The sequence below is a fragment of the Ptychodera flava genome, chromosome 10 (assembly GCF_041260155.1).
Source record: "Ptychodera flava strain L36383 chromosome 10, AS_Pfla_20210202, whole genome shotgun sequence".
In the NCBI taxonomy this organism is placed as follows: Eukaryota; Metazoa; Hemichordata; class Enteropneusta; family Ptychoderidae; genus Ptychodera; species Ptychodera flava.
This window is the reverse complement of record NC_091937.1, coordinates 38,323,669-38,395,757: the sequence shown is the minus strand read 5'-3', so window position 1 is coordinate 38,395,757 and position 72,089 is coordinate 38,323,669. Positions and strand designations below refer to the sequence as shown.

Genomic DNA, 72,089 nt, shown 5'->3' with positions numbered 1-72,089 from the left:
TAGCTGTGGATGCTAGTGATACGGCTGCTGGTGCTGTTTTATTGCAAGAGGATGGTCATGGTGTAGATCATCCTGTTTGCTATTTTTCACACAAACTTAACAAATCTCAGAGAAACTACTCTACAATTGAAAAAGAGTGTTTATCTTTGATATTAGCTTTACAGCATTTTGAAGTTTATGTTACTTCTTCAAATCAGCCAATAGTGGTTTATATTGATCACAACCCTCTTGTTTTTCTGCAGAAATTTAAAGGCAAAAATCAGAGATTGCTAAGATGGAGTTTAATGTTACAGGAGTTTAATCTTGATATTAGACATATCAAAGGCAGAGACAATTTAATTGCAGACTGTCTCTCTCGTATTTAGAGTTTATTGTTATTTCACTTTCAAGAAATTTTACTTTAGAGTAAAAAAAAAAAAAAAAAAAAAAAAAAATTTGAGTACTTAAATCCTTTTCAAGATTACATTTGTAAAAGAAAGATTTTTCTTTGAAAAATTTTCTTTTTTGAAGAGGGGGTGTGTTATGTAGGTCATTCCCCCCACACACTCATCATGACCTGAGTTCAATTAGTCTAGAACATTCTCAAGGTCACTGCCCTTGATGACCTCACAACCTTGAATTCAATTAGTCATGTTTGGAATGTTCTGGAAAGTTGATTAGTTGTGTAAGGGAGATAATTTAGAACAGTAATTAGCATGTCAATAAAAGTTCTAGATTGTTCTTATATGCCTTTATAAAAGGGACGCGCTCAGCTTCCAGTCAGACTTTTGGGATCGTGTCTCTTGTGTGTTACTATAAACTCCAGCAGTAGTCATTCTCAAGACTTTTCAAGACCTTCACTGTCAACGCTGGATTTATACTGTGGACTTTGTGTAGCTTCAAGCCTGCAAACCAAAGGACTGTTCATTCATCCAACTGACTGTTACAACTCTGAGACTGGAGCTTTGCCGTCCCAGCTGAGATAAGTAGTCTGTACACTTTTAAAGCTTGTACTCTATCCCTGACTTAGCAATTAGTTTTTATTTTCGTAATAAATTTTGTTTAAACGTTAACTGCTGAGTTCACCCTTTTGTTCGTTTTCTCTGCACGTAACACTTACCTCATTTGCACATTTTTGACACTGACGTGTTCATTTGAACAAATTTACATCTCAACCCCTGCATCTCCCTGTACACCAAATACTGAGACGGTAGCTTTGGCGGTATGGGAGCCTTTGTGTGTGACGGACATACATCCGCACATACATATCCACATACATACATACAGACATACAGACGCCACCGACTCATCATATAAGCTCTTTTTGGTATTTATATATAAAACCAAATATGAGCTAAAAATGAGCCGAAAGAAATGGTAGGCTAAACAAATATTGCAAAAGTGTAAGAGTTTGCATATCAATATCTGTTCCTGGGTGTTGAATTTTCTCCTTGATGAACAAAAATATTCATGCATTAAAACATTACCGTTTGAATTCTTTGTCAATTTCCACAGTCTATCTATGCATCCTTGCTATGCATGTGTGGGCGTAACAGCAGCCTATGTATATACACTAGACTGGGTACCTCGGGGTAAAGTTAGCAGTAATTTGAAGGTTTGTGTACTTTGATTAACAAACCTGTAGATCTGATTGTTACATGTAATTAGTATCACAAAAAAAGGAAGTGCATAAATTCACATGTAAATTACAACAGAAACTACAACATAAACAAAATTTTATAAAAATAAAGATAAAATATTGGATAAGAAACTAAATCTGCAATAAGCCTCTCTCTTTTGTGAAACTAGTTAAAAAGTGTGACCAAAACAAGAAATAAAAGGTGACTGCAAATGTAAATCTTGGTAAAAAACAGTTGTAGTTGACCAAGCATTTGATCAAATATTTTATGGCGATGTGATAGCGCCCCCAAGAGTCTAAAGTCAGGAATGCTGGAAAAACCAGACCGCTACCAAGAGACTAAAATATGCATGTATAAAAATTAAAATTGAAGAGTGTTGCTGTATAGGATAAACTGAAGCATACCCTGAATAGAAATTGAAATAATAACAAGATTCAACAAAAGCAGCAGTCATAAATGCAACATTTACATTGTAAAACGGACATCTTTGAAGTATATTATTTACTGCTCTCAATCTGCTTTTTCTTGCTCAATATCCACTGATACCATCAGCAGCAATATTTAGATTAATCTACCAAGCCTATATCCTCAAAAAGGATATCCTTTCTGTGAGAAAACTATATGAGTGTAAACATGACCTTTCTTTTGATTGGCCAGCTATGTGAGTGTACCGGTAAATGTCCCTCCTTTTGATTCATCAGCTACATGTGACCTTTAGCCTCATTATGACAGCAAGATTTGGCAATTATATCATTCCATGAAATATTCCTGTCAGTATGGAATATAAAAAGTTATTGGGCAAGTTTCTGGTCATGGTACGATCACTGTCTTTGTCTTAGAGTTCATCTACGCTTTTTGTTGGTTTCTTCTCCTCTCTCAACCTACCAACCAACCCCCAACCCCAACATCTCAACAGAATTTGACTTACAGCTTACTCTTGAGTGGTATTTTCACCTGGGTGTCATCGACAAACAACTGTTTGGCCTCAAAGGAAGGCTGTGTAAACTTCTTATGGGCGAGCTTCTTGAGGACCAGCTCAAGTGCCAGCACCAGTCGGTCCAGCTGATGGTAGGTGACGTTCTTGTGGACAGGGAGGTACATGACGTGGTCTATGAGAAACTTTGCTTCTTCAGGATAGTGGGTGATCAAGTCACTGAGCTGTTCCATGGAGTCACTGCCATTGCATGGTTCAACAACTTGCAGCGATGTAGGACCGGTAACGGCATCAACACCAACGTCATTCAGCTCTTTGCAAACCTCTTCAGGATTTTCCTGCATAAATAAAATATCAAAAGTTTAAATAAGTTTACTTTTCCCGCTAGTTTTTTCCAAGGAATAACATAACTGTTCTTGTATTTCACCTTTGTCTAACATTATAGCAATTGCATCATGGGTTGTAGAAACCTCACAACCTAAATTTAAACACACACGAAAAGAAGACTATAAATTTAAATTTGTAGGCAGGAAGTTATAGCCTGCAGATTCTGAGCCCACACTGAAGAATTGTGCAAACTAGCATAGTGCTAGGGAGTCCCCATTGTTATATTTACATACATGGGAGGGATCCCTAGGAAAAGCAAATTGTTTTATTATGGGAGATTAGATCAAGTTTGCAACAGGTGAACCATGAAAGAGAACCCAGGAATCATTCAACATCTGCTAATTTATTCAATTCAATGTTGAACTTCTATTTCCCGTGGATCCGAGAGCCACATACACCCGGCACACATATTTTAATGATAGACAGATGAACTGACACAGCTATATTCTTATGTCTCACAGTTGTTTGTAGCAACGTATATGCTGAAGTTAGGTTTGAGTAAATATACAGCAAACACAGTCTTTATCAGCCCATTGAGGGCATAGAGCAGTTCAATATCCTTGCTGTCTGGTAACCATTGTCATGAACACTGACTGATCTTGTTGTGCGACTGACTTCAAATTATGTTTCTGACTAACATATTTATATCTACTTCATTGCTTTACAAGTATTAAGAGACCAGTCCACATACAGATAATTTCCCCTATTTTTGACACTTGCAGAAAAGCTGAATTTTTTATACTAATGAAAGATAGCAGAGTTTATTCGTGTATTGGTGAGTTAATTCTCTGTTTATAAATTGTGAATGCTGTTGAGGAAATTGTTTTTGATGACTACCTGTGGCAGTCTAGAGTAGACTCGTTCCTTTGGCGTTGTAACAGTAATATTCAGAATATGCGCCGAGGTCATGACCCCATACATAACATGATGATGTTCCAGCTCATTTTATCAGTGTGCAACACCATGGCTCATCAATCAGATCTTCACTCAAAAAAAAAAAATACTCTACAGCAAACACCAAGATTCTGAGATTAGATAGCTAGTAGTCATTCAAGTTTACAAAGTCAACAATAAACTTAGCTGCACTTCACGAAGCTGGTGAGGCTAACCCTATCATCGTACCAAAACTAGGTAATGCACTGGGAATGCATTGATGCACCACAAATGTGCTTTGGGACCAGGATCTGGACTGGCATGAAAATAGGAATACCAGATATGTTTCCCAAACTAGCAATTTCTGAAAATAGTTGCCCAGTCAGACTACTAGAAGCAAAAAGTTAATATTGGACCCTGAATATATAAGGAAGATACCATTTAAGAAGATCTGTTTAGCAGTACAGTAGTACTTGTGCATAATCCACTAGCCTATTCTCCCTATGGTCATGGAGATAACCTCCTACTCTGAAAGATCCCTTGCTAGAGGGCGCCCCCAAGTGATGGATCTTTCAGTCCAGTAACCTCCATGCTATGACATAATATCCTCATATATATCTATCTATCTATCTATCTATCTATCTATCTATCTATCTATCTATCTATATATATATATATATACACATGTATATATATATATATATATATATATATATATATATATATATATATATAAATATATATATATATATATATATATATATATATATATCTTTTATTTAATACTCTTTTGTTGATTTTGCAAAACCTTAGTTGTACTTTATGATCAAGATCCCAATTGGGATACGATTTCAATAAAGGCTTTACTTTACTTTACTATTACCATTACATAAAACATTGAATACCTTCGGTACCAGTACTCTGTGCCCAAGTGACTGTGTTATATAACAACAACAAACTGACCATATGCAAATCTTTAAGTAAACATATTCAGGCCTGATTCTGTTGAGGGGCTGTTTTGTGGAATGACCGAGTTCCAAAGAAGAGATCTCTGATCAGAATCCTTTGTAAGGTTTCGATCAATATACTCTTATTACCACAATTATCATTGTCATTGACACCTGTGTGAGCAGTGTGACAACCTTTGAAGGCACTGCTGTGGTTGAACCCTGGTCAGGATTTCAGAAGTCAGAGAACTACTTACAGGCACTCACGGACAACATTATAGATTGTACTGTCAAGTGTGACTTAACTACGGTGACACAGGTGGAACCATAGACCAGAGTACAATACCGTTGAGATATGGCAGTGGAAACTAACAAGAAACAGATTGAAAGTTTACAGCGCAGTATTCTGCGCTCAGCTACAACGATGACAGCACAGGAGTTGGCAGACGTCTACAGCTTGCTGAAAATACCAGATGAGAACAAGATACGTGACGGTACAATACCAATGCTTGTAGAGATTAGTAGATTTATTGGTACTCCAGGTGAATGGAGTGGTGGTACAAAGGATGGGGGGCTGGCAATAATCACAGAATGGGAAAAGAACATAACAGAGAAAATGGAAGGTTGTCCAACTGGCGAGGAAAAACATTCTGACAAAAATGATGGCAGCAATGATCAGCCCTGGGGAAACACCCCTCAAAAGTACAACAAAAAATCTGTTGGTATGGCCACTGGACTGTCTGATAAGCCAGCAGCCTTCACACATGCATACCCAACTTTGATTCTCAGCGAAGACTTTGAGATTGATGGTGACCTTGGAGAGCTTGAACACACTCATCCATCAACAGTTCTCAGAGTTATCCATCAGATGGAGGAAGGTATCTGTAAGGGTTACAGTGAAAGGGAAATAATCCGAGCCGTAATCCGAGCAATCAGTCCCACAGAGGAGCTCAGAGGTATGATTCTAAGTATGAGTATATTAGATGTAAATCTGACTGTAGACTGTGTTAAGGAAATACTGAGTTGTCACTACTTGTGCGGAGCTGCAGAGAATGTTTTCAGAGAAATGGAAAACAGCATACAGGAAAAATCAGAGTCATTGCCAGATTTTGTAAACCGTCTAATTACATTACGTAACCTAATTTTGACACTAGCAACCTATGAAGAAGATAATAAGATATATTATCAGCCTGAAAGAGTTGATGCAGTACTCGGCATGGCGATAAGATCCGGAACTCGGTGTCAAGATTCTAGGATAACTTTGGCTCCATACCTCAAGCCGGGAGACGATGGAAAGCTTGACGTTGACCAGATTTCTAAAGCTGCAATTGATGCATACGAAGAAGAACAGGAATATCAGAAAAGAGAAAAGAGAACTTTTGAACTTGTGACTGCCACAGCCAGTGCTGCTGAGAGTGTTGTAATGACACGGCGGACAAAAGCAGATCACAAACCATCCAAGAAGAAAGGAAAGAAGCCAAGTAAGGTGGAAGAAGAATTGGCAATACTGGAAGAGCTGCATGAAAGATGGGATCAAGGTAGTAGTGTAAATACCAGATCAGACACAACCACTCGTCCCTATGGTTGTGCTGATTGTGTGAAAGAGGGAAGACAGGACTGTAATCACTGTTTTATCTGCAGAGATACAACCCATGTCAAAGTAGACTGTCCACGGAGGAGGACGAGACACAGAAATTCAGGAAACCACAGGAGGTTACCCCCAGGGGACAGGAAGTAGACGTTCAGCCTGAAGATGTTCTCAAGTTGTAACCACTACCAGCAGACTGATGCAAGAACATTGTTCCAGAGTTCTGCAAGTGTTTTTGTGTACATACATATAGATAGGGGAACATCCTGACAGGCAAATGTCCTACTGCTGGTGATGACTTGACTGTCTTTGCTTTGAAAGGTCCAAAACAAAAGGACGAACAGTGTATTCAGTTTCTGATGCTGCTATTACGGACCATTATTAAAAATACATCAGCAGAAGGCTATACTGCAGTGTACACAAGATGAGTATGCCACATACACAAATGGGTAGCAGAAGAAAATACTGTTTTTTGAAAACCGCAACAACCTCACTAAAAAAGAACTTTTATCATTTCAAATACAAATATACCCTGCAAGCGGCATGTTGTAATAGTCGCACCAGCGGCTTACTGACTACGCATGCGCATATTTATAATATACTATGCGAGTAACCGGAAGTGTACCTTTCTTTCATTGGCACCGCCATGTTTTTTTTTTTAGTACACGTAAATAAACAATACGAAACAAATTACAATTATATAACATGCCATTTATAAAATATACCTCTTTTATTAGCCAGTAAATGTTATTATGCACCTTGTCGCCGATACAAAATATCGTTTATGTAGATAAAGGGAGAAAACTGTCGTGCATATGAACGGGGGCATACGCAAAGAATGCTGGGATTTAATTTTAGAAAAGCGCCCCCTGTGTCAATAATTAGATTCAAAAATTGCCAGTTTTTAGACGGAACGCTGTAGTTTTCAGCACGAGGGACCGTGTTTTCAGCTTGCAAGTGGAAGGTGGGCAGTGCGGTTACCATTGCAATGATAATGATTGCATAATACGTCCCTTGTTTAACGCAATAGGCTGTTATCATTGTAAAAATTGCCAATTTTTGTCCAAAATTTTTACACGTTACAGAAAATCTATACCTGCTCTGCTGCAGGGTTTGACGTCGTGTACGTACGTGAACTGCTTTCATCAGAGGGAAACTGGGCATAGTTGTCATATAAACGTTTATGAAGTAACAATTAATTACATTTTATCATGAATCAATACAAATAACATTGCCAATCTTAACCCCTGGCGCAACACCAAGGGCTGAGCCCTATATAATATTATTTTCTTGAATACAATGTATGTGTGTACATGAATACATGAAAAAGCCAGAAAGAAGAATTTCATTGGCAATAATAATAAGACTTACCACCAGAACAGGAAACAACCAGTAATTCTTGATGGATGCATTACTGCCGACTACACCGACTGAACTTGGAAGTCTCTGGGTCACATAGTCTCCTTTCTGTCGGCTTTCATTCATACTGCTTTCCTTGAACCTAGATATCCTGTTGGATATAAATGAACATATGTTTTAAAAACTCCAATAATGTCAATATGGCTGGTAACAATTGTAGGAATGTAGGTTTAATAAATATAGCAATAAGTGCACAGCATTCACAACTGCTGACTGCAATTCAGACAAGTTTTTTCTGTGTACACCTCATTCCTGTAACAGTAGATCCTTTGAGGCACATCAAAGTTTTTGACAAACATACTTTTGCTTTGTAATGATGGAAATTTGGAATGCTGACAATCTGAAACAGCCTTTTTGGTTTTTGATATCAAAAAAGTGTTTGAATAAACATGGCAAGTTTTTCTGTAATGTGACTGTTGTGAGCCTGTTCAAGCTTTAGACTTGAGAGAATAACGGGAGACTAGGGTCTATTTAGACTAGTACACTAGTCGCTTAGTTTTTCACAGGCGTATGCAGCCAGTATAGTTATCCATTGCTTTCATCCCATGATCTACAGAATAACCTGCCAATGTTTATTGCTTCAATTGTTGCCATCACCTCACCACTAAAACAACACTTTGCCCTTCATTTTACTCTGTTTTGATACATATATGCAAACAAATTTGGGAGTTTGGGCAGGTATTGGGTCTTTTTACCTTGGGGGGAGGGGCAAATACATGCAAGGGTGCATTTTACGGAGAGCTAGAGGGGAAGGAGTACAGGATGGGTTTAGAAATACCAGTGTACACAAAGTTGTACATGAATGAGAGGTTGAGTATTCATCAAGTAATCAAAGTTTTGCGAAGCGTATTTCTCAACTCTCTTAATTCTTTCACATCACTTTCTTCTTCATTGTATCTGATGGCATTTAAACTGATTTTTGATAACTGGTGAAAAAGTGGGCTTAAATATTCTACGCACAGAAACTTGGAAATACTCTCCCAATGGCACAGAATTAGAGATGATGGGACTTGTAATTTTGGACAAAGACCCTAAAAAACAGAGAGTCAATGATTTGGAGAACATTTTCTTTGTTCTTCACGTTCTTGTTCCACACAACAAGTTCACATTCTTCTTCCTCTTCATAAAGTATGTTTTGGTATAAAGTGGTAGCCTACCAAACTCAAAGCAATGTGTGAATGTTGAAAAATGAATTCTTAGTCTGTACTGAAATTCAGCTGTCAACAATAACCTTGACTATGAACACATACACTGCCTGACAAGCTGCAGAACATTGTGAATTTCAGAATGACTTCTGAGTGAAAGGGAACAGGATATTTTAAAAACAGAGCAATATTATTGAAAAAAACAAAATTAAACTTATGGATCTATCTGATAGGCCTTGATTTATTCCATAAATGAAATGTAGAAACTTCAAATCATATCCATGTTTTTCTCCAACTGCAATGATTGTAGTTGCCTCTCTGGATTACTTATAAATGTAGATATTTTCACTGTAAATTATTGTGATCTCAGGACCCTCATATTAATTTGAAATTATGGAATTGTGCATATGAATTAAGACATCAATTACCTTTTATACATCATGTACAGCAGTGGCGTGGACGGCTGATGACGGATTTTCACGAAGAAGTCCTTTGGAAATCCCCTAAGCATGTCTACAAATAATTTTTTGTAGTCAAATTCAAAAAACCTCAAAATATTTGTAGACAATGCGGTCCTCCACTCACTTGCATTCATGATGAATATTAATATAGCATATTTTAAAACTTTCTTGAAATATTCTGAGTTGGGTCGAATAGGGTAAGTTTTGTACATGTCGACCATTGACTGGTAAAGTTTCAGGTCTTTGATTTTCACTATGGCACCACCGAACGCCGTTGACGTTTTGATTACTCCAAAACTGAAGAAGGACAGGTCTGCATCAGGGTGTCCGCAGTGTGAGCTTCCACGGAACGCTTCAGCGCAGTCTTCTAGTACATGCAATCCATGCCGATGGGCTATTTCTATTACATCATCCATTTCAAACCACTTGCCGTATACGTGCGCCACCAGGACAGCGACCGTTCTCTCTGATATGAGACTTTCCAGGAGTTCAACCTTAGGAGAGAGGGTATCTATATTGATATCAATAGACACTATCCGGATGGCATGGTGTCGGATAATCTTCCCCATATCGGGAATGTTCACTCCAGACATGATGATCTCGGAGCCAGGCGGATACTTCATGACCCGAAGGTAGAGGTCAAAGGCAGTCCGTACACAAAGACAAGGCAGCACATGACTTCTGTTGTGGGGAGTTGTCCACTGTTTCTTGAGAGATTCTATAAGTTGCTGTCTGTCTCCTGATGGATAGATACACTGCCTCATGGCAGCCAGTGTGTCTGTTAGCTTTGCATCTGAAATTGGAAACAAAACAAAAATTACTCCAGGATTTCAAATTATACCATTCATGACTGCTACTATGTTGAACCATTACATTTCACCCCTCCAAACCAATGTATATGGTCACCCATCTCTAGCTGGAGAACACATACAAATGCATTGATATCAAGGGATGGTAATGTAGGGGTTGAATTTCTGTTATATCATAGACAGTAGGAGCAAGTCTTGCTTCTACAGTCCCTGCAGTTACAATGACAGTATCTTCATCTTGGCTTAAATTTGCTTTCATTGTGATTGACTATTTTTGGTACAAACAAAACAACAAGACAAAACAAAACACTTATTCTTCCACAAGTGAAAAGAAAACTGGCATGTCATTGAAAAAAAAAACTTTACTGCCACTACTGCATAAATATATGATACAAAACAAATATGTGATGAATGTGGAACACGCAGATATATGAAACTGTTGGTGGGATGCATTTTACAACATAAATGTAAAACATGATAAGAGAGGTTACAGTCTGCATTATTTAATATTATTTTCAGAAGTCAGTTATGCAGTATAAGTAAGATGTCTTCTACAGGCCTGCAAATGCTAATTCGTACAGAAAACAGAAGGTAGAGATATTGCCCAATGTCGTCTAGCTATTTGATATGTACACACATATGTATTCCATAAATGATAACAAGTAGGATCTTGCCATTCTCGGAAAGTAGGTCAAATACCGGGTCAGGGAATAGTATATCGGGAATGTTGCTACGTCGAAGGTCATGCCAGGACGCCGGATCGACGGTTGATGACGGAATTAATTTTGAGGGTAGAGAATGTTAAATCAAGCCAACTTCGGATAATATTTAATCAAAGAATATAATATTTGTCATTAACGTTGTAAATTAGTAGACAAAGATTGCAAGAAATACCATAATTTGCACAGCATGCTTTTGACCAAATCTCGGGCACGGTTGGGTAGAGTAAACCGTGTCTCGGGGTAATATCGAATTTGACAAAACTTTGACAGAGTCTTCGCCGTGCCAGGTGACTGGTTACCGCGTACGTTGGTAGTTCGAATCCGATCAAAATTTACTTACCGATTGATATGCAATGGTACGGTACTCGCAAACTTCCGGTGTAATGGTTTTTAGCATCAGCGTCTTGGCCAGCCATTTTGTTATTTGCCTTTGTTGACATATCCTGACACTTGCGTCGTGGACAAGTGTACTCGAAAAAATACTCTGATCTGATCAGTCACAGCGTCAGTATTATGTTTTGCTTGGAATGCTTTCACACACGCCCTCTCCTGAAGGTCTCGGTTGCTTGTCGCTGCGGTTAGACGCCTTTGCGACCACAAATTCTGCAAGTTGCGGTATATAGTAATCAAAACCCCATAAGATTGGTTTTAAGTGTTGCTGCTATGATTAATGACAGTGTCTGAGAACTTTTGCCCCTTGCAGTGCAGTAGTGGCCACAGCAACGGTGTACACTGACAACAATAACTTGCCGACGCGACGCACAATAAATTCCGGGTCACAAGATATACGAACCAGTTTAGCATCACGTGACGGGAGAAAGTTGAAAGGGAGAGCGTCTGACTACGCCCTCAAGCTGTAGTGCATATACACTAATCCTTTTGTTTTGCATGTGTGGTACGGCTTGCTCAGTTGCGATATCCTCCCGGGGATATCCTACATCATGTGAATTCCGACATTTCTACATGTTAATAGAACCATGACAATGAACAGACAGAGATGTCTTTTTATTTGTGTTCCTTTCATATTCTTTGCAATGATATAACTGTGATTGAAAATTGCTTTATTCTTTTGAATGAAAAAGAGTACTTAATCTTCATCTATTCTCAGCAGCATAAACCGGTGAAACACATTTCCAGTGCTACCAGTATATTTCTTCCCTCAACTACAGCTCACATATTTGTTCATGTGTTTTTTGCCTTACTCTCTCCCTGAGTGTGTTGTCGAGCAATATTGATTGAAGTGATTGATTGAAGCAATAACAGAAACAGCATTCATTCTTCAATATGAGTTGCTAGTAAAAAAGACAACCAAGAACATCAACCAGACTTCTAAGTTCCCTGTACTCAAGGTAGAGGTCTCAACAGACACTTTGAAACTTGTTTACTGTACCTACCAGACTGTATTAGTTCAGCATCAACGCTACCTTCAACTTTTATCAATAGCCAATCACTGTAGTAGATGATCCGGTGGGTAACAGCTGTTGATAATTGACTAATCAGTGGACACTATCAGTCAAAGCTAACAATCCCTGAATCAATGTGTTGACTTTGACAGTATAATCTGTTTATAGTGTCCACAGTTAGGCAGTTCTGGAAGTGCTTATTAGGCAACCCTATAGTTCTTTTACCGGATCAATGATGCAGTGCGCGCCAGGGTATACAAAGCATACGTTACGCATAGAACTTTTTGGCTGTAGGGTACTACGGTAGCAAGGTACGTTACTCATAGAACTCTATGGCAGATTACACCCTGACCTATATTTTTGTCGCTGATGGTTAGATTATACACGGGGCATTATTTGGTATTGCAAATTTGTGTCTTTCTTCTATAACAATCCGTTACAAAACAAATAGGCATGTTTTCACTGTTTTGAGCTTATATACGGTGTTTGATAAAGTCACTACAATGCATTGTGGATAACCGGGAAAAGGTCTATTGTTGACATAGAAGATTAGCTTGTGATAAGAGCCATGTGTAGAACTGACACAACAAAAGTTTGAACAGAAATATAATGTACCGAGAAAAGTGGCAAGATATGAGGCATCATGTTGATGATGACAATGAGTTTTGAGCATGTTTCATTGATGTTCTTGGTACAGTATTACAGACAACTTGTCATGTCAAGTTTGGGAAAAGCAAAGGGTCTCTAGTTTACCGTCAGATGGCCAGCATTTCCACATAGAGTAAAAGACTGCCATAAGAAGAGACTGCAGTGACATATAAACCACACAATAATGACAGATAATTACTGAAGAGCACATAAATGAGATACAATTGAGTGGAACAGAGTACATCGATACACAAATTAGTTTCTATTCCAGGTCCTATGAATTTTAAATGTATTTGATTTGTATGGTGGGCAGCCATCAAAAACCCTGATTTTTCGGAAAGTAAGTTTTAGCTGTGAGTTGTAGATCTTTAAATGTGATCTGAAATCTCTTGTAAGGGGAGAACCATTTGACTTCTGGAGGGTGGAAAACTGGTGTGGCAGAAATTTGTTTTCCCTCACTTTGGCAGTAATATTTTTTATTCTATTGTCAGTCTGCGGTTTTCCTATTACAGGATAAACATTTTTTTCTTCATCCATCAACTCCCCCCCCAATCCACCCCCTCAAAGATGTCAAATGCTTTTCCCTTAAAGAAATACTGCAAGATTGACAAGAACAGGGCAAAAGCATACATACCGTACAATTCAACACAATCCTAGGGAGTAAGTTTGTATTTATCATAAAGGTAAAGTACCCTCAGAAAAGCACTGATTAATACCAAAAGCAAAATGATCCAAGACTTATCAAGTGTGTCTTTAACAGTGAAACAAGCACACAATGTACTCGAAGTTGCCAACGATGATTTTTATTTCATGAATAATACAACACAATTTCTACCACTCAATTCAATTAACTAAAATGCCCAATTATATACCTCCTCTGAGTAGATGGTTATATTTTGGTCCGTGTCATAGTACATTTGACACAATTTCAACTTCACGCAACATGAAAAGTTAGGCATACAACAAAATGGTTCATAAATTTCACAATTAATGATTGAGGTGAGATATTAAATTGACAAAATGGCTCTGTCTTCCCACCTGTTCTTTTGTTGCTGGTGTCACCATGTTAGCACAGAAAGCTGACAATTAGCCGAATGCACAACAGCAGAACCAAACATAAACATGGTGACATCTCCATGGTTAATTTTGGTGACTGACAACACGAAAACTTTGATTCAGTCATGAGTTGGTGGTAAAGGTCAAAGGTCATGCACAAGGAACACCCATATATGACTAACTTTGTAGGTATAGAGCCTGGGGTAACAGCTAAAAATATTGCGGAGGGTGGGAGATCGATTTTGTTTGGGCTTATCACAGTCCCTCCACACACCATGTTTTAGGGGACTATGGGCTGATACACAAAAGAAAGTAAAAGGTTCATTAGTATGCAAATATGCAATGTTTTAAACATATTGACACCCTGAATTATGGGGTCTCCTAATGTCTTGCCCCATGATATACCAGTAATCTCAACACAACAAATAAGCTTCCACTACATTTTGCCTGTGTAGTTTTGCCTGAAAAGCCACAATATTCTAGTCTCTGAAGACCATACAAAGGACTTTGGATCAAATTAACCATCTCCACGCATGAGGATGCCCACAACTTTTCATGAATAAGGTTTTGTTGCAATTATACAAATAAAGAAATAACTGACTTTTGGACACGTACAGAATTGTAAGATTTCATGGTTGCAGAAACATGTCCTCATGTTTCATTGTACAATCATATTGTGCTGAATTTTCATGGCACTTGGCAATAAAATAATTAGATTGAGCTGATGTTGTACATCCATAGAAAACACAGGTACAAAGAAAAAGTCTACAGTCTTTTACGACACATTTTAACTTGCAGTTACACAAAGTTACAGGAACTAATATTTAACATCCTTTACGTTTAGCAATGCTAATAAAATATATTGTCACAAAATCACAAAAAAGATCTTGCATGTCTTGTAAAGACAATGATTTGCCGTCATAACGACTTTCACTCCTATTTCCCAATCTAGAAGTCCCTCTTTGTCACAGAAAACAATGGGGTTGGGCCAAACCATAGTGGTGAAAGGGGCTGAAAGCTACCTGACAGTGTTGAGAAAGGTAGGGTTGATAAAACTGGCAAGGTTGGCCTCGAATCCAAGTTATTCACAAAAATACAATTTGCAGCATGTCTATATTCTGAAACTGCAGACATTTAGACAGAAAATGAACGTGCAATGTTTAAAAAGCGATTAGGATGGTTGCATTGTTGTTATACAATATTCTTTGTCAAGAGACCTGAAACTCTATTAGCTGTAACTTTTGAACTTTCCATTATTTTATGTTCTGCTTGTAAAATACTTATTCCTTTTTCTTCTCCCAAATCAAGTCATAATGTTTAGAGTTTAAGTTATCAACACAGCCTGTATGGGAGCTTGTTGACTATTCAGTTTTGGTCATTTGTCCACAACAACATTGTGCATTGTGCACTTTGCTGAGTGTTATCAATGCTTACACTCTATATTCCAATAAGCATGCATTTTACAGACAAAAAGAAAAAAATTACTTACTTCTAGAGCAAAAATAATGAAATATCATCAAAATTACAGCTATCATATCAACAGCTTCATAATCATATCAACAGCTTCATAATATGGCGGAGGATACAAAAATTCAAAGAGGACTGTTCCTGTGTCGAACTATTCATTTTGTGGTCTGGGTAATGAAGTCTCACTCTAAGCTTAAAATTCATTCGGCATTGTTACTCTCATTGTCAAGGTCAAACTTGCTTTCAACAATACCTACCTTCTAGAAACCATCGTCACGTTATCTGAAGATACTTGTACACACTAAAATTTCTTACTTGTACACACTGAAATTTCTTTTTTAGTATATCAAATATACTGTGGACTATTTCATTTTGACTGGAATTTATTTTAGCTGAAAACAGATTTTCAATGTTTCACTGTGATCTTGTTTTCGCTTCGTCTAGTCTGACTACATGCAAAGTATAGAAATTAAAATTTTCACTTGGATTTTATTTAGCGGAAAAAAGATCCAGTGAAAATAGGGAAAATAAATTCCAAGTGAAAATAAAGTATTCCACAGTACCTTAAAATACATGCTATGAAAAAAATTGGCAAGAAAGAATATGTGCAGCATACAGTTTTAGATGCAGCAATAGTTTGATGTCAAAAAAGGTTAACATGGAACAGAAATTTGTCATGAAAAAAAGACATTTGCAATTTCATTTTCACCCATCAAAGTTCACAGAGTTGAAAACGCTCTGCTGCAGATTTTGGAGGTCTGCCAGTAAAGAAAGTTATTCTAGTATGCTGTCAAGCAAGCTACAGTATTTATGTTCCCTGACATAAGTGCTAATCAGTTGACTACAAAGCAATGGTTGGAGCTACTCTGGATGCGTCTGTGTGTGTATGCGTCTACACCCAATCCAGCTGGTGGGCAGCAAAGGATATTGACATTCCAACCAGTCCAAGCATGGCTGGAATTCCGTACAGGCCTCGTGAGCGTTTTTTTGGGTCTGGGCAAAATGAGAGTCAAAAGGGTGTTGTATTAGCAACCGATTTCTGTACAGCAGCTACGGAAAATATTTATAAATTATTGCACACAAATGTCAGATAGTACGGTACATTACAAAAGGAACAAGATAATCAAATTGTTACATTTTTGTATTTTTACACTACTTGAGGCCAAAATAGACAAAAATTATAAGTTTGTTCTCTATGGTAGGACTCTTATAGAAATGATGCAATGAAATCTTAAAGGCACATGAGCTGCAACTTTTGGCATTATTTTCATGATTTACATTTAGATTAAAATTAGTTCATAGAAATATTCTTACTCAGAGATGTTTGCTCAAGTATAATTATCCACTGAGTGAGACTGGATGGGGAGGTTTCAGTAACACAATTTGGTGCTGCACCCAAATATGGCCGCCTCCATGCAACTTCATGATAAACACTGTAAATGGTGCATGTACACATTTGAATCTTTACAAATACAACATGGTGCAATCGACTGAAAGGATGGGAAACGGATTCACTCAACTTTGACAAAAAATTCTCCGTTTTTCACATACCATGGCAAGACTTTAAAAATGGCAGGAAATTTAAAGTGAACAAAAATCTGTTCAATTTCTTGCCTGTTCTGCCAAAAGCAAACGTTGTTGAGGCATAGTTAATGACTATATCGTTCAATTTTCAGATTGCAATGAATATCTGAGGAAATTGGTGGTACCTTGATGTTGGACAAATTTTATAGAGTTGTAGCTCATGGGCCTTTAAATTTTCTTTCTTTTTTCTTAGCTCACAAGCTCCAACTTCTGACATGAAGATAACATAAACTTAATGTTTGCATGCAGCAGTAATTTTTCACATGCAATGTACCCTAATAAAGTAGTTTTCTTTATTATTATTCTTCAAACTCATCATATTTGAGGGATAGCTAATCACATTCACAATTTCAAATGTAAACTTTGTGAAGTTAAAATAGGGCACTTTATATTACTGGATGGTCTTTGACAACAATTGGAAAGATAATTTCAGGAGAAATCATGCCATATGCACAAAGACAACTATGATAATATATGGATAAGGATAAGATAGGATGTATGTATGCATAACTTTGTTCAACGACTGAACTTATCACACACAAAACGCAGTAACAGAACATATAAGACATAGGTCATACCTCCTGAACAGTAACCTCTGGCATAACTGCACCGGGAAGCTATCCACACCAAGCCAAATCCAGTCGCTGTGCGCTGCAACAGTAAACACATGGCAAAGTTATCCCTCTAACCGACAGTAAAAGTGTACATTCTGTGAACTTTTGCAATATCAGATTTCAAAAAGATTCTGGGGAAAGCAAATTCATTCAGTATACAGTGGTTGGAGCCTAGATCACTGGTATGATCAAAATAAGCCTGGCAGTCTTGTTGTCTAGTTTGCTAGTCTTGCATTTAGTAATTATCTATCTGAGAAGTTCATTGTATTCGCAAGTCTGTTTGACCACTGCTATGCAAAAACAACTTGCATGACACCTCCTCCCCTTACCAAAAAAACCCAAAAAATAGAGCTATTCAAGAATTTTGAATTGTTTGCTCTGCTCTGCTCTGCTTTGTGACATAAAATTAAATTTCATTGAACTTTGATTGATTGGCTTCACTGATGTCATTGTCTCATAGATTTTTTCTCATTGATCCATTTACTATCAAGAATTGGTGAAATACTATGGACTTTTAAGCCAGGTTACCTTTCACTGCAATGGTTTGCTCCAAACCCATTGTTATCAATGGTGAGTGTGGACCTGTTTACATGTAATTGGGGTGAACATGTTAAACAGGGCAATGGGAAATGAATGAACTGATAACTCAGACATGTCTATGAAGTGCCTGGGCCTGCAGGTATTGCGATGACAAAACCATGCATTGAGAATAACACTTTGAGATACGGACTCCCACTTTATATAGACAGCAACTCACTGGATTGTTCTACTTACCGGATACTGCAGTCCGGCAAAGGTGAGAAAGAACAGGAACGATGGATGGAGCTCCAGACTACATACATAAACAAGTAAAGCAAACAGATGACAAAAACAAACACAGATTTTACATAAGTAATATGAAAGTAAGTGATGTATGTGAAAGTAACAAATTAATAAATAACCGATTCATCTGATTGCATTTTATTACATGCATTTTACTTAATCTTTTTGTTACAGCTTGATTGAATTGTCAAGCTTGTCAATAAATTCTCGGACCACAAGTACATATACTGCAAACGTGTATATTCTTAACTTCTTAATTTTCATATGTGGCTGTTCGTCAATGTTTAATTTTAATATTGCAAATTATTCAAAGTGATGAAAACTGACATTTGCTGTACCAAATTATTTCCTATTAAGATATTAGATAAGTGGAAATATATGCCACCAATCCACACTAGATTGGTTTTGCATATGATCACTATGGTATCTGGAATTGCTGGTGCATAACTTTCAAGGTACCTAAATAGTCTGCATGACTTACATGTTTTGATGAGCTCTTTGTATACAGTTGAACTCGTCATGAGTGTCACTGTACACCTTTGGGGGCTGCAATAAGAATACGTTTGGCATAATTACAAAATAAATTCATGCAAATGTACTGTATTCTGCAGTTCTCATACGTTCCCATCCATTTATTTGAGCTAACTTTCTTATTGTCAAATGATCATCATACAAGACTACCCTAATTGCACCTCATTTTGTGAAAATACAAATAGGCAAATAACTTTTTAATAAAAAGAATCAAATTTCCCCCACATCTCACACAAACACATGTGCATACTCATAAACACTCTAAAAATAGCAATAGAACCCTAGGGTGTTTGCCGAAGTGTCTATGCATTGGGATAGACAGTGACCTCCATATACTAAAACAGACACCCAGCACAAACTTTAGCTTCCTGTTTACCGACAGTTCTTGGTTGATTCCAGCTGTGTTTTCAGTGGAATAGTAAGGCTGAATTTGTATCCTGAAAACAGGTTGATGGTGGACTATGAAAACATTTTACACAGGTGTAACCGTGTTTTTCTTTCAATGTGCCTTTCAACATGCATTGTACACTACCCTTTATCACCCCTCAGCTCCTCACAAAATAGATCAAACCATACAACAGCATCCAAGTATAGACTGACCCAAACTGTAAAATGAGGAGGTTGATCTGACCAATTTAACACTTACAGCAACTTCATATTCCTTGCGTGCTTTACCAACTTTCACAGCATAGTACGTTACCATTGCCCAGCTGGCAACACCAGTGAGTACAACGTAACCAAATTCATCCGGTAGCTTGGACATAACAGGCATCTTGATAGGTGTTTCTCACTGAAATAAAAAAAATAAATATGTTGCACTTTTATCTTGATAAAAAGCAAACTTATTCACAGAAGTGGAATAAAAATGATAAAACAAATATGAAACAACAAAAACATGAGCCAGATAATAAGAACAAGCAAAATATATATGGACATATTAAAAACTGTAATTCATTCAAATTGATAAATTGATATTTTGACATACATGAATGTAAGACAAACAAAAGGAAAGGATTCATTTCTGATCCTTGTGCCCATGAATTCACATCTCCACTACTAGCATTTCTCCTTTTTTCATGCTCATTTGAGAAAAGTTATAAAGATATAGATAAGACTGCATTATCTACACTGCATGAAGCTGATGTTTATACATGTATATCTTGATGTTTCAAAATTACTGCTGCATATTAACCTGTTTTGAAGTTTTCATGTTAGTTAGCTCTTGTTAGCTCAAAAGAAAACAAAAATAAAATCCAAAATTACTGCATCATATTTACAACAGACCTAGGATGAGGATTTTTTTTGTGAAATGGTGCAAAGAAGAGAAAATGTCAATGTCAAGGTTGGTAGATGTTTCATGTTGACATGCAATAAGAGCACTGACTCACTTCATACTACACTATGACATCAAAAGATTACCGGTAATTGTGACACGATGCCATGAACATTCAGACAATCCTCCGCCAAACATTGCATTTAATAACAAGAATGGGAGACTCTTGATACTTCTCCAAGATATCAATGTGTGGTGGGTTTGCTCTGCTTGACAAACAAACTATTCCAGTTCAAAAAATCCCAAACGGTTGATTTGGCTGTAAACCACCTTTGGGACAGATCAAAGATCAATGAAACTGTTTTGAACTTTGTTCTATGCCGATTGGACATTTCACAACATAACTTCACCTTACATTGAAGAATTGGTTGATTTTCTGATGAAGTGTGACCATTTAGAATGCCATTTTTGATGAAACATTCTGAAAATTTCACTGGAGAGATTATCTGCATAATCTAAATTATGCCATTTGGCATACATGGAGCAAGTTTGGGCAAATCATAACAACACTTGACACAGTGCCAGTGATGCGGGAACAGAGGTCAACCATTATCATTAAACAGCCATATGTACAAGGGTTAAAATGAAAGCCAATCTCTTCCAACTTTGTTGAGCTAAAACGTACCGAGATGTAATAACATATAGTCACATACCATTCTATGTGGAGTCAACAGTGTTTACAACGATTTATATAATAAAGAATAAATGCCTGCTTTAATCACACTCTGGAAGGTGGTTAAAATCAACCACTTGCCAAGGGCACATACATTTTTGAACGTACGCTTGGCATATCACATTTCAATTACTACAAGCACTGCTACACCATATTGTTATAGTCAAAACCTGGACATTTCAGTAATGTAGATATCGGCTTAAAATAACCTGGTAAACAAACTTAGCATCTGTGAAATGTGCATCCTATGCAGTGCTTTCTCTAGGATATACAGAATGCCCTATATCTAATCGAAATTACCCTTCCAATAATCACAAATGCAGGACATGTAGCCTTTTCATAATGAAGTTTGAAATTATGATTTAAACAGAGTATTTATAGTAGCATTCTCCTTAATCATCATAATTTGATAATAATCTATTTGTAGCCACAGTAAAGTGAGACAAGCATCATATTTGCAGGATGAAGTGTGAATGATTTGTGTAGGCTTCTGATTTATCAAACATTTACTGGATGACAAAAGAAAGGAACTGTATTTTTTTATTTGATATTTGATCAATAGTATATAACCTTATTTTGCTAAATACCATCAAAAAATCCTTATTTGCAAAACTTAAATTTGCATACTACTAGTAATATTTCTCTCCATCAGAACCAAATCCACATCCCTATGAAATCGATCAGGGAGGCGACACCCGCCCACCCCGTGAGAGAAAGCTGGAGGAACCACTGGCCTCATTACCGGAGGAACATCGCACTTATCCTATCGTACATCGCGCCAAAGCGCAAGGCGTACGTGCAGTCAATACACTAATCCGTATTCCCAGAGCCAATGGTTTCTCCGAGTCCAACTTGCAACCTGCGCTTGAGCATAGCAAACCGTCTGCCACTGACTTTGAATCTACCACAATTGTTGTATCACAAGGTTTTACACTATTGTGCATATCACTTCGGTTACAAAATATCCAAGTTGCTTACCTATGACTGCTCAGGAAAAGAAGTTATATGGGACTACTGCGCTGCCCTACATGTACACCGTTCCTCAGATCAGAGTTCATACGAATAACCTTTGACCTTTGTTATTCTCACATGTCTCATATCGTGTTTTCTGTTCTCGCGATAGTTTGGTCAATGTTCCAAGATGGCTTCTGACGTGCGGGAAATGCTTCGAGAGTTCGCTCTGAAGAAAATGGAAGAGCTGGAAAAGGAGAGAGAGACAAAGTAAGTATACCATGGCAACAGAAGATGAACTCTTATGGCGATAGTTCACATATACAAACGAATGTACTGCAGCCACGGGAGGATCATATCGAAGTGTGTGATGATCAGTCTCAGAACTTGGTTATGAGGTACCACAGGTGCTCGGGAATGTGAGCGCCGGTGGTACGCTCTACCTCTATGCTATATAGTGTTCTCATTGCCGGGGGGGGGGGGGTCAGACACTGTTCCAAAACTACATGTATGTTGTACCAAAACCACCTCATCCCAAGTATTACCTCCCCATGCCACTTTGCCCCTGTTTTGTGGAGGGACCGTGCCCTGTACCACCTCCTGCTAAAACTACTTTGCCCCAAGTAATAGTACCATCATACTAGCTTAGTAGCTAATGACTTATCCTAAAACCATGAAGTTTCACAGTGTTGTTTCTGATAGTTGGGGTAAAGTTGTTCTTTTGGGGGTTGGGATGTTTTGGGGTGACATGACTGTTGGGTGAAGAGGTATTGGTACAAGGTTGTTTTCGTGCGAAATGTCTGGGAATCGACATGCACCACATGCACATGCACATGCACAATTGTACCCTATGAGTAATAGTGTGGTAAAGTGTCTGGCTATGGCAACTCTGTCTCCCCTGACATTCGTAGCACTAGTAGAAGCTACAACTGGTGCCTTGCAAGGAATTGCGTGATATCAGTTTCTCGAAATGTGTTCACTTTCAAGACTTTGGTTGCACGATAAACAGCTGATGAAAAGTGTGTTAACAATGGTGGAAGGTTATTTTCAGTTATTCTGGTTGGTGACAGTTTTAGTATCAAAACCAGCTGCAGGCTTTCCCAGCATGCATTTCATTTTTTCCCTTCACATATTTATGTCTGGGAAAGCTGCCAACTACAACCCTTCAGCAGTAGCACAGCTTTGAAGTCCTTTAAAATATTTGCTAGGACAATGACTTGCCCGGTGACTGTCGTGGCACTGAGGTAATCTATTTTGTATCATCTTTTACATCTAACATGTGCATTTTTCTTCAACAGAGGAGCAAACAGGAGTGATGAGGTCAAGATTGAACCAGAAGAGAAATCCAATTCAAAGAGTACTGAGGGGGATGGGAGAGATGTGACACAGAACTGTCAGAGATCATCAGTTGACACAGACAAAAATGAACTGAAACAGTCAGAATCTAGTTTTAGTATTGAGAGAAGTGATAGCAATGAGAGAAGTGATTCCAATTCTTCTAAAGATGAAAAGGAATCAGAAAAGTCCACTAAAGACATTGATGAAGTGACGAATCAGAAACCACCGGGAATTAAAATAAATATTACAACGACAAAGTTGGAGGAACAGCAGAACCCTCCCGAGGATGGAGATGAGAGTGAGTCTGACTCATCATCGTCAAGTGATGGGGAGGAGCAAGAGGAGGAACAAGAGGAGGAAAGTAAACCATGGAGAGAGGTTCCTGAGGAGGGAGAACTGGTTGATTCCACTGATGACAGCCAGATGGAAGCGAAACTAACAGAGAAAACAGAACAACAGGTGCCACCTGGTGAAAGTGGCTCAAAAAGTAAAAAGAAACACAAAAAACATAAAAAGAAAAGCAAAAAGAAGAAACACAAACGTGACAAGGAGAAAAGCAAAGGCAAGGAAAACTCTAAGAAAGATAAAGACAAAAAAGAAAAAGAGAAGAGTGAGAAAAGTGGAAAAAGAAAGCATTCCCATAGATCTAGGTCACGGTCAAGGAGTAAGAAGCACAAAAAGTCTAAGTCAAGGTCAAAATCCAGGTCTAGATCAGCAGATAGAGGGAGAGATTATCACAGTCACCACACATATCACTCGTACAGGTCAAGGTCACGGGACAGGTATAGATATGATGAATCCAGTTACAGTAGGAGGCATAGAGACAGAAATGAGAGGTATCGTTCCCAGTCTCCAAGGAAACGGGAGAAAACGCCAATAACAGAGTTTGACAAAGCCAAATTATTGGAAATAGCAAAGGCTAATGCATATGCACAACAGAAAGCTGGGTTGCTACCTCCCAACCTTCATCTACCTCCACCTAGCAAAGAAGAAGTTGCAAGTATGAAGGCCGGTAAGAAAGCTTCTCATTTCATGCGCACACAGAACAAATACTACTGGCATCAGAAATATGTCAAATCACAGTCCCTCTATCCACCGGTCTGGAAACGTAGCTGGTTTCTTTGTGACACTCCGTGATATGAACAAACACACGATTCACACCTTAAACAAAGGACACCAACAATGTCCAACTGGCCGTTATATCAATGTCGCTACCCCACGATCCTATGACAGCCGCAATGTGGGTTTTGATTATACAACTGGAAGTTGTGATATAGAGGTGGTTTCAACCGGTGTTTGATGTCGTCCATTTCAGTAAAGGACAAAAAGTCAAAAACTGCTGAACAGACTGCGTTGATATTTGATACCGATACATAGACTGGTTCCAAGGTTCCAATTCGAAAAATGGAGCCAAACGGAGCGCCGGTTAGATAGTTTTGGGAAATTTCTAACCCCCCTTTTTATCTAATTGATTTTAGGGGTCTTTCATATATGTAGTTTTGGAATGTACACCAATCCTGCATTGTGGACTGTTTTATGAAGTTGTTGAACAGAAATGAGGTTTTGATGAATGTTAGAAATATGCAGGATGGCTGATTCGAAGTATAAGAGATTTCTATGGTCTTTTGGGCATCAAAAGCATTAAAAAAAACATATTTCATAGTTTAGATTCTCACTTTTGAGATGACCCTAGGCATTTGTTAAGTAAACATCCTTGAGTCAATATACAGACTTTGACATTCCAGAGATTAAGTATCCACAACCTCACATGTTACAGTCTTTCACTACAATGGTATGGCCCAAACCCATTGTTATCAATGGAGAGTGTGTGGACCTGTCTACAGGAAATTGGGGTGAACAGGTTAGACAATGACGTTACAAGTTGTAGGTTAGTTATCAAGGTAGCACCAGCATAGAGTCCTGAGCATCTGTCCATGTGTTCTGACAGCAAATTACAGGGAAAAAAATTATTCGAGAAGTTTCTCTCCTTTAATATTACAATTTAAACCTGTCATGGATAGATTGCTCTCAAATGATCTGAAACACAGTTATTGCCCATTAGCAACAAATCTATAGCAAGATTTATGTAAAGTTCATGAACTTACACAAGGTATTAGACAAAAGATGACCATGACTTTGCTACTTTTCAACATTTATTTCAATCAGATTTCCCCAGCTTAGTGTATAATTTTGTAATCTTAATTACTGTCAACTTAGCTTTACTAACTTATTCATACCTCATTATTCTTACACTACTGTTATACCTTATAACCACAAAATTTCAAGAGATGCATATATGATTGTCACTTAACAAACAATTTACAAATATGTCTTCTGCTTTTCTCCATATACATATACATGTCTCTTTTCTCATAGAAATGAGCTTAAAATCGCAATGTGAAAAATAGTCTTTCAGCGATATGTTGCTCATTGACTTCGTGGTCTGTCTAATTCACAGTGAGTGTGGTTGTTGATAAATGCCGATAATACTAGGCGGTCATTATGTCCAAGCGCCATTGGCGGTATTTTTTAACATAATGACCATAGGTCATATCACATCCGGAAGTTGTGATATAGGGTTAGCTTCAACCGGTGGTGGACAGTGTCCATTTTCCGTAAACGACAAAAAGTCAAAAACCACTGAACAGACTGCATTGATATTTGGTAGAGATATTCAGACTAATTCCAAGGTTCCGATTTGAAAAATGGAGCCAAACGGAGCAGCGGTTAGATAGTTTTGGGAAATTTCTAACCCCCCCTTTAACTAATTGATTTTAGGGGTCTTTCATATATGTAGTTTTGGAATGTACACCAATCCTGCATTGTGGACTATTTAATGAGTTGTGGAACAGAAATGAGGTTTTGATGAATGTTACAAATATGCAGGATGGCTGATTCAAAGTATCAGAGATTTTCATGCGCTTTTGGTAATAAAATTGATAAAAAACAACATATTTAATGTTTTAGATTTCTCACATTTGTTATGACCCTTAACATTACAGACTTGATGACATAACTAGCTGCTGGACCTGTTTACTGGCGCTTGATTTAACCCTTTTCCTGCCGAGCGCCCTTGTCCGTTATTCTCCCAAGTCAGTAGAAAACCGCCCCATAATATGTGCCTGCAAAAGATTGGCTCTCCTGCATGTTATCCTGCCAGGCATTTTGGCAGAAATCGCCCATTTTCAGGGTAGTTTTAGCCGTACTTATACGTGTTAGACTTCGATAATTTCTACATGCCCGTAGACAGGGGAAGGAGCTCAAGGGTTGCTGCAGAAAAAAATTGAGGTCACCGGCTTTGTTTGCCCCTGGGAGTGCGTCATTTTATTGCCGTTTATGTTTATTTTTTCGGAAATAAACTATTACGCACGTCCGCTAGGCACAAACATCACCTCACTCGTCTGTTAGTCAGAGACCCTGAGGGTCGTGCTAGGGGTGCAGAAGCACCGTCAAACCTGTCCTGTTTCCCCAGGGTAGGGTCAATTGAATACGTACCTTAAACGACTTGGCAGTGTAGCACAAAAACTACGTTTTTGCCGTTGTATTAACGACATGGCTGAGCCATTGAAGCACAGCTCAACGTAATTTAGCCAGCTCAGTTGGGAGTTGGCTTACGAGTGTTACCGTTCATTACTGACTTAATCGAGTGGTCCTCAGTCAGGTACAGGTTTGTACCGACATGGCTTGGGCTGCAGCTAACCAGTGATAACCAGTCACTACACCCAGTCTTCAGTTCACTTTTGCGATGCACGGGTGCAACGCAATATGCTTCCATTGTTCTAGCCATCGACGTGTCCACATGCCTGGCAGCCATATTGTACTGCTAGCTGGTTTGCATAACAAAAGCAGTCCCTGCTAACTGCAGGTGGTATCCCCGTAGCATATTGACCTTATGTCACCTTTTGAATTCTCTGTACGCAAACAGCGTACGTAGTTACTAATGCGTCGGCAAGAGGATACGTTTGCCTGCAAACCAGAGCCAATACTTCGGACGATGGAATAAATAAAAAATCCAAAGCTACGTCCATTGAATGGCACGGCCAAGGCGGTGAAGGACGTTGCCTGGCTTGAACTTGCAGAGCTGAAGCCCAGCTTAGTACGTCGGACACCAGTTTGTAATGGTATTTCCGAGTCGTTCATATCCGTTCCATCGGAGGAACAAGTCGAGCCGTCCCGTCAAAAATATGTTCTCATTTTCAGTCACGCACAACTGAATAAGTGACTTTCGTCTCGCACCATCGGCATATCTGCCAAGTTGTTTGCAAGAGGTAGCCTTCTAGATTAGCATTGCTGAGTTGGTCAAGTTCGGCAGCAATCTCTATAGTGCCAGGCAGCCAAGTACGTCCAACTCCGCCAGAAAACGTCACTGTGCTATCCTGCCAAGTCCGCTAAAAAGCGTAAAAAAAACCCAGCCCCCCTCGGGTGTGGGGACTGGCGGACAGGTTTCTGCACCTTTCCCTGTCTATCGACTCCCTGCGAACCCATTTCGAGGGGAAAAGGCGTTCCTTGTCAGAAAACCTGTCCTCGGATGACCCCTAAACGCACAGGGGTAGCAAAACGTAGTGCCGTCGACTTGGCAGGAAAGGGGGTACCCAAAAAGGGCCCGATTTCCACCGGGTTGGGAGAATAACGGTCACCAGTGCTTAGATTCTGGCTACACCGAATTTCAAGCGGATTTTCACCGACTTGGCAGGAAAAGGGTAAAGACAAAGATGTTTTATTTTGTAATAAGGACGTGTGATTTCGTAAAACATAGTCTATTACTGTGTTCGCGGGTGACTTTTTTCTCCCGCGTACGGCATACGCATTAGTCTGCTAAAATTGCGTAATGGCTGGATTTGAGTGCGTAATTTCACTTCCGCACTCGATTGATGAAAAAACTGACTGCAAAATACAATGTGCCGTTGAATAAACCTACACTACATATTCGGATTGTACGATGTAACATTATTTTAATGAAAACAGTTTAACGAACAACTTGAAAAATGTTGAAACGTAACAGCGAAGGGTATACATGCAACCGTCACAACACATCGGGCAACCCAAAAGTTAGAGTTATGGCAGCTTATCCAGACGGTTTCTGGACGTTTCGGCACCAAGTCGTTTCGGCCCAAGACGTTTCGGCCTTCCAATTTCGGCCCCAAGTCCGAGTCGTTTCGGCACCATAACCCAAGACGTTTCGACACCGCTGAAGGCTACCTGTGGGAACTAGTGCTGGAGCGTAATGTTACAAATCAAAGTACTAAAAAGTATAGTGTCAACTAACATTCACGTACATGCTTAATCTTTGTGAGAACATGGGAAGAGACCGTAAGAAAAAACTTCATATCATTTTCAAATCTGTGACACAAGTTCATCGATATCAATAGCCGCCGACACGGAAAAGTTTGAAAGCGGTGAGGAAACAGCGCGGCAAAATTCACACAAAAGGCACATAAAGTACTGGTCAGAACGCAAAGGTCACGCTTACGAATATGACGGATCAGTCAATTACTAATAGTTTGAAAAAAAATCGAAACACAGATGCCGAAACGTCTTGGTTGCGGTGCCGAAGTGACTTGGGACAGGAAATTGAGAGGCCGAAACGACTTGGGCCGAAACGACTTGGTGCCTTAACGACCAGTTACCATCCAGACACTTCTGCAGTGTTCAAAATTTATCGGGATTCCGACGAGCTCTACCAATGAATCATTTTTTTCACGGACTCGTAGAGCAAAGTTGAAAGAAATTAAAACAGATTTGTCTGCTTCGACGCCATGCTGCATGTGTGCTTGATCAAAATTTGGGAACAGCGAGACGTGATGATCGTGCACGGTTTGCATTTATATAATTTGTCGCAACATTTCTGTCAATCACTCACTTTCAGAAACTATCGCTCGCCTGAAAATTAGCAACGTAATTCATAGGCACAGCTGACATGATAACGTGCCTAACGTGATAACGTGTGGACTACGATGCCGATTTTTCAGACAACGCCCAGAGAATCCGAAACTTTCCACACAAAATGAGTGATTGACAGAAATGTGTTGCAACAAATTTCGTCTGGTTGTCGCCTAAGCTCAGTCGTGGGGAGTGCTTCGGTGTTATCCTTTGCGTATAAAAACGCATAACGATGAAAAAAATGCGTAGAGAGTCAATTTCAATGCGTAAATACGCACGATTTTTGCGTAAACGCGAACTCTGCTATTAGCCTGGAAATGTGATTTTTGCGAATATTGCTTACCCCACTGACAAACAGTGTGGTTTGAAAATGGCTGGAATTTGCTACTTCGGGACTTTGTTTTCTGTGTGGATTTACTGACAAACTCCAAACCCGCAGCACCTACCCATTCAGTATTTCATGTACAGGTGTACCCAGAGATACAGTAGTTTCACAATGTGCCAGTTGTGATCAAGTGCCATTGGCACTATTTTTTTCAGAATATCACAAAACATTACAACTTGTTCCCTTAACCCTTTTCCTGCCAGACAGTAATAACTGTATCACTTCCCCATCAGCCAAGTCAGTAAAAAAGCGGTATTGAGCCAAAACATGACGTATTTTCACCCACTTGGCTTGGTATGTTATAGCATCTTTTGTCCAAAAAAAATCAACTTTACAGTATTATGTTTTCAACAGCCTTCAAATGTACAGTATTATGTTAAAATACACATATAGAATACGTTGTGTTTCATTAATTTTAACCATTTTGACCTGGTGGTGAAATATGGACTTGGCAGGAAAAGGGTTAAGAAAGGCTAAACACTTTAGTTTTTAGCTCCCATAGCCATATGTATATATGGCAATGGAAGCTATTCTTATAGGCTAGGGAAATGTCTGTATGTATGTATGTCTGTATGTCTGTGTGTCTGTATGTCTGTATGTCTGTATGTCTGTCCGTCAACATCAAAAACTCCAAAACCGCTGCACATTTCATCTTGATATTTGGTGTGTACATGGATGATGGGCTGTAGATGAGATTTTGTTCAAATAAAGTTGTCATTGCCAAAAATATGCAAATTAGTGCCAAAAAAGGCGTTTTTGGTAAAAAATCTCCTTCTTCATAACCGCTGGTCAGACAGCTTTGATATTTGGTATACAGTTCCCTAGGGATAACCCAACTTGGATTTGTTCAAATTGTGATGAAATATGCAAATCTGTATTTTTAAGGAATTTTTTTGTCATTTTTGGTCAAAAATTTATTTCATCAAAACCGCTCGTCTGACAGCTTTGATATTTGGTTTACAGGTTCCTACAGATAAACTTAATATGATATATAGAATATATGATGAAATCTGCAATTTTGTATTTTTGGTGCAATTTTTGCCATTTTTGGTCAAAAAATGTGTTTCTCAAAAACTACTTGTCTGATGCCTTTGATATTTGGTATACAGGTTCCTAGGGGTTCTCTTAGTGTGATATAGTGAAATTTGATGAAATCTTCAATTTTTGTATTTTTGAGTCAATTTTTGCCGTTTTTGGTCAAAATATTTGTTTCTCAAAAGTTAGTCATGTGATAGCTTTGATATTTGGTATACATTTTTATACATAATTATGATGAAATCATCAATTTTGTATTTTTGCAGCTAATTTTGCCATTTTAGGTCAGGCCATCCTGCAATGAGCTATCAAAGATCTCAACCTTCTTCATCAATACATGTCACGAAAAGTTGCTCTCTACATAACACAGCAGAGCTCTGTCGACTATTGGGTCGCTTGTTTTTTTCAAAACCGCTGGTCAGACAGTTTTAATATTTGGCTAACAGGTCCCTAGGATGACCTTAGTGAGATGATTTCATACAGTCAGGAAATACTTAATTTAGTATCCATGTCTATAGTAGCTTCAGGGACATTGGCCCTATGTTCAAGATAATGCGGTGATTCAGTAAGCATTTGAAATGGTAAACTGTATTTGGTGTTGAAATGCGGTAAAAAATAATGAGAAAACATAGCTGAGGTGATTTCAGCAGGTTTGGTTTCCAACAATATATTCAAAGTTTTTAGCTACTATAGACTATAGTCTATAGAAGCTATTGGGATGGGTATCCATCCGGCGTCCGTCGTCAGTCTGTGTGTATGTATGTATGTATGTATGTATGTATGTTGTATGTATGTATTCCGTTTGTGAGGCGTCCGTCCACTCAAATATCTTGAGAACTGCAGTACTTACTGATTTGATATTTGTTGTGTAGATGAAAAATATGATTATGAGAAACTATTTTTTTAGCTCCCATAGCCATATGTATATATGGCAATGGAAGCTATTCTTATAGGCTAGGGAAATGTCTGTATGTATGTATGTCTGTATGTCTGTATGTCTGTATGTCTGTATGTCAACATCAAAAACTCCAAAACCGCTGTACATTTCATCTTGATATTTGGTGTGTACATGGATGATGGGCTGTAGATGAGATTTTGTTCAAATGAAGTTGTCATTGCCAAAAATATGCAAATTAAGTGAAAAAATGTAAAAACAGTCAAAATTGAAAAAACTCAATAACCACTGAGCAGATTACATGAAAAATTAGCATGTAAGTACTTTGGGCTGACATGAAATGATTGTGCACATCTTGGGTCAGTATCTTGGACTTGCTATTTTTCATGAATTTTTGTAATTTTCTCCCATTTTTGGTCAAAAAATCTTCTTCTCTGAAACCACAAGTCCGATTGATTTGAAACTTGGTATGGAAGTGCATAGGAGTGACCTTTCCCAAATTTGGGCAAATCATGGTGAAATTTGCATATTTTTAGTTTACACATCCATAGACTCCCATGTATAAGGCAGATCTCCATAGACTCCCATGTATAAGGCCACAAAAAATAAAAATTTAGTTTCTCATCTATTCATATTGCAAAAAGGATGCAGTGACACAATTTTTAGTCCCCACGGATGAAGTCCAGTGGGCTTATAGATTGGGTCATGTCCGTCTGTTCGTCCATCCGTGAGTCCATCAGTTCACGCAGATATCTCGGATATTTTGAGAAAATGTCATGTGACCTTGATGACCTTTGATCTCAAATATACATATTTGTCCATAACTCAGTAACCACAAGTGCTACCACCCTTCGTATATGGTATGATGGGACACCTTATGACGCCACATATTGTACCTCATTAATTATGCACATATCTAATTTTGAGCGAGCCAATAGAGCTAGAGGTCTGATTTTTGGTATATAGGGATAACTTAGCAATACAATTTTTTTTTACAAAATGTCACGTGACCTCGGTGACCTTTGACCTCAAATATACATATTTGTCCATAACTCAGTAACCACAAGTGCTACAGCCTTCATGTATGGTATGATGGGACACCTTATGACGCCACATATTGTACCTCATTAATTATGCGCATATCTAATTTTGAGCGAGCCAATAGAGCTAGAGGTCTGATTTTTGGTATATAGGGATAACTTAGCAATACAATTTTTTTGACAAAATGTCATGTGACCTCGGTGACCTTTGACCTCAAATATACAGTGTTTCCGTTAACGCAAAATCCTGCGTATTTTACGCAAAATTTTTCGGAAACGTTCAGCTACACCTTGAAGCCCCCCAGGTTGTTGTTTTTTGTTAATAGAGCATGCGCATTACAGGAAACCCCCAAGTTCTACAGAAAAGACTGCCCAGGTCACTTCAGATACTGATTCCTACCGTACGCATTTTGAATACATTTTACGCAAATAAAAACTCAGTTGCGTAAAATCGTACGCAAGTTTTGAAATTGTAACGGAAACGCTGAATATACATATTTGTCCATAACTCAGTAACCACAAGTGCTACAGCCTTCATGTATGGTATGATTGGACACCTTATGACGCCACATACTGTACCTAAATAATTATGCGCATATCTCATTCTGAGCGAGCCAATAGAGCTGGATGTCTGATTTTTGGTATATAGGGATAACTATAGGAGAGAAATTTTTTGACCAAATGTCATGTGACCTTGATGACCTTTTACCTAAAATATATGTTTATGTCAATAAATAAGTAACCACAAGTGCTATGTCCTTTGTATTTAGTAGGATGGGAGACCTTATGACAACACACGCTTTACCTCATTAATTATGTACACATCTAATTCTGGGCAAGCGAATAGAGCTAGAGATCTGATTTTTTGGCATATAGGGATTAATTAGCAATATAATTTATTTTTTCAAAATGTCCTCGATGACCTCGATGACCTTTGACCTTGATTATACATATATATGCATATTTCAGTAACCACAAGTTCTATACCCTCCAATTGTGATAGGATATTAGACCTTAAGATGTCACATCTTGTACCTCATTTATAATGCGCAGATGTATTTCTTGGCTGGCCAATACTGCTAGAGGTCTGATCTTTCTTACCAATTTAGAACCATAACTTAGACATGCCTCATGTGTTTCAAATTGGGAACAACGACATAGACCTATGTGCCCATAGATCTCACATATACACCCAGTGATACTTCTTAATGACCACATTTTCCTGCCCCATCAAGACTAATACTCCTATTACAAGTGGGGACTATGTCATTGTAAATGACTTGTTGAGTTAATGGTTGTATCACAGTATTCGATGTATCTAATTCTGTATTTTTTCCATTTTATATTCTGAATAATTACATTAAACATATTTCACTGTCTCCAGTACATTTCATTTAAGTATTTTCACTTCATGCACTTTATCCCTTTCACACATGTTCAAATAACTGACCAGAGAACAAACACTAAATAGTCCAGGATGGGAGCTACAGTGTCATTGACGCTTTTTCATTAAATGGGTATCGTTGCCCCTCTAGATAAAGCTTGAAAGGGACGACACATTATAGTTGCATTATGATCACGATCGAAAAACAAAATGACGACGCAGTGTTCACAAGTGTCATGGACTGTTGCCCGAAATCAAGAAGACAGGCAAAATCAGCCGAATGTTAACATTGAAAGCTGAGTAGTTCATTACCAAACTTGTTATTGTGTTGATATATAGCATTTTGTAAAAGGCATTTACCGTGTCTGAGTGCGAGCGTACGTATCGCGAGTTCGCCATATTGACGCTACATGGGAAAATATACGATCTATGTGCATTTCTGCAGTTGTCGTTCCCATTCTGCTCAGTTAGCAGACATGATTTCACAGAATATTACACAGAAAACATATTTAGATCATATTTGGAGGCACTGACTACAAGCATTGCAAGAGAAAGGGACGACAAATTTTCCGGTGTGATTCCAGCCGTTGCTTGTGCTTTGTCAACACACTCGAAGCGATCAACCCCAGAAATTATCGCACACTTGCATCATTTACGATGGGAGAAGGATCACGAAAAACACACACCGGTTTCAGGATATGGTTATTTCTGTCTTGGTTTCGAAGATAGATGCAGAGAACACTTTATAGTGCCAAAAACAGTGAAGATTCGACAGGACAAACGTCTGCCTTGACACAGAGGTCAAAACCAAGCGACGCACTGGTATCACGTGACCGTGTTGCGCTTTGGCTGTGCGGTCTAGGTGATTAACACCTTTTACAATAGGCGTTTCCAGACCGGTGGATAGAGGGACTGTGGTCAAATACATATATGTATTTACACAAGCTTGACTGAAATGTCATATCCTCTAATTTGAAATTTCAATGAGCTGTAACAGGAAGTATATAACAAAACAAAACACTATGAAAGTGTCCACATTGTGTAAAAAATACAGCTACCATTCTTCGTAGTTTTCAGACTCCCAATGTCCCATTCGGTACATAAGTTAATGGGTAGGGAACCCCAGCAACATTTCTGTAGTTCCCTAATATATCAAGAGAGATTCTTGTAATATGATTCATGATTTGGGAACCTTGGTAAGATTTATCTTGGTACAAACCTAACATCCATTACATTAGCCCATTATTCCAAAAAGTACTGTAGTTGGAATAGTATAGTCAGATTTTTCCATTGTTTTATGTGTGATTATCCATGACTGTACAGAAACTGTCATGATAAGTTGTGTTAGTCATCAATAATGCATATGTGACATGAAATCCTTCAGCAATAATGTCTATCATGCACAAGTGACATGAAAAGATACATATCAGTCCGGGTCAGCTCCAAAATTGGAGACGCTATACCATAATATTTTCCCCTCTCTTAGCCAATCAGCGGCCAGCGCGCCATCAGTAAAAATTGTATTTCCTGGCAACCTCCACATGCGTCCTTCGTTACGTACGCCATACTGTGTCGAACTCCCGCGCCGTATTCTGTCATAATGTCGAACAGTTGTGTGGCCACTCTATCAAAACACAATTTCAAAATCGCGTACCAGTTTTATTCTGGCTAAGACAACCAACCCCATATATCGCTGTGATTCCTAGACTCTGGCTTGAAGTCCTGCGAAATATAAATCGTGTACCTACACAGATCGTTCAGAATACCCCATTTGTATCGGAGATGGCAGCGATACAAATTCTACCGTATTGGGAACAGTTGTGTGGCCACTCTGTCAACACATTTTCAAAATCGCGTACCATTTTTAGTCTGCGTTTGACAACTACAAAACAGGTATCGTTTTAAAGCTCTGACATTGCTCTTCTTTCTTGCAAAATGTTATACGCGTACCTACACAAATAACCTTTATAACAGTATTTCTAATAGAGATGACGAACATCCACAAAATGATTCTCGGTACTGGAGCGAAATCGATAAACTGGGGGTAGAAATGAATCGTCAATATTTCGAATATTTGTTCACTAATCGGACTCCTTGTTGGACATGACCTTCTGCAGAACACGTGGATTATGTCGACTGTCGAAATTCGTCGAAATTCACAAGACAGGGGCTTAATAAGCGGCCCAAAACTGCCGATCACACTTGATGGGTAATTTGTGACCCAGCGTGACCTGTACTTTATTAATGATGTAATCTGGTCGATGATTGGCTTAATGCCGGAATACATTATCATAATGAGTCTCCAATTTTGGAGCTGACCCGGACTGCATATAGGGCTGAAAGAGAAGTTTGACAAATCTTCAAATGGACTCAAACTTTAAAAAACAATATGTTTGTTAGAAGTTACACTGGTAACAATATAAATTGAATTAATTTCAGTTTATGCTGTTTTTAACAAACACTGTGCTGATGATACAGTAGTGTTGCGTGTTATATCCGTCATTTGTCCTGTTTTGGAAGAAAACTATAGGCATATTGAAGAATGTATTGGGAGACTTTTTGACAAATTGTACCATGAGAAATATAGTTTTATGCATAATTCAGAGTAATTAAGTTTCATTATTTTATGCTTTTTATGTAAACGAAGATTTCATATGTTGACACTGATTTACAAATAAGGTGCTAGATTTTCAACCGGGCATCAATATCTTTATCGGTTTTACTCAGAATATTTTATTTTATTATCTGAATGACAAATTACTCTTATCATGTACATGTTTATAGGAGGTAAAACTATCGATGAGTTGACAAACGTGTGCAAGAAGATTTCAGAGAAACAGCAAGAAGTTGATTCATCGGATGAGGATCCAGTAAATATTCCTGTTGGAAGTGATGAAGAAGACACACCTTTCCTGCATCATCCATTCCAAGTGAAAAGTCATCCATTACCAATCGTCATGAATATCAAGGTATGGAGATGATGTTGCTGTTTTGAATTCGCTGCAAGGCGTAGATTCTAAAACATGCAAAATCTGACAGTTCTCTTATTGTCTTGTATTCAGTAAGGCTGCTAGACAGCAATCCTGTCCAACTTTTCTTCCACCAGACCAGTTATCCAGGTGTGCCTCAAAAGATTTCATTCAAACCTGGCATAGGAACAGGGTATGACAACCTTGCATATGTGCATACTGACTTGTTATGTGGTATGATCCAATTTGGCTGCCAAATTACAATTTTTAGCTCTTATTTGGTATGTATATAAAAACCAAAAAGAGCTTATATAGTGAGTTGGTGGCGTCTGTATGTCTGTATGTATGTGCGGATGTATGTCCGTCACATGCTAAAGCTCCCAAATCGCCACACCTACCATTACAGTATTTGGTGTACAGGTAGACCCAGGGGTTGAAATGTGACGTTGTTCAAATGAACATGTCAGTGTCAAAAATATGCAAATGAGGTAAGAAAAAGGGGAAATCCTGCAAATGTGCAGGAGTGGTGGCATGCCAGTGACTGAAACAGGCTACTCCACCGACCTAGTCTTCAATGTTTTATCCCCTGAGCCAGTATTCAGACCTGTTAACCAATTTCATTCAAAATGAGTTGTCTCAGAGGTAATAAACCATAGAATACAAATGTACATATGATCATCTTGTGACATTGTGATGAAGGCGGATCTTCAAGACCGCTACGGCATCAAGACAGATTACCAGAACTTATTTTGTTGAAAATTTGATGTACAGACAGTGTACAAGGACCTACATGTACTGCTATTCACATGTATTTATTTATTTTGAAGAAAGAGTTGAAATTTTCATCGTTGAAAAGTGTTAATTTTTCGCCTCCCAGAATGCTGTACAAAAACCAGTGCAGGACAAGGACACCCTCCTACTGCAATTTCCCGTCTCCAGCGGGACACAACACAGGAAAAAAGAATCCGAACACAATCACATGGATCCGTACGGAGAGTGGGTGCCAGTGGAAAAGAAGGAAGAGGAGAGCAAGAAGACTGACACTGCCAGCAGTGAACCCGTCCAAAGTACGGCAGATTCATCAAGTAAAGCTGATTCTGTCACCCCACCGGAAGATAAAGAGACCCCACCCACTAAACCTGAAAACAATGTAGTGTTTCCTACAGTACAACCACCTGTAAGTATGCCAGGATGTCAAATGTAATTCCCACCAAAGATTTTGTTGCATGTTATCGCCCCTCAAACTTCTTGAGAACATTACCATCCAAAATTCTCCTCATTCTGTGAAAGATGTTGTTTCAACCCTTTACGTTCATGGTTTAACCTAATTCTGTTGTTTTACAAACTGGATTTCTAAGTTTTACACAGAGAGCTTGGATCATAGGGTGAACAGACAGCATCTTTGAAAATGATTGTGATAGAGGTGTAGATACACTAAATTGAGGTAGAACCTGACTCAAAACTGAAAAATTTAAACTCTAACTCCACTTTCTGAAAGAAAACTTTCAACCATCCCCTTTTAAAAGAAAGAATGAAAGACAGGAGTCCTCACACAAATTAAGCAAAACAAATAACCTTAAATTTTATCGATATTTGAAATTCAATATGACTGGTTGTCTGTTCATTCTATTGAGGAAATTGAAGTTCTGATTTTCAAAGCAGCAAGATAGCAAAGACTTCATTTATTTCAGTCTTTGGGATTATTCCACACAAGAAACATACCAGGAAAGTTATATAAAAATGTGAGAGTCAGATAAACTGTGCCTGAGGCCGATACACTATGCCTGAGGCTGATACACTATGCCTGAGGCCGATACGCTATGCCTGAGGCCGATACACTGTGCCTGAGGCCGATACACTATGCCTGAGGCCGATACACTATGCCTGAGGCCGATACGCTATGCCTGAGGCCGATACACTATGCCTGAGGCCGATACACTATGCCTGAGGCTGATACACTGTGCCTGAGGCCGATACACTGTGCCTGAGGCCGATACACTATGCCTGAGGCCGATACACTGTGCCCAAGACCGATACACTATGCCTGAGGCCGATACACTATGCCTGAGGCTGATACACTGTGCCTGAGGCCGATACACTGTGCCTGAGGCCGATACACTGTGCCTGAGGCCGATACACTGTGCCTGAGGCAGATACGCTGTGCCTGAGGCCGATACACTGTGCTTGAGGGCGATATGCGGTGCCTGAGGCCGATACGCTGTGACTGAGGCCGATACACTGTGCCTGATGCTGATACACTGTGCCTGAGGCACACTCTACCTCTAAACACAGCAAATTCAGAGATATACCGTATTAGTAAGATTGTTTTAAAGCTATCGCAAGTTTCAGCAAATCAAACTAACATCAGGCAAACGTGGGAAAGACAATATTACAGTATACTGCTTTCATCTTCAGAGAAATAAATTTCTCTTCCAAAAACACAATTTACACATTCAATTTTTGTTTTTATTCAGTCTGTTGATATCAGCACCATGGTTTCAGAACGCTTGCAAGCCATGAGGAAACTGCAGCATAATCCCAATGATGTAGAAGCCATGGGACTCATGTACAAGGCAAACCAACAGGTATGTATGCTGCTTCTTAAATTTCTTTTAAATGCAAGAAGTCAGTTATAGGCATATCAATTTGTTGACAAAATGACCCAAGGAACTTGCCAGTAACATTATCAGCTATCGTTAAAATGCATGTCAACTCATAGTTGCCATTTCAAGAACATTGATTGGTTCAGTCAATTTTATTCAATTCTTTGTGATCTCAAGATCAGTAGCAGTGTCACTCCGGTACTCCTGCACTGTGGGTTTCTACTGCTGCGTACATTCTTTACTGTATAAGTGCATAGGTATTCACTGGTCTGAGCAAAGAAAGTTTGATGACCCTTGACCCCTAGATTTGCTCACTCCAAGGTCATGACACTATGTTTGGATCAAAGTGAAGCCAAATTGTTTGTTCTTGCTTTCTACTACTAGCCTTACTGTGTATTGTTAAACTGGCATTTACCACTTTGGTCGTGACTGTATGTTATATTTTGTCCACAGATACAGTCATGGGCACAGTCAGGACAGAAGCCAGGACAGTTCACAGGCTCAACGGATGCACAAATGTTACGACCTGAACAACTCGCAAACTCCAATCCTAAAGCACAGGCATGGGCTAAAAAGGTATGCAATCACAACCTTGGAGGTGAACGTATACTTCCTTCAAGTTATGTCAGACAAAAAAATCATGATTTCTGTACTTGTTTTGATGCATTTTCAAACAATATTCATTTTATTTTTGTTTGTGTTGGTGTTTTTGATTGTACCACCATCATGATGACATTTTGTTGTCCAGTCTTTTATCACTATTTGACCCACCGCAATGTCCCCTCGACTTGTTCACCCTACTCCACCCTCAGGCCCACCCTCGTTGTCGTTAACAATGATATTTGTACCAAATCATGAAAAAGTGTTTTAAATATGCTACATTCCATGCTTTTGCAAAGTTGCACAAGGTATTCCAAAATTTCCAGCCATGATTTTCATCATGACATGATGGTGATACACTCAAAAAACTTTGCTCATTTTGTCAATCAGTTGTACCAGAAGACAAGCTTACCAGAGGACTGAGGACTGTGTGGATACCTACCTGATCCACTTGAGTCTTCAAACCAAAACAAAAAATTCTTTGAGTTTATTTTCAAAGATTCCATCAACCCAATAGTCAGTGTGGAGTTCTTATTTGTACAGTGCTGGTAAAGGCAAGAAATATTCTTGAATGATAGATATCAGCCTAAGCTTAGGCATTTAATTATGAGTTACTTGAATCCTTTGTTTTTCGCCCTCTGATTGAGCCGTAAATTTTTTGTGAAAATTTATACCGCGACGAAAAAGAAAAATTCATCATTTTCGCAACATTTTGGCATAGCTTTCCTTGTTCCCATAGCCAAACGATTACACATTCAAATACAAATTAATCTGTATTAACAGATTACCAAACAGTGTTCTGTATGAAATATGAAAAACAATTGAAAGTTTGAAGATAAGGAAACAAAAGCATTTAGAAAGTTAGGAGGCAATGTACAATGAGGACTTCAGCTGACTATTAAAATCTGCCGAGCAACCTGTTTCCTGTCATTTTGGTTTGGGGATAGGAGACCTGACTTTTAACCCTCCTTTCTTCAAACCATGACTCTCTGTTATCTCATGGGCTTTCACATCCCAAGTTGCAGTCAGACAGTGGTGTCATAAACCACACTATCAAGTCTGGTTAAGAATCCCACAATTTAAAAAAACGCACAAGAAGGCCATTCTACTCTCACCAACATCCTCCGTTCTCAAAAACAAGAAAAGGGGTTTAGAATCTTTTAAAAAAATGGGAGAAATGCACAATAGTAAACAACACATTTTGCTATTAATAGTGCTATCATATTTAATTTCAGCCAATGCAATTAAAACACTGTACAAAGTTTATATAACAAAATTATTACTTATCCTTGTGCATCATGTTAAAATGCGTTATTACGTGTATTAAATTTAATAAAGTTTGAAAGCCCTACAAAATGAACCAATGAAATATTGAAATAATTACAACTAAAACTAAATGAACAACTCGTGTAAGGTATTTACCAATCAAAGAAACAAAGATTTTTCATTCAAACATTGAAAGATAAAACATAGAAACTGACCAACTACATAATAGCAAAAACATTCTTTGTTATAAATTAAACATCGTCAGTTAATTAGACCTTACTAGTCAGGCTCTATAGTATAACACTATCCTGCATATAGCTATTATTGCCCTAGTGCATTTGGGCTATTTACTTTCTGTTGAAGATATATAGACATAGAAAACCCAAAAGCCCCGGCAAACTCCATAAATTTATTTACTTTTCTCAATACAGGGCTAAAAAGTCATCCTGGCCAATAACCGCTGGCATGCCAGTGCATTTGGTTCCCACCAAAATATTTGGTTCTTTTCATATTTTTCTGCAGTTTTGAATTATTTTCAACATTGACATCTAAGCAGGAGAGACAAAATTCCACATCCATGACAAATCTGAATAAAAATTGTGTGAAATAAAGTTTAAATGAAATTATGTCAATGTTTGGATAAAACAATGAAATGTAAAGAAATGTTTTGATCTTATCTTTAAATATTTAAATTATTCATGTTTATGACATAACTGTCAATTTGCATAATCCCTTCAAAGTACAGTTTACCAAAGGGACAAAGTGGCTGTTATGAAATACTTTCTCATCTAAGAACTGAAAAAATGTCGATCACTCATGATGCAAGTATCAAATGAAACCTTGTTCTACTGTACATTACAGAGAACAACCTTTTGCTGATTAGCATATTTAGCTCATTAGCATATTTTGATCATTAGCATATACGGTATTGCGTGAACATATCTTTATCTATGTGGTCTAGTTTGAAAGTTAATTGGATGTCAATTTGATTTCCTACTTTTTTCGAACGCAATACAAGTTTCTAAACTGGTGTTTTACTTTTCAAATGATTTAGACTAAACTAAAATATGCTCAAAGACGATGATATGAAAACCTTTGTTTTGCAACTATAGTACATTTCTTGAAAATCAAAACAATATGTTTTGAGTACAAATGAGTACAACATAGTTTCAAACGACTTTGAATTTCTTGTCTGCTTTGTCCAAAATAAAGCCAGAAATTAATAGAATTTTAGAAAGTTGTGGAAATGTTTGACAAAACTTTTTGGCGGGAAACAATTTAAGTGACCGACAGGTCAAGCAATTGGGGTCAAAAGGCCAAAGGGGATGTGTAAAGCCCTTGATGATAACTGGAAACTTGTTGCAGGCTGCAATGATAACATTTGAAGCAGACGTGCAGTCACCAAGTGGCTAGTGGACTTTGACATCGCTATGATAGGTAGGTAGTAAGTATGACACCTCCTTTCTTTTGTTCAGACATCTAAAAAATGAACTCATTTTAAAAATCAAATTTATGTCAAACTTCAAATATAAAGTGAGATAAACTTACATGGATGTGAGAGATTTGTGAATGAAAGGGTTTGAAATGAAAATGTTTGCTTGGTGTTAGGGGCCGTCTCAGATCGTGGCATAAGTTCAAAAAGCGAAATTCATTCATTTACAGGTGGAGGGGGTTTGACCTCCATTCAATTAGTGAACTTCACTTTAGCACTTTTATTGTGATCACAAGTTCTTTTTGTGTAAAAATAAAAAAAACTGCACACTAGTGCCAACAATTTTACAGTAACTGTTTCTAGCTCGTTCGTGTCCCAAATACAATTTACCGACAGTAACATTGTATTCGAAACCTTTCATTCATTAAATTATAAAGATGAAGTGTCTGCCTGCTCTAACCACATCTAGTCATTTCACTCTCACTGTATTGATGAAACAGCACAGAATACTGCAGTCTTCACGAGACACATAATTCTCAGTACATAGTTCTCTCAGGCAGATACCAACATTCCACATTTTTGAACTTTCGTTTAGGGGGAGGGGGAGGGGGTTTTGATCTAAATGAAGGAATTTCGTTTCTTTAACTTATATGACAATCTGAGATGGTCCCTTAGTATATTTTGTTACCATCTCAAATAATGAAGGTGAAATAAAAGTATTTTAGCTTTTGTTATAACTTTTCAATGATTTAAAGGAAGAAGGAAAAGTTATTTTTTGTGATTCTGTAGTTGAAATGTTTACCAAAGTTTTCTATGTTAAAAACCTTTTGTTCGTCATGAAAACTTTTCCCTACTACTATAAAATCATTAATTTTCACAAGAATTTAATTTTACTATTTTGATTTTAAAGACATTTCACTGGGATTTAAGTTTACTGTTTTGGCCAGTAAAACAATGGATTCTATTGTTATTTAACATTTTCACAGGTTAGTGGATTTTGTGTTTGTGCAAAAAATAGTGAAATTAAATCCTTGTGAATAATTAATGCTTTTACAGTATTCTAAAATACTTCAGAGCATATTGAAAATGAATGCCTGTTTGTACAATAAATTTTTTCAAACTCAGTAAAACCATATTCAAAGTAACTGTGAATCTCATTCTCTGTGTATTAAAGTCTTACTGAACTTGAAATGATTGACAAACCCCCCAAAATATATGTTGATTGAAAGTTATGTGTGGCTACCATTTGATAGACTTCCTACACCCTGTATTGACTTCCTCTCTTTCAAAATTACAGATATGATAAACATGACAATCAAACCAAAATTTTAATTCAAGATTTTGAGTCGCTTAACTTCTCTTTCTTTGATTATCTTTCATTTCCAAAGAAATCACAGAAAATTCCAGAACTTACAGAAAATAATAATTATGCAGGTTTTTGACTTTCCAAGGGATTGTATTTGGTTCTAGATTATTTGATAATGTCTGTCGACTTTACTTCAACTGCAGTGTATCTTATTCTGTCAACGAAACATGTGCTTCAGAAAAGGAAGTTTTAAACTTTTGGAAAACTTCCTGCAAGGAAATTTTTAAACCATTTTCTCTCATCATCAAAAACAAAAATTCGGGTTCTTCATGTAAAGAGTAGGCTTTCAGAAACAAATTACCCCAAATTTGCAGATATTTGAATGTCAATGTGGCGGTTGTACACTTTTTGACTCCACAGAGAAAAAATTGTTGATTTTCAAAAAGATGAAACAGTTTCTTATTAAACAGGCTTCAAAGTAAGTCCACATGAGCAGCAGTCCAGAAAAAATTATTGTAAAAATTTAAAATGTCTCAAAAACTATCCTTTATGCATTCTATGGGTCTTTCATTGAGTGGATTCCCAGACATTGATTTCATGTAAAACCCAGTCTTATTGTAGACTTGTACAAACAAGCACTTGCTTATGATAATCTGACAGGTTGAATTCCCTTTGAGAGACATATCAACATTTAGAGATCATATTGCAACAGTGTTACGTAGAAAATTACAACAGAAATGGAATGACAGATCATAAGAAGAGCGTAATCCACTCACCTCCCATTACCCGTAAACAGGTCCACACTTGCTGTATTACACTTACCATTGGTAACAATAACTTTGGGCCAAACCATTCTGGTGAAAGGGGTGAAAGTACTGCCTTTTGAAAATATACCCTGCAATTATACATTAACTGTGACAACTGCAGATAATGAAACCTTGAAAATGATTTTACACACACAAGCAGCCGTATTGTAATTTCTCATTGAATCGTGAACTCAGTAGACAAGTTTACATTTGCCCTTATAGTCCTTCAACTGTCTTAAATGCATGAAATCTGGAGGCGTAATATATTACCATACATCTTGAGTACCAGAAAGTTCTGTTGAGATCCTATACTTGTTCAGTACATGTCTGGTACAGAGTTTCTGTATATTATGATAGTCAAGACGTTAATTTTTTACTGAAGAAGGAATCATCTGCAATATGTGTACCATGTCTCAATGGTACTGAAATATTGCAATTTGGAGAATGGTATAGACTTGCTGCAAGTCTGTGGGCATTTGATATCAAAACACAATAAATCAAAGGAATAAGCTTCAGTACACTGTCATGCTAAATGAAGGCTGTTGCGTAGATCGTGAGGTGAACACCTTGGCCCACAGCCAGTAACTGCTGCTTAGAAAAGCCAAGTGACTGGGGGCCAGTTTAGGAAGTACAATATCAGTCAAGTCTCGCAGCGTATGTTAGTTGCTGTTAACAAAATAGTGTATACCTTTTAGCCACAATTTGGTCTCAGTCTAATATTTGTACTTTTGACACTCAACAAACCACAACATACCTGTAATTTGCATGGGGTTGAGTTGCCCTAAATGGTACATGAAAGAAATCTCTCCTATAGTGTACTGTCGCTATTTGTGACATAAAATAGAGTGAATAGTATATTTGTGTGAGAATTTTTTATATTTTTTACCGTGAAGTTATTATGAGTTCCAAAGGGCCTCTAGAGGGCGCCCTCTGGGACTTTTGATTTTGTCTGTGTTCTTTTCTGTTTTAGCAGTTTGATTAATAATAGAGAGTGTGGTTTAACTTTATTTTGTTCTGGTCTGTCCATTTGTGTATTAGGATATGTTTCATAACACAGCGCCGGTCAGAGGCGGAATGGGTATGTATTTACTACAGAAGATGGGTTGGAAGCAAGGCGAGGGACTCGGCAAGAACAATGAGGGCTCCCTTCTTCCACTCAGCCTGGATGTGAAAACTGACAGAAGAGGTAAGTTCTGCCCTAAAACATGAAGTCTTTGCAAATATTATGAATTCAAAGTAAATAACTGAATTTGTGTATAAGTGAGGTGTGATTTTGATATTCCCATTATATATTATTGCCTGAATACATGGGTTTAGGTGCCCGAGAGCAGGTGACAATTTGCCTGACGCCAGGTGGGCAAATTGTCTCCTGCTGCGAGGGCACATAAACCCATGTATTCAGGCAATAATATTTTTATTACATGCCTCTTCACAATGCTATTTAACATTTAGTTACATGCAGGGCATTTTCAAACAATTTTACCATTATCGACCAGCATCAAACAGATTTTAACGCAAGTCCAAATAGCAGTGCGCGCATGGATATTTTACATCTAGCGTTAAGCGTCTACTTTGACGTCGAAAACATCGAAAGGCTTCACTGGCCCGGGTAACCATGGAAACCAGTCAGTACATCGTTCACCGGCCCGCTAACATCCCGGATGTTCCTATTCAAATCAATGCACTGATTTGCAGTCACCTCGAGGCATGTAATAAGAATAGACACTGTGGATGTTGAACGGATCAAAGATCAATCAAATGGTAGTTCTAAGTGCAAGTTCATAAAGTATCAGATTTCTTCTCAATGAAGTTCAACAATACTTTAACCACTTGGAGAAGGAAGAGTAATGTGAAAAGCTTTTGAACTATGTGAGTCTTTAACCTGTTCACCCTTGATTGAATGTCAACAGGTCCACAGTGACATTGATAACAATGGGTTTGGGCCAAACCATGGTGGTTAAAGGTGTTAATTTTTTAACTGTCTGTGTCCTCATCTAGGTCTTGTGGCCACTGGCGAAGCTCAGAAGAAGAAGGCCTCTGTTCCAGCTCCCATTATCAGAGATCTGTCTGGAAAACATCCAGTGTCGGCTTTGATGGAAATCTGCAACAAACGAAAGTGGCCTCCTCCAGAATTCACCCTGGAGCATGACAGCGGACCAGACCATAAGAAAAATTTTGTTTTTAAGGTTAGTTGAAATGTGGACATTGACTTCCTTTCATGGCAGTGGTATCTGATATGTGATTTGTAGAGTTCTTCTTCCACCACCATGCTACGATGTTAAATTATGACTTAGCTTACACTTGGATCAACTTTGATCATATGAAATGTTTTTTGACAGACAGACAGACAGACATACATACATACATACATACATACATACATGCGTAGGTACGTATGTACATACATACATACATTAGATTGTCACAGAAACAAACGGATAGGATAATGTTGAATTATAGTATGGCTCATTCTGAACCTAGTGTTGTCTAGTGGTGCATAGATAAAGAGACAACTGCATGTGTTCCATATTCTGTTGAAAAGCAAGTATGAAATGGTACATACAGTATTCCCAGAAGATGCAAAAATAACTTAATACATTCAGCTTTTCACTTTCTCAGTGACATGACAATCATTAAAGGTATATGATGAATTGATTGATTAATTGATTAGTTGTGTGGTAACTGACTTTTCCTGTAGGTGAGGGTCAACAATGAAGAGTACCAGCCGTCTATTGCCAGTCCCAACAAGAAACATGCCAAGGCTCAAGCTGCTACAATAGCATTGCAGAAAATGGGTCTGATACCCATGGACTACAACGTACCACAGTAAAACAAACGACACGTGTCAGATATTGGCTACGATATCTGCAGACTTACAGTGTAACATGCTACATCTCAGAGAATTGATTTGATTGCTATGGACTGCAGCATGCCACAGTAAATCAAATATATAGTGTACGCTTTGGAAGATACCAGCAAATCAGATACCAGTTGAATGTAATATTGCGCAGTGATGGTAATACTACTTTGTGTTTGTATTGGAGTGACTACAGCATTGCGCCCTCATGAGTCAAATTGATTTGCTACTTACACAAGAAAGGATTCTTGGCTACGAGAAAGTTGTACATGTTGCATGGATTTGGCATAAGGCTGACATAAAGAAATTTCAGAGACGTTATAGTAACTGTATCTTTTTGCAATTTTTCTTATAAGAAGGTTTGAAATCAAATGCAACTTTAAATGTAAAAATGTTTACTGGAGTGTGATCATTTAACCTTTTTTTGAACATTGGTAACAAATGCACAACTTGGATCTGGACTACTAAGTACGGTAATGGTTGTGTTGCAACTCAAATATGACCACTGCATATATACTTGCAAGCGTCTGAATTTATTCTACCAAATCAACCACCAAGAATTGAAATTGTTTTAAAGACAATATGGATAATAATAATTGGAATACAAAATTTCTTTCCAAAGATTGGATGGTATTTTTTGGTATTAAGTAAAATGCGAGAAGATGCAGCTATCAAGGCCTAAAATTGACTAAATGAATTCAGTTGGAACTCTGGAGTACAGCTTACTTTGTGTTAGTAAATAGATGATTTCAAACTGTTTGTCAACTTGTGCATATTCCTTGTTTTGTGCCCAGTCCTTGGAAAGGAAAAAGAGATTGCTGAGATTTGTTGCTTTCAGTCGATTATTCACTGATAAATGCAATCACTACAAGTAGGAAAGGTTTGATAAGATTTCAATTCACAACTATTGGTTTTGCCATAACCTTATTGTACATGTATGCTCTCAGTGATGAAACTTGTCATATGTACAGAAACATGGGAGTGAATGAAATATTAATTGACATTAATTGCAAGTCAGTTTAACCTGTTCACCCCAATTCCCTGTAAACATGTCCACACTCTCCATTGATAACAATGAGTTTGGACCAAACCAATGTGGTTAAAGGGTTAGTGTTTAATATTTTAATTGTTGAAGTCATGTGAGAGTTGAGGTTTTATGACATTGCAAGGGCACACAAATGAGCCCCGTTTAAGTTGTACTCAGTGATTTATAGTTGCTGTGAACTCAATGTCAAATCATAACATTTCAGAAAACTTGCCAGTTTGTTATTTATATGTACCCTTACAATGCCATCGTATAAAGTAAGAATGTATAAATCCTATTCCTTGACATGTTGAAACATTTAAATTTTGCATCTCTTCATAAAATATTTCTTCAAAAAATGTTTCTCTTACGTTGTCGAATGGGCATGTTCATGAAGGTGTATACCTAACGTGTTTTTTCCTTCTATTTTCACATTTATTTTGTCCCCAAATCTCTGAAATATTTATTTAACAACACTGGAGGTGGTGCACACTGATAAACTTGTTCTAAACCAGGAATCAGCAATTGTGGCATTCATTCGGAAAAATCTGTGACTGTTGTTTAGTTTTAATGAGACCAGTAATAGCTGTAACTCTTGATAATAATTTCATTATTTTTTTCTTTCAAAAATGGCGCATTTTCTTCTCCCCAAAGTGTCTTGAAATTCAAATTATTAGCCTTGTAACTGCAAGGCATTGTGGACTTTTTGCAATATTATTCTTGGCAAATGAATTCTAGTCTTGACAAAATTCAGCTGTCAACAGTAACATCGAACAATACACACATATATTGTGGGTGTGTTAGCGTGTTGAACACATGGATTTTGGACATGATTCTGGGAGTGAAAAGAGAAAGACAGTTTTCAGGCAAAACAAATATAGATCACAATTTACGGCAGATTGAGCCTTAAAACGTTAGTGATTGGCAAAACACCCTCATAGACTGTACAAGTGAAAGTTCCTGTTGGAAAGGAAATACCAGTTATAAAGTACAGATTATGATATGATTTTTGATACCAAGACTGAGCAGACATAACACAATTTTAAAGAATCATTTAAATTTATGTATGTATCCCTTTGTTAAGAGACGAAACTAAAAACTTTACATGATTCATGGAAAATCATGTTAATCAGTCAAAATAGTTTTACTTAATTTTATTTTCTTCTCATAGAGCCAACAAAGTCAAGAAAATGACAAATATTGTGAAGTTTTAAAATTTATGTAAGATACCATCATCAGAGTGTGCTCACCAGTTTAGAAAAAAACGTAGAGTTTTTACACTCTGGTTTTGTTTCTTTTTATGATAAATTGTCACACTGTAAATGGTTGTAGACATTTATAATAATTTGGCAGAATAAAGTAGTTCTACCAAGCTGTGATCTGTCTGTCTCTGATTCCACTTCATGCCTAGAGTGACACCCAGATTTTGTTTGGCCAGATACGCAGAATCTGTATTGTGAAAATTCAATGTGAACAAAATGATATGAATCACCCCAAGAACCTTCATATCAAACTTCAAAACAATCTAACGAGCAGTTTTTGATCCAAAAAATCCCAATATGCAAACTTCACCACAATTTGAACAAGTCACTGACAATGACATAGTCCCCACTTGTAATAGGAGTATTAGTCTTGATGGGGCAGGGAAATGTGGTCATTAAGAAGTATCACTGGAGTGTATATGTTGAGATCTATGGGCACATAGGTCTATGTCGTTGTTCCCAATGTGAAACACATGAGGCATGTCTAAGTTATGGTTCTAAATCGGGGAAAAAAGATCAGACCTCTAGCTGTATTGGCCAGCCATGAAATACATATGCGCATAATAAATGAGGTACAAGATGTGACATCTTAAGGTCTAATATCCTATCAAAATTGGAGGGTATAGAACTTGTGGTTACTGAGTTATGCATATATATGTATAATCAAAGTCAAAGGTCATCGAGGTCACGTGACATTTTGGGAAAAAAAAATTGTATTGCTAATTAATCCCTCTATGCCAAAAATCAGACCTCTAGCTCTATTTGCTTGTCCAGAATTAGATGTGTGCATAATTAATGAGGTAAAGCGTTTGATGTCATAAGGTCTACTAAATACAAAGGACATAGCACTTGTGGTTACTTATTTATTCACATAAACGTATATTTTAGGTAAAAGGTCATCGAGGTCACATGACATTTTGTCAAAAAACTTCTATCCTATAGTTATCCCTATATACCAAAAATCAGACATCCAGCTCTATTGGCTTGCTCAGAATTAGATATGCACATCATTAATGAGGTACAGCATGTTGCGTCATAAGGTCTCCCATCATACCAAATATGAAGGGTGTACCACTTGTGGTTACTGAGTTATGGACAAATATGTATATTTCAGGTCAAAGGTCACCAAGGTCACGTGACATTTTGTCAAAAAAAAAATTGTATTGCTAAGTTATCCCTATATACCAAAAATAAGACCTCTAGCTCTATTGGCTCGCTCAAAATTCGATATGTGCATAATTAATGAGGTACAATATGTGGCGTCATAAGGTGTCCCATCATACCATATATGAAGGGTGCAGCACTTGTGGTTACTGAGTAATGGACAAATATGTATATTTGAGGTCAAAGGTCATTGAGGTCACATGACATTTTGTCAAAAAAATTGTATTGCTAAGTTATCCCTATATACCAAAAATCAGACCTCTAGCTCTATTGGCTCGCACAAAATTAGATATGCACATAATTAATGAGGTACAATATGTGGCGTCATAAGGTGTCCCATCATACCATATATGAAGGGTGTAGCACTTGTGGTTACTGAGTTATGGACAAATATGTATATTTTAGGTCAAAGGTCACCAAGGTCACGTGACATGTCAAAATATCTGAGATATCTGCGTGAACTGATGGACAAACGGATGGACATGACCCAATCTATAAGCCCCCTGGACTTCATCCTTGGGGACTAAAAACTCTGTCACTGCATCCTTTTTAGTCCCCACGGACACCAGGCATATCTCAACCGATTTTATTCAAAGTTGGTACAAGGACTTTGACCTATGTCACACACATGCACATTGAATTGTTTTGTGATAAGATCCAATATGGCCGCCGTGTGGCCATTTTATTACGATTTTTTCATGTCCTGAACCACAACTCAGACATGTATCAAGCGAATTTATTAAAAAGTATTTTGATCACAGACCTAATGAAGAGGACTCTATCCTCTCTGAGGACCTGTAATCAAAGTACCCATTAACAAGTGGGGACTGTGTCATCAACGATGACTTGTTGTAATATGAATACGATGAGAAACTAAATTTTATTTTTCTTGGCCTTATACATTGGAGTCTATGGAGAAGTGACTTATACATGGGAGTCTATGGAGGTGTAAACTAAAAAGTCCTCTAACATGGCCAAATTTGATCGCATTGTGAAACAAATCGACGTGCATCTGTATGGGGTAGGGTACTATCCTTGTGCAAAGTTTGAAAGAAATTGACCTGGGCACGTCTGAGATATCTGCGTGAACGAAGGGACGGACGGACGGACGCACAACGCACACACACACGGACATGACCAAATCTATAAGTCCCCCGGACGGTGTCCTGGGGACTAACAAACTTATGCATACCAGGTTTCAAAGCAATCGGACAAGTGATTTCTAAAAAGATGAATTTTTGACCAATAATGGAAAAGAGTACCCCCAAAAATGCAAATATGAAAATTTCGAATTACAGTCAACTCGCACTTTTTCCAACCCCGCCCGATACCGACTCACCCGATTCCAACTCGCCCGATACCAACTCGCCCAATGCCAACTTGCCCGTTGTTTTGAGATAGGTTGTATGTTGTAGATTTCATGTACGCCGCTAACCGATGGCCTGAGGCCAGCTATTTTCATATCATGCCGGGCCAGTAATTCGTGAAAGACGGTCCTGCTGTTTCTTAAGACGCAAGCCAGTATAACTGTAGCTTTGCATGATGGCAGGGCTGTGTGTTAACGGCGTTATACGGCCTCCCATGTGGTGGGAGGCCGTACAACGCCGGTAAAACACAGCCCTGCCATGCAGAGCTAGTATAACTGCAGTGACTATCCCTATACGTAAAGAAGCCGAACGAAATTTATTCTTTCAAGAGATTTGCGAAACGTGAAATTCGTAAATAAAAACTTTTCCGTGTTGGCACATATTTCAAGCCGCACCTGTGGTTCTCATTGTTAGAAATATTTGTTGTTAGAAATAAAACACTTTATACGAGAGTTGGAATCGGGCGAGTTGGTATTGGGCGAGCTGGAATCGGGCGAGTTGGTTCTGGGCGGGTTGGAAAAAGTGCGAGTTGACTGGTACGCGAAAATTTCACCTCAATTTGAACAAATCTGACAAAGGTCAAACCCAGGATCATGCAAATTAACTTTCAAAACAATTTGGCAAGTGATTTGAGAGAAGATTTTTTGACCAAAAAGAAAAAATGCCCCAAAAACACAACTATAAAAATTTCACCACACTTTGAGCAAATTTAATTAAAGTCACCCTAAGAAACCTGCATACCAAGTTTCAAGCAAAGCTGGCCTTTGGTTACAGAACTTTAGCAATTTGCAGGATTTTCTCTATTTTACCTCATTTGCATATTTTTACACTAACATCTTCATTTGAGCAAATTCACTTCTCATCTGGGTGCACCTGGACACTATGGTATATTGTAAGATGGTAGGTTTCTGTGGGTTTTGAATTTTTCATGTTGACATACATTCATACAGACACCACCGACCAACCATATAAGCTCTCTTTGGTATATATACATGTACCAAATGTGAGCTAATTAAAAAAAGAAAATCTAACCCTGTGGCCTGTAGTGCAGGACTGCTACGGTAGCATGTATGTCATCATGGTGTATGGTCTCAGCATGTATCCCTCCAAGAGCTGTAGAATTCTACCATTATCGTTTTGCATTCCACTATGGACCTAATGACTTGCATTAGAATATCTGGTAGCAGTACCTCAATTTTTGATGGATAAACACACAATTCAGACAGTCACAATCATCATTATTATTAATTGTTCCCTTTTAATAATCAATTTGAAAAAAGGTATGTCAACACTAGATAAAGGAATTCTCAATACAAAAAAGTAAGGTCAGCCTAGGGCATTTTATGCTTGATGTGAGAGTTCTGTGGTGAACTGTGTTTAATTTGCTGATTTATAAAGTAAGCATGTATTTATATAGTTGAATCACACATAATTCATCCTGTGCAGTTACATGTAGCTACACTATAGCCATTATGACACTCCATGCAGGAGTTGTCAGGCAAAGAAAAATACATAGTTTCAGTTACCTAACCTTGACTCATTGCTTGCAGAATGTCAAAACTAACGCCTGAATTTCTATTTTTCAAGAAAAATACACTCTGACACCTACACTTGTAGTAACAGGAATCATGTATCTTCAATTTGGGCCTAGAACTATCAGTATTGTGAGTTGACAGATTTGCTTGTCTCTCCTTAATTTGGCAAACAATAACATTATTATTATTGCAGAAAGAAGACACTACAGAGAAACACAAGCATTGGCTAAGTTTTACAGATAATAAAATCCCACTTATTGCTATCTATGATACTTTCAGGACAGTATTTGATGAGCTTACGCCAGTGAACTTTGGAATCACATTTCACCCCAAAACAAAGTCTCTCCATAGCAATTCATAGTAGCATTAATTGAGTGGTTTGCAACACAAATTTCTGATCAGAATATGTTGATTACAATCAATGCACTTTGCTGACCGTAAATTATGCAGACAGTCTGTGGTATCCCCATGCTAGAAAACTGCAAAAACTGTCTATACTGTTTCTGTAGGTCATCTGACTGCGATAGCATGGATAATGTTTTGAAGTGCATTCCTGGCATCATTGACCGGGAACGGCTTGATGGCGTCCAGTGCTTTCTGTCCGTACTCATGACACAACTGCTTGGCTTTGTCTACAGCATCACTGTACAGTACGTCAGCATGAAGCTGAAACAAAATAACGTGAGGGAAAATTTAATTTTCGTGAACAAACTGTACTTAAGATGAACAAGTTCTGTTACGTCTATCTCTTTGAGTAAGATTGATTAAGAAATATTGAAATTGTTTCTTTGCAAGACAAGTAGTGAAGACCTTGACAGTTTCAACACACCATACTCAGGTACACATTGAGAAATGGCATTTCAATGTCAATAGTAAGTAGTTGAAGAATTTTGGAATTACCTAGAAACATTTATATCCAAATTGCATGGAAGCACTTTTGAGAACAGCAGAGAAATGATGTTGGACAACTCTAACACTGTGTAAGAAAAGCCTACATGTTTGGAATTGGTGTCATTCAGGTTGCTAATTAATTGATTATACATTAATTTCTGTATATCTGTTTGAGTATTCTGCCATGCTTAGAAATTTAAGTGCCCAATTCCAAAACATGTTCATAAGCCAAAAATTTGAAAAACCCAAGAACCTATGGAATTAAATGAAAAAATAAATTTTAAAGACATGAACAAATCATGGTGAAATCAATCAATTCCTACCTTCTTCATATCAACTTTGCCATTTTTTGTGTATTTCTCGGTGACCTCTGACCTCTCCTTGGATTGTAGGAACAGCAGGACAGGAACTGAGTTGAGGTTTAATGATGTCGTTGCAGACGGGGATCCATTAGTAAATTGTGTTAATTCTGTGTGTAACTGAAATAGAAGAAATGTGATGCTAGGCATTAACAAGGCTTAGCTGTTTAAGCTTTGTTGTCATCAAAGAATGCTCAAAATCATTTTTTTTAAATATTTGCAAACAAAATCTTAAAGCCCTCCTCAGAACAAATTAATGAAAAATTAATGTATTTTTTCATCACTAAAGACAGTTCAATATCTGCCAGCATCAACATTACTCTGTTATACTACTTTCTCATCATATTTCTGGCATTCCACCAACATGCTGATGAAATTTCACATTTTCCAACGATTGAAATCAAAACTTCAGTTTTCAATTGACATCACAACTTTAACCTTACCCTGCCAAGTTCATACAAGGTCAAGTTAGTTAAAACCAGTTAGGCATAATATAATTCATTTATTGCATTTTAATAAAGACTTGAACACTGAATGCCTCTGAAGATAACTATAATGTAAACACCATTTTTTTGACATAACCTGTAATAACATTCTGTGTAAAGTAGGTGAAAATATATGTACATTTTGGCCTGATATTGCTCTCTATTGTCAGACTAGGCAGGATAAGGTTTAGGGAAACAAGAAAACAGCATCTGAAAATGCTTTACATTCCCTTTGTTTCTATGGTAACTCACCTGCTGTGCCAGCGACATGTGCTTGCCATAGTCATATGCATGTTGTTGCATTTCAGGTGAATGTTTGGCCAGGTTAAGCGCCGCCTGACAGCTCTTGGCGATTAGACTACTGGAGGACAGAAATGCCCACTCATGCCAGTCAGATAAGTCCAGCTTCCTGTCAAGGCTGTCTTTCAGATTGGTGGAATAACTAGTGAATTCCGCTTCCATCATGTCTCTGATAGCACTGGATACAATCTCAACAACCTGAAAGATGGCATAAAATGACTTGCAACTACAGTGTAAATTAAGCATAAATCCCCGCCACAAGTTTGTACACACACGATTTGGGTATAATGTGTGACATATCCCACAATGCACTAGGCAACTCCTGTGCAAATCATCAAAGTCTGCCTCAAATAAATTATATACCTGTATAATCAGTGAAGGAAGTTGTTGCTGATATATCAACATTTGTTTTCTGGCATTTTAAGGGGTAGACCCACCTTCCTTGAGTGATTTTGGTCATTTTTTGTTTTATGGTAAATTTTGAATCTGTCTAATATGGCCTTTGAGTGGATGATAAGTTTGAAACCATAACATACTCGGAAATGAGTTAGATTTTAACAAAAATTAACATTGTAGGCCAGTTCGCGTGCCGTGTTTTTCTTATGTCTTAACGGTTTCCAGATTAGTCAAGGCTATCTCAAGAGCGTAAGTAGATTACGTTAATTCCGTCCGGAGGAGTGCGCATGCGTCAGTCTTCTTCCCAGCTGCCGGCAGGAAGTATGTCGCGGCTACTGAACATGCTGAAGGTAGCCGTCGATTACAAAAGCATGGTCCACAAAAGCGAAATTATCAAGCATATGGCCGGGAATGAGAGAACAGTTAAAATTGTCAGAGTTACAGTCAGGCTTAAAACTCCAGTTTCCGATGCGTTGAAAAGGTGTAAACTGGAAATGGTCGCAAGCGAGGACTGCATGTAACGCAGACGCTTACTCATTCAACAAGTTGCCTGTCCCGTTTTTCTAGAGGGTCTATGACTAAACTGAGCTTCGAATAAAAACTTGTGATTCATCTTGCGCACAACAGAGAGGCTGCTCGTTGTAGTTTACGTTATTTTTACCTCGCTTTCCTATTACACGTATTTAATAAAACTGTTCCCGTATAAAACAAATAACGGCCGAAAATCCAAATAGTAGGTCTTTGTCTTTACATGTTTGCCAAATAAAGTCCAGCACTCAAAATTAATCGCCGCCGAAAACCAAAACGTACATTTGTGTCCGCTAACAAATGACGTGGACTCAATGCAAAGTATAGTCTGACATTCAAAACTGACCCCGCCCCAATCAAACTAGGCAACTCCGAAAATCCAAAAATTACGTCTTTTTCTGATAACAGTTTACATGTTTGTCTGCACCTAATGAAGTCCGACATTCAAAATTGATCCCGCTCCGAACTAATTGCGACTGATGATAAAAATGTCAGATGATTTTTTTACGTCTGCAAATGCCCAGTGAAATCCGGCAACCAAAACTGTTACCGGCCCCGCTTACGTTACGGTTTACACGTAAAGCATGCAATGAAGATTACGTTCCTGTACGTCACCACAAGTTTTCTATATTTTTTGTGAAAATGGTTGCGACGTCTTTTTGTTTCGACAGTTGGGCGAGCAACATTCCTCTCAGTAGAAATTAGAAATATGGCAATAGTTCGAAATTTTCTAACGAGAAAATCGCGCCGGTGTCTGCTCTGCCCGGTTTGGAAACGTGAGCTTATTGTTTTGTAAATTCTATGCTGGCACAGAGGGAACGTGATGCGGATAACGCACGTACAGTTATGCTATATTACATTAAAATGATGCGTGATTTGTTTTTAATCTGTACCGGAGCTAATCATATAGCAGACATAATTTGTCTCGATCAACTGAACTTTTTTTGGCGGACTGCTCATGAAGTGACTCGAAGTCCAGGGTCGAAATCAATCTCGATTGAAAAGTATGCGATATTTCACAGCACAAATTCATGTCGGTATAGCTTTAAAATCATTGCGATTGAATTGTTATTAGGTAATTATAAACTTCTGCGGTAAATTTAAAGAAACCAAAATTGAAAATGATAGAATAATTTCCATGAACTTGAAAAAAATTAAACAACCATGAACGTGCTTTGTTCGAATCAGCAACTAATTTCTCCTGTGGATAAACTCAGTCACGCTGAAAACCAGCGTTCTGCTGGTCTTTCTATGGTCGTTATTATGCCACCGGAGAACGACGAATGCTTGTTTCCACATATCAGCCAACGCGTTATTCAACTGTTTGACTGAAGTTTCACGCATTTCATTACTTGTACGAAATTCGACCGTCGCGATTTTAGAATGACGCATTCAATTTAATATCAGCGTGGTCACAGATTCACATCTGTTTTAGGTACTCGCCTCCATGGTACTCGCGAAGCCGAAACAAGTCGCTTTTAGAATTGTTCAAGTTTCGTGTCAGTATCGATTTATTTCAGCTTTCCGCCAACTTTTTATCTTGCTATTAGGAAATCGTTTTAGATACCAGATATTGTCAGGTGTTATATTTAGTTTAGCCTAACGATGGGTTCTAACCTGGCACAACACAAAGTTAGCCCGGCACTGGTGCTTCTGAGGTCGGAAACCGCGTTCATGTAGCTGTCCGGTTTTAGCTCCTGCTATGTTCAAGGCGGACTGTGGTCGTACTTCAACATGTAGTACGGAACGTATTAAAAGCTAACGTACGCAACATGGCGTCTGAATGAACTCCGTCTTTGTCGGTATGTACCACATTGTAAGTTCATTGTCACGTGTCTCTCTCCGGGCAGGAAGCTGAAAACGCGGTGACGATTGCGCAACCAAAAGAGAGGAAAACACAATGTCATCGGACTTGGCATGCAAAATCACATAATTTTTACGAAGAATATACGCAGCCAGCCATTTCTTCGCTTGATAATCAAATTTTAACTGGTACACTACAGTGCACAGTTAATACGCTAGTTTGTATTTAGCAAGAAGATTATCCCCAGATTTAGCTCTGTTGTGTAAATAAAGCCTAACGCTTACGCCGCGAACTGGCCGTTTCAGTGTTCATTTTCTTCCAATTTTCACGTCATGTATCATTTCATTCATACCACAAATTCAGACAATTGTGTAAAAAGTCCTGTACTTCATTATGGGCTGGGAATTTCCACCGAAAATGTGAGCGAACCGCAATTTTAGCTGACTTTGTGCGACTCCAAGGGTAGCATACACATTTCTGCGATTTACTCCGTTGCGTTTTCGGCAATATATCGCAACTTCTGGAGAGTGTAACTTGGCGCCACGTTGACGGATTAGCCTTATCTTTGCACAGGTTGTAGTTAGTGACTGTTTCTACAAAAGCGTGTCTCAGAATTCCGATAATGTTCCAGAAACAAAAGATATCGTGACAAACGTGGACAAAAGCCGTTAATTTATTCAGAATCCACCACTTCTCACTTTCAAGGCTAATTGTGCAAAAACAAAGAGGAGTATCAAAAATCCAAGACACTGTTTTTTACACACCTTACCCTGCTATCGATTGCAGTAAACGGCTCACCAATGGCCATCACCCTCTCGTACTTACACTTTTTTAAGTGACAAAACTCAAAAACACAAATTTTGAGCAAAAAAAACACACGCATACAGATTTTGAAATATTCTGACAATTTTTATAATCTTCAATTGTCAAGCTACCCAAACATATACTACATGTCGGGTTAAAGATTCATTTTAATGGTGAAAAATCAGGTTAAAGATAAGTGTCTGCGAATGTGGGTCTCCCCCTTAAAGCATTTTCAAGTGATTTTCTCTGTACATTGAGCGTGTGAATAGGAGGAAGCATCATTGTAAGCAATGAGGATATATAACAATATTCTATGCCTACTTGGCCATGAAAGTGGAAGTCAAGCAGATGATAAAAAGTGACAACAAGATACACTGATACCGTGGTAAAATATAACTTATGAGGTCTGTGTAAGAAATATTACATAACCTTCAGAAACTGTCAAAAATAAATCAGCGTGCTGTCTAACTTTTCCGATTTCTGAATTCCTTGAATGAATTTAGAAATCTTTGAGTCAGCCATACATGTGTGTATATGGCTGTTGAGGCAACATGTCATGATGGAATGGAGTAACACTGTGGTGAAACTAGAAAATGCAGTATAACTTGGTAAACTGATACTGCGATGATTTGGGGAATATTTCCGGAAATAAACACTTTGTTTGAACTTGATGGTCATGGCTTTTCAAAACTAATGCATTTATCATTGGTCAAATCTGAAATTTTGGACATTGTAGAAACTGCAGACACAGGAGACTACGGTATTATTATCGAGAATTTTCTTCCCGGCAAGCATCTGATATATTCATTATCACACACCACATGCTCATTCTGTGCTGTAATTTGCCACAACAAGTCAAGTGATGAGAAAGTACATAAGTCTAGTGCCCACTAAAAAAGTGATATCAGAGGATACTTCAAATTCTATTTCTGTAGGGAAATAGATTGTTGAAAAAGAGCCGCGATCTATTCCCCTTGGGGAATAGATCACAGAAGCCAGAAATAGCAATGCATCTCTGGTAATGCAAGGCCCATCAGGGTAATGATCAGGTGCTATAGTTCTGATGACAAGGAAGATGTTCAGGATTCAGAGATACATAGTGTGTTTTATACCTTTGTATTCTGTAACTGGGCCAGTCCAGTGGATGCATTGGCCAGTAAGAAGTCTCCACTGAGTACCGCCATCTTGTTACCAAACTCCATGTCCTTTTCCGGGCCATCTGCCGGAGTAAGGTCCCGGAGGTTAACGACTCCCTTGTGGACCAGGTAGGCAGTGTGGATCATCTCTGTGATCTCTGCAAGAGCTCTCTGACTGAGGGAGATATGAAGAGAATAAGATACAATCAATGTCAATCAGCAGGCAACAAAGTGATCTCTGTTTTGAGCTCTTTGGCTGTGCGAGAAATGGGGAGGTTGGGTTACAATCAGTATTGATTGACAAGCACTAGAATAATGGATGAGTTACTTGTCAGGTTATCACAGCTAAAAATGTGGGCTACTTTGTCAGATAGACAATATGGCAAAGATGCGGATGGAAACACTTACAACACAGGTCAAAATTGATATTATAAAAAAAAGTCTGAAGTGTTGTACCTGTAATTCAGAAAAATACCGCAATTATACGGTGTCGCTCAAATTTGATCAGAATTGGTACATACCAAAGATCAACAATAAGTGTTGTTTCTATCTGTTCAGTGCAGGAAAATTATACATTGATGTTATGACAATTTCTGCACAGTACAACCAGAAAAACAAGAATGACAAAAGTATAAGGTATGAAACTTTAGGTACTGAAGGTCAACTTTAGCAACATGCATAGCAGAGAATCTTTCAACCATGGATGTACAAAAATAGACATCCATGGTTTCAGCAGGTCTGTTAATATGTCACAGTTCATAAACAATGACAGGAAATGACCAATTAGCTGTTTCAGTTACTGCTACCACTCCCAAACATAATAGGTACCCTGCATACAAATAGGTTAAAGGTCAAAATCCTTTTATTCAGATGTGTGGGCTGATTCAGTTACTGCAACCACTCCTGCACATTTGCAGGATTTCCCTTTTTCTTACCTCATTTGCACATTTTTGACACTGACGTGTTCATTTGAACAAATTCACATCTCAACCCCTGCATCTACCTGTACACCAAATACTGAGACGGTAGCTTTGGCGGTATGGGAGCCTTTGTGTGTGACGTACATACATCTGCCTTTGTGTGTGACGGACATACATCCGCACATACATACCCACATACATACATACAGACATGTACAGACGCCACCGACTCATCATATAAGCTCTTTTTGGTATTTATATATAAAACCAAATATGAGCTAAAAACTGTCAAAAGTGCATTTGTGCGCTTCCCCCTAAGACACTGCCATCAAAATTTTTTAAGGCCTCAAGTGGCTCTGATTTTAGTGCTTACGATGGACCTGCCCACTAACAAATAGGAGTTAGAGGCTTTAAAGTACTAGAGGGACTTGCATACTAATTTTACCTTGCATAGATACCACTGACAATGCTTGGTTGTACCCCGTCTTCTGATGTTGTCACTGTGGTTGGTCCCGCAGCTTTGGATATCAACAGAACGATCAAGCCACGCGTCTGCATTGTGTTTCTGCCATCGTACACAAATGTTCTAAGAAAATGACAAAGAACATAGCAGGGCTCAACTCAACTTACATGTAGTTGTTGGTTGTAATGACATTGCTATTGAAAAGTTATATGGTTAATTCAACGCCACACAGTGAATCAAGTACAGTACACTTCACCTGGTAATATCAATTCTTCGGTTAGAACAAACAATAGACAATTTGGTATTCTGAGAATTATTAATGCAGATATTGTTACTTTGCCCATAGACCCTCGAGAAATCTCGAGGGTCTATGCTTTGCCGTAGTACAGGCATATGGTTGACAAGAGGACCCTACGATGAAACAAGAAAAACGGTTGCATCACATGGTCCTCGCGAAGCAAAGTGTCTTTCATCTGCGGAAAGACCGTTGAGTACAACTATTTTATTCTACCATCTGCGTGCTACCTCCATGAACATACCTTGCAGTTTTGAGAAGTGGATGTCTTGTCCCGACCAGTTTTCTGACCTGTATCGCCACGTTAGAAAGTTCATCGCTGAGCAGACACCGTAGACTCATAAACGACGTCGGGTAACCCACCAGCTTCTCGGCTTCAGAGACAGCCTTCTGCCACGCGTTTTGCTCACTCGAACCGAACCCAAAGAAACTGATCGGTCGATTAACAATGTGATTTAGTAACGATGTAGCTGTGTAAGTCTCTCTGTGTAAAGCTGAGAAGGAGTTCTGCTGCGGCCGCGCTACTAGTCTTTGAAAACTGTGTGATTGTATGGATGCAGCTACATGGACAGGCCTACGACACACGGCAGTCAGCCTTTCCCCGTTGAGACACAGCAGACTCGCGGCTAGCGCTCTTCCACCGAAATAGGGACAGCAGCGATTAAGCAATGATAATTTGTGTCTGGAACTCATGTCGATAAATTCTGTGTTCATAAAATAACGCTCTCACCTCGTCATTCGATCAAACATAGTGCTAATGTTAACAAGAAATGTTGAACTGGCGTGGACGTGCGAAAACTGTGACCGTGATGTAACTCACAACTACATGTGGCGGAAGTGACGCAAAATGGGGGATGCCCTTCCAGCGATGCGAAAACGAGGCTGGTCGGGATACCCAGTAGGCCAGGAAACATGAAGAATAAATACATAAATTATGATCGGAATCGCCGCTTCCACTTTAACAAATATAGATTTGTTTTAATTGCAGCAAACCTATACTTCTGCTGTGCAATTGTTTTAATTTTGTTTTAATTTTAGTATTTTGTTGTGCATATTTTTACAGTATTTTGTTTTCTTCTCGGAGCGTTGAAATTTGTTCGGCCATGGTCGGGGGCTCTGTCAACACTGCCTCTATATTCTAATGTCTTTTGCAAAACGTTACTCAACGCTGCACGTCATCACCACCATGTAACTAGTGGAAGATTTTGCTTGTTCTTGAAAGAAATTTGCTTGTCGCCTCTGTAACCAACCCCCTCCCCCCGAACTTCGCCAATATTGCAGTAGATTTTAAGTTGCAGTGGTTCCGGTCCTGGAACTTACAAAATATGATAAGTATGTTCACGTAATAAAAATTTAAAAGATGTAGTATTTTTTAAACGGGCTAAACAGCGTACAGGCATTTTCATTGACTGGATGCATCGAATGATATACACAATCTACTTCAGTTAGTGTTAGAGCCTCACAAAAGTCACGGAACGACATTTCACTTTGTTTTGCCTCTAGATAACTGTAACAAAAGCAGAAATATTAAGCAACACCCTAGCTGCAATAATTGTAACCCATGGGCCGTGCACCAGATTTTTCTCTCATTTTGGCTGTGTAGCTGGCCCGTCGGGTCTACGGGCCGACGGTACATCATATCCAACACGACAGAAAAAGCAGGCGCACGGCCCGTGGGCTACAATTCTTGCAGCAAGCAACAACCTGTTTAATACCTCATACATAGCTGCAATAATTGTAGCCCTTGGTTGGTGGGGCTTGGGCTAACCAAGGGCTACAATTATTGCAGCTACCTCATACATACCACAACTAGCTTGCAATTCTCACTGTCGAGGTAATTGGCTACAGCTTGAATGGAACTATCTGTGGTTCGAATTACAGTGTTGCAGCCAGGATTTTTAAACCAGGGGACACTGTGTCCCGCTACTGTCTATTTTGGGGACATTTTGTATATTTTGGGGACAACATAAACATTAGCAATCACTTTTCCCGATGGCATCCTGCATCTCTTGGGCAGTTTGTCGGGAGGTGTAATTTGCATTCTGTCCGATCCGCAACTTATCCACGGTTGGAACGCCTTGCAATTTTAGGAATTTGAGGAGTGATTCATATTTTCGTGTGGCAATGTCCTCCTTTGCCAATCAATAAACCGACTACATTGCCGATATAATCTCTTGATCGTTTCTGACAGAGCTCGATTGACGGCGGTGTCGAAACTTCTACACTAGGCGACTTCTTCAATTGCTCGCAAGTGATCACTACCGCGCATATGGCGGTCTAATGTTGATGTACGGAAATTTTCACATCCAGACTGTTCAGTAAACGTATTTTGCTTGCCATTTCAAGACAAATCTTGCAATGTATCTGTTTCTTTTCACTCTTGTATTCCAACCAGTTAGAATACTTTTCATTTTTCCTCCAATTCTGTTGAAACTTCGATCGTTCCGTGGTTTCCTTTTTCTTCGACTCTGGTGGATCGCACTGTGTCATGTGTTACAACACAGTCACTCGTGAGCTATTCAGCTCTGGGACTATTCGCCCCATAGACGTGTGTACATAAGCGAGAAGAAACCCATATGTACACACGTCTATGGGGCGCGTAGTCCAAGAGCGGAATAGATCACAGGGGACTGTGTCTGAAAAAAACATGTAAAACGAAGGTCGCCGTCAGTGTCAGATATTACTTGCAGACGACACCGTCACACAGTGGCTCAAAAGTGCGCCCGAGGTGACCCGCAGGACGCAAGAATGCGGGTCTCGTTTGGGGGACATTGTCGCAAGGGCGCGTCCTGGCGGCAACAACACTGATGATGCATGTGCATGTCACTGTGTATCGGCCACGCCAACAGTATGGACGCATACTTGTATATCTCCGACATACTACCTCCATGATGTAATCAAGCGAAGTGGAACGGTTTTGCTCGCAGTTTGACAACGCGATACCACTGATGACAGAGAGGATTTAACCTAACTGCAAACAGGAACGTGAAAGATTTCCTGCGTCCGAGAACAGTGCACAATTGACTGAAATACAAGGATCTCGCGTACTTCAAAGTACACGCAAGTCTACCGGATCAGGCGTGTCAGTGTCGGATGCATGGGAACGTACCCGAAGCGAGAAACTTAAAACAATTGATTTATTCATTTGTGGATGTGTGGAATACCTGGATATCATACCGGCCATTCGGGCAGGTTAGTTTCAATTATTTTCTTACATTTTCACGGCGTGACCGTTATCGTTATTGTTTCTTCCATGGTGTTTTTGAAAGGCCAGTTTCATGTGACATGATAATATTTGAAACGTTCGATGCAGTGGGTCTACCCCGCCTGCTGAGTGTTGTCATTTGAACTGAGTTTTAAGTGCGGAATTCCATCACTTTCCGCTCGAATGTCATTCCTTTTCGTCGGCAATATTTTTCAATTATTGATTATTTTCATTAAATTCAGGTTGCTGCAGCAACTTCTTTGTACGAATAAGGGCTTCGATGAACAACTATTTAAAGAATGCACTGGTCATCGTCCTGATAAAGGATTTCGCTCGTTCAAGCGTATCAGCAATTTCCAGCAGAAAACCATATCTAACGCTTTACAGGCCCCACAACCTGTGACAAAAGTTGATGTAAAAGTTGAAGAGAACCATTCTCCGTGCTGCTCGTCAGATACCATTAGCACTACTAGTAGAGCGGACGAGAGGCCCTCCTATTCCCTACAATGGGGCTGACACGAGTTTTCTGAGAGTGAATGCTCGAAATCTAAGGCTTAAAGGGGGACCCAGGTAGTGATAAATTATACAAATTCACCTTAAGTATGCTACAGTTGTGCACATTTATGTCTGTGAACAAGGTAATGACGTGAAAATCTTGAAGTTTATGAACACATTTTGTCAACAAATGTCAGACGGACGCCATCTTGGAAGTCGTCCACTCGCACGCGAACGGTCACTATGAGAGATCGCGTGAACGGAAACAGTTGCATTTCACAGTGAATGTTGTGAAGACTAGGAAGTCAAGATAAGTGCAAAAAATTTCCTAAAAAGGTCTTTTTTCTTCCGAGAAACAGCTGACGAAATTTTACTTTGAAACGGTTATGACTTTTAAAAATTAGCATCATTTTCCAAGAAGGGAAGAAATGACCACGCGGGCAAATTGTACCTTAGATATTTTTCTACTTGTTTTGTTCTCTAAAAAGGCTCAGCTATGCAGCGCAAATTAGCGCCCACGGTTTTCCCAAAGCAGGAAGTAAGGTTCGCAATAGTGCCGTACTTGAACAACGTGCTTTTTCACCCGTGTGCACCTGTCTCTGAGCAGAAACAATGGCTTGTATCCATGATACTGGAAACACAAAGGTCAGCGTGAGGACAATCTTCCATTTTCTTTCACTGGACTTATCAACCTGTACAATATTCTCACAGAAATCATTTGGAAACTATAAATCACCTTTCACCGGACTCATTATTGTACAGTTAGTCATCTTTTAGCCATTTTAACAATATTTGATCCGATTTTTGGTCACACTGTCTCATTATTCCTTATTACAATATTCCCGGGAAAGAATTTAGAAACTTCGATTTTCCAGAGGCTGCCAAATTGTAATCATGCTAATTAGCCAAATTATTTTTTCAGATTTTGACTTTGTACCAACACTTTCAACAGGTGCCATCAAGATTTTGGCAAAAAATTTCAGTTTTAAAATCGTCCGGTCACCCTACCACTACGTTTAATAACCTGGTACACTGGTTCATAAGGCCATATTTTCATTAAAAATCAACACGGTAATAAGTTGTCATTGAAATGTAATTTCGCAAGTTCATTAAAAGTTGCCACGTGTACAATCTGCCAGATGTTTGATTTTCGTTCGTATGTAGATAAGTAAACATTTACGCGTGCATTGATATGGAAAGTGGTAAACCTTACGTTTGTATTTATATGATAATGAAGTCTATTCATTAAACTGTAAGGTTTACTAATTTCCATATCAATGAACCGTAATGGTTTACTTATTTGCGTAAGAACAATTGGTGTTGTGATAATAAACATTCGGTGAGAACAATATGTCACATGACCATGAGTGGTATAACAATGATTATAGTGTACGGTTTCAATACATGTATACATTTGATATCCCCATAACTCAGCACCATATAACAAAATTGGAAGTATTAAAATCATTTAAAATAAAGATTACAAAGAAGCTCTTCGAACTTTCTTGTATAACGGTTAACTGTAAATACGGATTTCTTTGCTTGGTCAGCTAGAGTTTGGGTGGCCTTAAACCAATCATTACGTCTAGAAAATACAATGCCAAGATATTTATAATACAATACAACATCAGCTTTTTTCCTTTATAAAACCATTGTTCTGTTTTTTTAATATACTACTATTTCTGAAGACAATTTTTTTTATTTTTTAAAGATTCACTTTCGTTTTCCATTAGTCAGCGAACAAACTGAGTTAATTTAGAAGTCTGTGTAGACCTACTACTGTGTCAGCATACAGAGTTATATCATCCGCATATAGCAGAAGAAATATCTCATTCAATTCTTGTGTTATCTGAAGCCCATGTGACCCACGTTTTCAACCATACTTTGTAGTTCATTTATGAAAGCAGCAAATAATCAAAGTGAGACTTGAGTGGACACCGTGGGTCATCAGTATGTATAGGGAGATGGTGCAGTGGCAAAGAATGTGAAATTTTCAGAAGAGTTACTTTCAGAATGTGCTTAGGAATACAATTCAGAATAACATTCAGACACTCACTATGTGAGATAATATTCTGTATATTCCAGAAGAGTCCTTTCAGAATGTGCTTTGGAATACAATTCAGAATAATATTCAGACACTCACTATGTGAGATAATATTCTGTATATTCTAGAAGTACAAGTCATTGACAATGACATAGTCCCCACTTGTAATAGGAGTATTAGTCTTGATGGGGCAGGGAAATGAGGTCATTAAGAAGTATCACTGGAGTGTATATGTTCAGATCTATGGACACATAGGTCTATGTCATTGTTCCCATTTTGAAACAAGAGGCATGTCTAAGTTATGGTTCTAAATCGGGAAAAGAGATCAGACCTCTAGCTGTATTGGCCTGCCAAGAAATACATATGTGCATAATAAATGAGGTACAAGATGTGACATCTTAAGGTCTACTATCCTATCAAAATTGAAGCGTAAAGAACTTGTGGTTACTGAGTTATGCATATATATGCATATTCAAGGTCAAAGGTCATCAAGGTCACGTGACATTTTGAAAAAAACCCCATTGTATTGCTAATTAATCCATATATGCCAAAATTCAGACCTCTAGCTCTATTGGCTTGCCCACAATTATATATGGGCATAATTAACGAGGTAAAGCATGTGTTGTCATAAGGTCTCCCATCCTACTAAATATAAAGGACATAGCACTTGTGGTTACTTATTTATTGACATAATCGTGTATTTTAGGTAAAAGGTTATCGAGGTCACATGACATTTTGTCAAAAAATTTCTATCCTATAGTCTGTCCCTATATACTAAAAATCATACATTACCTCTATTGGCTTGCTCAAAATTAGATATGCACATGAGGTACAATATGTGGCGTCATAAGGTGTCCCATCATACCAAATATGAAGGGTGTAGCACTTGTGGTTACTGAGTTATGGACAAATATGTATATTTGAGGTCAAAGGTCATTGAGGTCACGTGACATTTTGTCAAAAAATTGTATTGCTAAGTTATCCCTATATACCAAAAATCAGACCTCTAGCTCTATTGGCTCGCTCAAAATTAGATATGTGCATAATTAATGAGGTACAATATTGTGCGTCATAAGGTGTCCCATCATACCAAATATGAAGGGTGTAGCACTTGTGGTTACTGAGTTATGGACAAATATGTATATTTGAGGTCAAAGGTCACCGAGGTCACGTGACATTTTGTCAAAATAATTGTATTGCTAAGTTATCCCTATATACCAAAAATCAGACCTCTAGCTCTATTGGCTCGCTCAAAATGAGATATGTGCATAATTAATGAGGTACAATATGTGGCGTCATAAGGTGTTCCATCATACCAAATATGAAGAGTGTAGCACTTGTGGTTACTGAGTTATGCACAAATATGTTTATTTGAGGTCAAGGTAATTGAGGTCACGTGACATTTTGTCAAAAAAATAGCATTGCTAAGTTATCCGTACATACCAAAAATCAGACCTCTGGCTCTATTGGCTCGCTCAAAATTAGTATGCACATAATTAATGAGGAACAATGTGTGTCGTCATAAGGTGTCCCATCATACCAAATATGAAGGGTGTAGCATTAGTGATTACTGAGTTATGGACAAATATGTATATTTGAGGTCAAAGGTCACCAAGGTCACATGACATTTTGTTAAAAAAATTGTATTGCTAAGTTATCCATATATACCAAAAATCAGACCTCTAGCTCTATTGGCTTGCTCAAAATTAGATATGCACATAATTAATGAGGTACAATATGTGGCATCATAGGGTGTCCCATCATACCATATATGAAAGGTTTAGCACTTGTGGTTACCGAGTTATGGACAAATATGTATATTTGAGGTCAAAGGTCACGTGACATTTTGTCAAAGTGTCTGAGATATCTGCATGAGGGATGGACTCACATGGATGGACTAACGGACTGACATGACCCAATCTATGACCCCCTGGACTTTATCTGTGGGGACTAAAAACTGTGTCACTGCATCCTTTTTGCAATATGAATACGATGAGAAACTAATTTTTATTTTTTCTTGGCCTTATACAGGGAGTCTATGGACTGCCTTATACATGGGAGTCTATGGACTTCCCTATACATGGGAGTCTATGGACTGACTTATACATGGGAGTCTATGGACTGACTTATACATGGGAGTCTATGGACTGCTTTAAACATGGGAGTCTATGGACTGCCTTATACATGGGAGTCTCCCGGTGGTGGCAGTCTCGGAGCAGCCGGGTACGCACGCTCGTTAGAAATTTCGCGGAAAAGGGGGTGATTTTAGTCGGAAATCACGGAGACATCTAGGTCCGTGAAATCGAAAAAAGGGGCACTTTTTCAGATCACCCTCCGAGAATAGGTCTGGTTCTCCTCCCAAGACGCTTTCTCACTCGAGAGAGTAAAACCCAGCAGCGGTCCCCCCCGAGCCATGATCCAGAACCGTCCCGGGAGAACCGTACATCACATCGTGAAAGTGATTGTAACTACGTGCCCACCCCTCAATCAGTTCGATAAAATTTAGTATGTTCTGGCTGTTTAGAAATCCAGTGGCCGTCCCTGTGATGGTTAACTTTGTTCTTGTGTTTTATGAATTGATACGCTGTATTACCGGGGGGGGGGGGGGGAGATAGCTAATTCAACATCCAACAACAACCTCCTGTATGACTAGCAATATGGCGGTCCGATGGTAGAGGTGTTCTTCGCGGGAGATGCAAAACCTGTGCGAAATTGCATGGAATTTGTCAGTGAAAATGACAGTTTGAGATGCGGTTATTGTGGATGTGTACCTGGAGTACACACAGTGATTCAAGGAGTGATTCAAATGTTGGAAAGTGAGTTCTCCGAGTCAAGTAAGTCTTTCAAAAACTTAGCGAAACGCATAAATTAATAAATTAATGTACAGCTTGTTGCGGATCCGTAGCCCTACCACTCTCTTTGCTGGTTGTGTTGGAGGTCTCCAGAACCGTCCCGGGAGAACCGTACATCACATCGTGAAGGTGAGTATGTAACTACTCTTTGCTGGTTGTAACTAACTCTTTGCTGGTTGTGTTGGGGGACTCCCCCAACACAACCAGCAAAGGGAGTGGTAGGGCTACGGATCCGCAGCAAAATGTAGCTAGCTGTGCTGTTTGGTCCATAGTGGCTGTGATATCGCAGCGGCCCAGTGCTGCTGTGGCGTCTATCGAATGCTCTCGGGCCAAGGTCTGTGGCGATGACCCTTGACCCGAGCGCGTTCGATAGACGCCACAACACCACTGCGATATCACAGCTTGGTCCATAGCTACTAGCTTACGAGTTGTAAGGCATCGCTGGTCAACTCAAGTCAGAGAATCAACATGAGAATGCCTACCATTATTTCTAGTTGAACCAGTTGTCATTTTATAGATTGTACTAACACTTGCATGAGGTGTTTTGTAGTTGTAGTATTTCTCTTTGGGTTGGTTGTCATTTATTGGTAGATTATCTGTTCAGGTTATTGTAATAAAAGTTGCATGTGGTGTTTTGTACTAAGAAGTATTTCTAGTTGAATTAACTGTTATTCAGTAGATTGTACCCGGTTTATTTACTGACATTTACATGTAGTGTTTTGTAGTACATATAGTTGTATTAACAGTTGAGATTGCAGTATTAGATAGATAGATACATGAAAGCAGGAGAGTACTATTTATCCAATCTTTGCTGAAATTCAGTGAAAGAAATGGTTGTAGCTGGTGGCAAATTTCCCTTAGCTACAAGTGATTTTACTACAAAAGGATTTTTTGTTTTGCAGCTACAGATGACGGATGATGTCTAATAACTCAAGAGCCATCAACTAATACAAGATCAAAATGGATCAGAAAAGTGAT

General features: G+C 38.4%; 4 protein-coding genes across 6 annotated transcripts; 1 reads left to right on the top strand and 3 right to left on the bottom strand.

Moving 5' to 3' along the window:
- Window positions 1-1,094: 1,094 nt before the first annotated feature.
- Window positions 1,095-11,670, bottom strand: LOC139142711 (uncharacterized). The gene is made up of 4 exons (XM_070712782.1): window positions 11,245-11,670; window positions 9,341-10,166; window positions 7,720-7,858; window positions 1,095-2,891 (listed from the first exon to the last, which is right to left on the bottom strand). The coding sequence occupies exons 1-4, from the start codon at window positions 11,342-11,344 to the stop codon at window positions 2,544-2,546; spliced, it is 1,413 nt and encodes a 470-aa protein (XP_070568883.1). The 5' UTR covers window positions 11,345-11,670; the 3' UTR covers window positions 1,095-2,543.
- A 2,066-nt stretch (window positions 11,671-13,736) lies between these two features.
- Window positions 13,737-22,233, bottom strand: LOC139142710 (glutathione S-transferase 3, mitochondrial-like). Its single transcript, XM_070712781.1, has 6 exons — window positions 22,014-22,233; window positions 19,676-19,819; window positions 18,980-19,044; window positions 18,451-18,508; window positions 17,641-17,713; window positions 13,737-16,471 (listed from the first exon to the last, which is right to left on the bottom strand). Exons 2-6 carry the CDS (start codon window positions 19,799-19,801, stop codon window positions 16,371-16,373), a joined length of 423 nt encoding a protein of 140 aa, XP_070568882.1. The 5' UTR covers window positions 19,802-19,819; window positions 22,014-22,233; the 3' UTR covers window positions 13,737-16,370.
- On the top strand, window positions 21,789-50,185 carry LOC139142709 (protein SON-like). Of its 3 annotated transcripts, XR_011554454.1 has the most exons (10): window positions 21,789-22,256; window positions 23,285-24,336; window positions 36,728-36,912; window positions 37,790-38,089; window positions 39,387-39,497; window positions 39,969-40,091; window positions 42,747-42,818; window positions 45,964-46,111; window positions 46,924-47,111; window positions 47,624-50,185. XR_011554454.1 is itself a non-coding variant. In XM_070712779.1 (9 exons), the coding sequence occupies exons 1-9, from the start codon at window positions 22,177-22,179 to the stop codon at window positions 47,753-47,755; spliced, it is 2,319 nt and encodes a 772-aa protein (XP_070568880.1). In that variant the 5' UTR covers window positions 21,789-22,176; the 3' UTR covers window positions 47,756-50,185. The 3 variants fall into 3 exon arrangements, 2 of the variants coding, with proteins under 2 accessions (XP_070568880.1, XP_070568881.1); XM_070712779.1 differs by lacking the exon at window positions 42,747-42,818; XM_070712780.1 differs by lacking the exons at window positions 46,924-47,111; window positions 47,624-50,185 and having other exon boundaries at window positions 42,747-42,825; window positions 45,964-46,102.
- Window positions 50,186-53,837: 3,652 nt separating this feature from the next.
- LOC139142708 (all trans-polyprenyl-diphosphate synthase PDSS2-like) lies at window positions 53,838-63,357 on the bottom strand. Its single transcript, XM_070712778.1, has 6 exons — window positions 62,760-63,357; window positions 62,203-62,343; window positions 60,814-61,012; window positions 56,122-56,367; window positions 55,349-55,504; window positions 53,838-54,800 (listed from the first exon to the last, which is right to left on the bottom strand). The coding sequence occupies exons 1-6, from the start codon at window positions 63,227-63,229 to the stop codon at window positions 54,645-54,647; spliced, it is 1,368 nt and encodes a 455-aa protein (XP_070568879.1). The 5' UTR covers window positions 63,230-63,357; the 3' UTR covers window positions 53,838-54,644.
- Between the last annotated feature and the right edge of the window lie 8,732 nt (window positions 63,358-72,089).

Excerpts from the sequence above, each read along its gene's own strand:
- LOC139142711 (XM_070712782.1), bottom strand. The coding sequence starts at position 11,344 with ATGTCAACAAAGGCAAATAACAAAATGGCTGGCCAAGACGCTGATGCT. Across the intron at positions 10,167-11,244 it reads GTACCATTGCATATCAATCG|ATGCAAAGCTAACAGACACA; the intron begins GTAAGTAAATTT and ends TTCCAATTTCAG. Across the intron at positions 7,859-9,340 it reads CTGTACATGATGTATAAAAG|GATATCTAGGTTCAAGGAAA; the intron begins GTAATTGATGTC and ends TATATCCAACAG.
- LOC139142710 (XM_070712781.1), bottom strand. The coding sequence starts at position 19,801 with ATGCCTGTTATGTCCAAGCTACCGGATGAATTTGGTTACGTTGTACTC. Across the intron at positions 18,509-18,979 it reads CAAAGAGCTCATCAAAACAT|TCTGGAGCTCCATCCATCGT; the intron begins GTAAGTCATGCA and ends TTATGTATGTAG. Across the intron at positions 16,472-17,640 it reads CAGAGGTTACTGTTCAGGAG|ACCCAAAAAAACGCTCACGA; the intron begins GTATGACCTATG and ends CATTTTGCCCAG.
- LOC139142709 (XM_070712779.1), top strand. The coding sequence starts at position 22,177 with ATGGCTTCTGACGTGCGGGAAATGCTTCGAGAGTTCGCTCTGAAGAAA. Across the intron at positions 46,112-46,923 it reads TGTGAAAACTGACAGAAGAG|GTCTTGTGGCCACTGGCGAA; the intron begins GTAAGTTCTGCC and ends GTCCTCATCTAG. Across the intron at positions 47,112-47,623 it reads AGAAAAATTTTGTTTTTAAG|GTGAGGGTCAACAATGAAGA; the intron begins GTTAGTTGAAAT and ends CTTTTCCTGTAG.
- LOC139142708 (XM_070712778.1), bottom strand. The coding sequence starts at position 63,229 with ATGAACACAGAATTTATCGACATGAGTTCCAGACACAAATTATCATTG. Across the intron at positions 61,013-62,202 it reads GTCAGTGGTATCTATGCAAG|TCAGAGAGCTCTTGCAGAGA; the intron begins GTAAAATTAGTA and ends TATCTCCCTCAG. Across the intron at positions 56,368-60,813 it reads CCCAGTTACAGAATACAAAG|GTTGTTGAGATTGTATCCAG; the intron begins GTATAAAACACA and ends GCCATCTTTCAG.